Genomic DNA, 69,749 nt, shown 5'->3' with positions numbered 1-69,749 from the left:
TTAAGTCTTCATTGTGCTGATCGAGGTACACAGTCACCGTACCGTGTTGGCGAATTAGCCTCATAATTTGGACTAGTGAATAGTTTTGACTTCCCTAGCTTATTTTACAGCTTAATTATATGGCATAGATATATTTGTGTGACGAACTCTATATATCTAGCTAGTTGTTTCAGTTGATACGAATTCCTTTTAATTTTGTACAAATTTCTTCTTCAGTCTATTTGACAAAGTCATGTCCCAAAAAAGTCATCTACATTGTTCTAGTGTGCTTCTTCCGGCTTCAGTTTAGCATTGCATGACACTTTGATGGAGATACTTTAGAGGCCTGTTTGGAACTTAATTTAGAGGCCTGTTTAATTGGGACTTTATTAGAGTCTTGTTAGTGGCTTAGTGCAGATACCTCAGAGTCCTGTTCGGAACTTTGGAGGCTTGTTAGCGTGGCTTAGTGTAGATACTTTAGAAGGCCTGCACTGTTTGGAAGAGGGTAGCAGAGTTGATAATGAAGCAGTCCAGGGGAGCACCTAGAGGCTAGCAGAGTTGATAATGCTGTTCGGAACATTTGAGCAGTATGCACATGGCAAGCTGTTTCTTGTAGTGTGGTACTTATTGCTCTTTGAACATAGCTCAGGTGTTGAATGCTTCTGTTAATTTCACTCAAAATGGTCTATTAAATCAAGAGTTTTAGGGATTCTTGGAGAAATTACTTCTAACGTGGAGGGTTGAGATTTGTGAAAAACTTGTGGATGTTGACACTTTCTGGATGCATATTGTTGCTTTGCAGTAGAACAGAAGCAAAAGAGTCGCACCTATAGTAGGGCAGAGCTTATGAACAACTTTCGACAACTTGGGAAGCAGGGTAAGTTTACATGCTCCTGTACCTAATCAATTCCCTGCCAAAAATTGGCAGATCCGCACATATGTGGGGGCACCGAGACTATAACTCTATGGACAAATGCATAGAAGAAATGGTGGATCACTTTCATTAGCTATTTTCTTGAACATAAGGAAACATGTTCATTTCTCGTAGATGAGTTTTGACCACTACCTAAACTGTGAAACTTGTTAAAGGATTACCCATATGCATGGATTGAAGAAATGTCCGTTCAGGATGGTTGCATAAAACAGTGTAGGATATTTGAGCAGTATGCACATGACAAGTTGTTTCTTGTAGTGTGGTAGTTATTGCTCTTTGAACATAACTCAGGTGTTGAATGCTATGTTAATTTCACTCAAGATGGTCTGTTAAATCAAGAGTTCAAGGGATTCTCGGCAGCGGCAGATCCAGGAAATATTTTAGGGGGGCTGAACAACACTGCTGCTCGATCTTAAGTCTCAGCCCCCTACACTATAGAACTTTGCCTAAAAATCCATGGGGGTTCCACTGCTCCGGTATGGGTAGGGGGGGCTCGAGCCCCCCCCCCCCCCCCCCCACCCCACCCCCCCCCCCCCCACCGTTGGATCCGCCCCTGATTCTCGGAGAAGTTACTTCTAATGCGGAGGATTGAGATTTGTGAAAAACTTGTAGATGTTGACGCTTTCTGGATGCATATTGTTGCTTTGCAGAAGAACAGAAGCAAGCGTCTCTTCCATCAATTAAGAAGTGCCTGGAATATTATTTTAGAAAAGAGGTTGTATTAAAGCGCTGTGAAAGCTGTGAGAAGCCTAGTACCAGCCTAAGCAAAGATGGTGGGCAGATGGCGGCAAGTATCAACAAAAGCACATCTGTTGACAGGCACCAAACTGAATGTGACCGTAGCGGAAAAGCGGATGAAAAGAGTGACCTGTTGAGTGTCCATGACACCCAAAATGCCAGTACACTAAATCAGGACAGAATGAAGCAAGTAGAGCTGGAAAAAACTGCAAACCAAGTGGGAGAAGGCCAAAATAAGCACATAGATATGGGTGTAACTGAACATAAAGCATGTTTTCTTAGCAAGCTGCCACCTGTATTAGCTCTTCATGTGCTGAGATTCAAGAACAATGAAAAGAGAATGGAACATGTGAAGTTTGAGGAAAATCTTGATGTAGGAGATTATCTGGATCTCAGGTACAAGTGTACAACCAGTTCTACACATCAATAACTAATACATTTATGCAGTTTGAAGTTTCTGATTTGTGTTTACTACTTTTTGTTTCATAATAGTTTGTTCATAGTTGCTTTAGAAAAGCTTGAAGAAGGTATGACATTTGTTCAAGGAATTGTTTAAACTGTCTATGTTTCAATTTTGTTACCTGTTCATATCAGATGTAAGAAGGTCTTGCATTTGTTCAAGTAACTACTCTAATATCTCTAAATTAAAAGAGTTATTAGTGGCCATTGTTTATCCTGGAGTAGCGCTAGAAGTAAATTTATTTGAGGTTCTGGCGATTTCTCACTTTATCTTGTGCCATCTGATTTTCTTTTATTCTTCCTTTTGTTTCTTCGCATTTTGGTCACTGCTGGTGACCCAAGTGTGATCTTAGTAGGATCTGCATAAAAAGTTCAGCAGATTGAAAAGGTTTGAAAAGGCATAAAATGGCACAAAACAAAGATTTCTTACAGAAGTTTAGTTACAATTTTTTGAGACTCAGACAGCGCTATGGACATGGGAAATTGGCCTCTATCATTTGATAGTCACATGACTTGCTGGTTGGGAGTATAATTTCATGGTGATGGATCACATACAGATCCCATATGCAACATGTCAAAGAAAAGTTGTATTTGTATGCGACTCCCCCTTTCAGCAAATTGGAACAGATAAGGAACATTTTTCCTTTTTCTATGTAGATGAAAAATGAGATCAGGTGTCTATGTGAAACTAATTGTATTTGGAGTTCGAGAATAAAAAAAAATCAACTGAATTTAATTGTTGGACCTAAAAACTAAATTTGAATGTTTCTGATAGCTGTGTTTGGATTAGAATTTAGAGCCATGCTATCTAGCTGTTGTGATCTGGATTTTTATTAATTGAAAACAACTTCAGGGCATTGTGATTTGATCATTTGAGCTTGTTTGCAGGGATAAAAAAGAATCTCCTATCATATTTACAACACAGTGCGTCACAAACTCCTTGTAGTATCACCGACTACCGGTGGATATTCCTTTTTATTTCTCAAGAATGCACATTCAAATGCCTAATCTGACAACATTTTATTATTAGACTTTTGGATTGTTGCCGATAATGCCCTGCATTTTCTAATATACTCAGTGACAGATGTACTATATGAACAACTTAGCATTTTCTGATGGAACTTTCAAGTAGTTGAGGAGCCTTATATGTCGAAATTTGATTACTTGTTGTTTAGTCATTGGATATATGTCAATACTCTTCATCTGACAGTAGTTGTTGGAAAAACGGTTCCCGAACAAGTTTAGGAGAGGAGAGTGAAAAGAAGTGGCTAGGGTTTGCCAACAAGAGTCAGGAAGGGAGAGCCCCCCTTGCCCTCATGTTCTTGGTATTATATAGGCAAGTGAAAATTTACAAGCGACCCCTCAGTGGGGGTGGATTTTACATGCCACTCCAATGGCGCTAGTTAGACCTCTTCTAGGGGACTTGGCCTACATGAATATGGCATGTCCTAATAGTAGTCCCTCATCTACTAGGTTATGTTCGGTACTACATGACCTAGTAGATGCTCATACTATAAGAGGCACAACACAACTCGAACCGTGGTTGCAAGGACTGCCCTTCGCAAACCACACGTGCACGCCTCACTAAAAACTCCATCCCAAAAACCCTATGGGAAAAAGGGCATGAAAAAAAGAGCACGTGCACGACCCAAACCTATACATGTTCTAATCCCTGAGGCTTCAAGCTCCAAGTGCCTTTATCTTTCGGATGTCTTCTTCTTCGGGCTTCGGCTCCTTCTGCTCGAAGTGCATGTCTTCATCTTAGGACCTTCTCAATGTGCAGGTCTTCATCTCCGTCTTCTCGAGGTGCAAGTCTTCGTCTCCTAGGCCTTCGCCTCCGGCATCTTCACGATGCGTAGGCCTTCGTCTCTGAGGTCTTCTTGATGCGTAAGACTTCATTTTTGGTATCTTCTCAACATGCATGTCTACGTCTCGAGGACCTTCACGCCAGGAGCTTCACTTGATGATGTGTCTTCTCTTTGGAGATGGATGTAGCTGTCATGGTTGGAGTAGTCAATGTAGTAGAAGTAGTCATGGTCGAAGGTTGCCATGAGGCCTCCAATCTTCGCTCATGAGCACCGAACAAAAAAAATCATGCCCCGGAGTGGCTGGTCCTTCCGATGTGATCCCCTAGCCCCTCTTGGTAAGTGCTCATGACTGAATCCTCCACCGCTCTTGGTGTGGTCGACGTAGTCGTACTAGTCAAAGTAGATGTTCAGACCCAAGTTGCCGATGTAGACGCCGACGAAGGTTTTGTAGAACTTGGTGTCGAAGGAGTTGATGTGGCCCTTCGAACTTGGCGATGTAGGCAAGTCATTGTAGCATTGATGTCGAAGGTGTCGATGGAGGCTCTCGAGATATTGTAGTGGTTGAGGATGATGGCAAAGCCCCTCTTGCCGAAGTGTTTGATGAAGGTGTGTCATCAAAGTTCGTTGAAGATGTGGCGAAGCCCTAGCTACCGAAGAGTTGGTGGAGGCATGTTGTTATGGTTCGCCAAAGATGTTTGTGAAGGCCCTCCTGTAAAAGGTGTTTGGCAGAGGCGGCGATGCTGGTGTAGATAGCGAAGGTGTCGACAAAGCCCTTTGTGTCGATGTGTTGGTGAAGTCTTGTCATTATGGTTTTGCCGAAGGCCCTCCTGCAAAGCTGTTTGGCGAAAGCCCTCCTGAAAAAGTTGTTTTGGCAGAGGCAATGTTGGTGAAGTCACCGAAGATGGTGGTGAAGCCCCTCATGCGAAGGCCTTGGAGAAGGCAATGCCGATGTAGATGCCGACGCCGCGTGCCGAAGGCTAGAGAAGTCGTGTGAAAATGCACCTGAGTTGATCTCCTACATTTTTAGGGACTTAGGTTAGGCGTTATAGCTTCATCGAATATTGACTTGCTTGCAAGTCTTTCGACACTTGGAAAGACACTGGCTTTCTACTTGCTGCAAAAGATGGTTAGTCATTTCATATAATATGCGAGAGGTGAAGTTTTTGAGAGAGAGAAGGTCCCGATGCCTGACTGTAGACAGGTCTTTGTCGGGTAAAGCTTTTTGAAGCTTTTGAGAATGATAGCCCCGATGCCTAATCATGGACAGGTCTTTGTTTGGTTACCGCGGTGCAATGTATTTATGTAATGCATGCATGTATGTATGTGATGATGCAAATGGATGCATTTGCACAAAAATATTAAGAGGGGTAAACATATCATACACCCTACAAAAATGATGATTATACTTGAACAAAAGATAAGCTCTGCATATAAGAAATAATGCCCTCGAATGAGAGTGTTGTAGTTTTGGATGCCTAGTGAAGCCTGCCATTCAAGAACCTGCATGGGTATAGATGTGATTTGTAACATTTAACATAAAAAGGATCAGTTCTGAAAGGATCTAAATAATGGCTAGAGAGGGGATGAATAGGCATATCTAAAAATTCTACACAAAACTTAAAGTCACTTGTCAGCAACTGTCGGAAGTCCTGACAGTTTGGGTCGGAACTCCCGACGTCGTTAGACGTTCCGATGCAAACTGTCAGAAGTCCCAACGCCTACGGGAAATATACTACAAGTGCTAAAATGAATTTTATGACTTCGATAACTTACAACCCCACTTCCTAGTGGTAAGGTAACGTGTTGAGGTTGCTCCTTTGATGCTAAAAGGTCACCACTCCGTAGATCGAGTCTAAACCCTAAGAAAATCTTTGGGGGAGGAAGAGACACACAAGAATAAAAGTGATAGCACAAGTCTCAACAACAACAAATACGCGGGACACAAGGATTTATCCTGAGGTTTGGCAACCCAACAAAGGAGCTCCTACGTCCTTGTTGTTTTGGTAACCACAAAGGTCGGAGTCTCTTTCACCTCCTTGCCTCTCTCAAAGCAACCACAAAGGTCACTTGAGGTTTCCACTAAGAAATCGAGGTAATACAAACTTTTCAAGACTCTTCCACAAGATGGAAGCTCTTGGGCGATGCCTAGCCGGCTAGGGGCAAAGCCCCAAGAGTAATACATGCAAATCCAACTGGCTTGAAGAAGAAATCGAGTGCTCAAGCTTGCCAAAGTGATGCTCTCACTCAATCAACTCCCCTTTCACTCAAAACCCTAGGGGAATCGAAGATTGGAGCATAGGGGAGAGGAGAGGGGAGTCTTGAATGCTTGGGAGCTGTTTTGACCGTGAGTGGGTTGCAATGAATGAGTGAGTGACGGTTAGAAGAGAGGAGAGAACTATTTATACTCAAGGTAGAAATCCAACCGTTTAGATCTACGTCGGAAGTTCCGACACAGATCTCAAGACTTCCGAACTATAAAGAAAACACTGTTCATAGTTAGGTCAAAGTCACTACGAGCAGGTCAACGTCAGAACTTTCGACGTATGTCGGGACTTCCGACGAGAGCGGTCAGCGAGCCAGCCAAGGTTTAGATGTCGAGACTTCCGACCATCAGGAGTTTTGGCTCACGTTGGGACTTCCGACAGCCACAGTCACCGCGCAGGCTAAGTGACTAGGCGTTAGGAGTTCTGACCTTAGTCGAGACTTCTGACACCAAAAGTCTTGAAAATATATTCTACGTGCTCATGAAGTGCTAGAGTGTCTCTCTTTTGATTTTATTTTTATGCTGGAGCACTCTATCTTCCTTAGACTAACTAAGTTTGCATCCCTCTTTATAGTGCGGTGGATCCTAAATTCAAAATGAAATATAAAATCCTTGGAGAGCGCTTTGAGTTCGTCCACCTTTATAACTTCAAGAATTGAGGGATACCATTTCATCTTTATCAACTCTTTGAGTCTTTTATGGGACTAATAGCTGCGACATATCTTATTAAGATCACATTAGTCCCTAATTTAGAAGTCATCAATATACCAAAACCCACATAGGGGGCAAATGCACTTTCAAGTTCCCTACGAAGGTTAGTTCAGAAAAAAAAAATTGTTGATGCATATTATAAAAACCTAAAAAATTAAACAATCTGCAAAAAAGAGAAAAATATGTTAGTGTTTGTGGGTTCGAAGGTTGGGTGTCTATCGAAAGTTGATTTCTGATAGAGGTTGCTGACTAGAAGGCTACTGACAGACGAAGGCTGCTGAGAACCAATGATAGGTGAAGACCACTAACTGATGATGAAAGTCAATAACTGATGAAGGCCACTGAATGATGAAGGCTACTAAGAACCAATGATAGGTGAAGGCCACTAACTGATGATGAAAGTCAATAACTAACAAAGGCTATTGAGAACCAATGATAGGTGAAGACCACTGACTGATGATGAAAGCCAATAATTGACGAAGGCTGCTGACAGACAAAGGCGGTTGACTGATGAAAATCACTGACTAATAGAGGATCACTGAGATATCTGACGAAGGTTGAATATTTCATGTGAATCGCTGATTGATGGAGAGTACTAACTGACGAAGGCAAATAATTGACCAAGACCACTAACTGACGAAGGCCAATAACTGATGAAGACCACTGATTTGATAAAGGCGAAGCCACTGACTAGCGAAGGTCACTGATTGACGAAGGTTGTTGAGTGATGATGGCTGAATTACATGGGGGGCTACTATCTAACGTAAACTAATGTATCTTGGGATTATAAAAAATGTGCATACAACAAAGAAAATATACTCTATGGAGGGGTTAGCTTGGAATGATAAGAGATACTTACAGTGGTGATGACCTGCATGTTAGTAACAAAAAGAGATTTAACAAAATTAAAAAAGTGAGTGGCGACAAGCTTCTAGCATTCTCTGTGACAAGATGGTGCCACAAAAGCTAAAAGGCAGGTTCTATAGAATGGTGATTAGACCGGCTATGTTGTATAGAGCAGAATGTTGGCCTACAAAGATTGGACATGTTCAACAACTGAGTGTTGCAGAAATGCGTATGTTGCGATGGATTTGCGGTCACACAAGAATGGACTGAGTTTGGAACGATGATATACGTGATCACCTAGAGGTAGCACCAATTGAAGAAAAGTTTGTTCAACATCGGTTGAGGTGGTTTGGCCATGTTCAAAGGAGACCTCCAGAGGCACCAGTGCATTGTGGAGTCCTAAGCCAAGCTAATAATATGAGAAGAGGTAGAGGATGATCGAAATTGACATGGGGGAGGCAATAAAAAGATATTTGAAAGCTTGGGATATACCTAGAGATCTATGTTTGAATAGGAGCACTTGGAAAGCGGCTATTGAAGTGCCTGAACTGTGACTTGGGGCTTTTGGTGGGTTTCAACTCTAGCCTACCCCAACTTACTTGGGACTGAAAGGCTACGTTGTTATTGTTGTTGTTGTTGTAAAAAAAAGTGTTTTAAGTTAGCCGGGTTAGGGCCAAGCATGTATAGCCACTGAGGCTATGCTTTTAGTGTGGCGAAGGTCGCGACAACTTTTTTGGTCACATTGGTGACAAGTTGTATGTGAAGGTTTATTTTTCAATTTTGCCTTGAGAGGCGAAGGTTAGATTAAAAATGTTATGAAACAAATCACAAGAGTCAAAACCATTAGGCATTGTAAGCTTGTGAGAAATACTCACCTGTATTGGTTTAGTTCCTGCAACAGGATATTTTTAACATGTGTGAAGTGTTAGTAACAGATATATATATAACATATATAATCAAAAAAGTTTTCACAAACAACATGTATTCTGAGCAGAAAGGCTGTTAGGCTTTGTTATAACCAGTGGTCGACCTCCTTCGTTGAAACTGGACTCCATGGTAAGAGGGAGCAGGCTGGAGCTTCGCACGGCCCAGGAACAGAATAAAGACTAAAAACTGAAAACTGAGAAAATCGAAGGCTCTGCAGCCACACGTCAGACCAAAATCTCTGCAGGTCAGTCAAATTGTGACATCAAATAACAAAAACCTTCGGTGGAGAATGGTGCTTCGTGAATTTTTGCAGCTTTTTGTTTTCTTTTAACAAAAAACAGCTGAAGGCTTTAGGAACTTCCGTGATTTATATATTGATTTTTTAATTTATTATTATCTTTTTGCAACAAGGGCCGAAGACAAAAAAAAAAGGCAAAGGCCTTAGGAGCTTTGGCGGTTCATTTTCATTTTTTTAAACAAAGATGGCCGAAGGCACAGGGGCTCCGGTGGGTTTTTTTTCGTTTTTTTTTAAGTACAGCCGAAGGCTTTAAACCTTTGTGGCAAAAAAAAAAAAAATTGAACAGAAAAAAGGTTGAAGGGATTTTTTTTTTGTGGTTTTTTTTCTTTAGAAAAACGACCGAAGGGTTTTTCTTTTCCTTAATAAAAATGGCCGAAGGTTGGAAAAAAGTTTAGGTGATTTTTCTTGAAAAAAATAGGTGAAGTTGAAGCTGAACGTACCGGCTCCGCTAGCTACAAGGGTTTAAGGAGATCATACCTTTGCCCCAAGGATTTTACCTTTCCTCAGGGGTTCTTATAGGATTAGACCTTCACTCCCAAAAAAATTATTCGTGCCGAGCAGAAGAAGGTCCCAACGAAGGTCTTGGACCAAGGTCCTAGACAAAGGTCTCTCAGTAAAGGCTGGTAGGAGAAGATCTCTCGACGAAGGCCCAGCCGGAGAAGGTCTGTCGATGAAGGTCCGGCCGGAGAAGGTCCGCCGACGAAGGCCCGACCGGAGAAGGTCTGTTGACGAAGGCCTGGCCGGAGAAGGTCTCCCGACAAAGGCTCCTAGACGAAGGTCGCCAACGAAGGCCTGGTTGGAGAAGGTTTGTTGACGAAGGCTTGGCCGAACAAGGTTCGCCGACGAAGGCTCCTAGACGAAGGTCCGCCGATGAAGGCCTGGTCGGAGAAGGTATGTTGAAGAAGGCCCGGTCGGAGAAGGTTCGCCGACGAAGGCCTGGCCGGAGAAGGTCCGCCGATGAAGGCTCCTGGACGAAGGTTCGCCGATGAAGTTCTGGCCGGAGAAGGTCTGTTGACGAAGGCCTGGCCGGAGAAGGTCTCCTGACGAAGGCTCCTGAACGAAGGTTCGCCGACGAAGTCCCGGACCAAAAAGGTCTACTGACGAAGGCTGGAGAAGGTTTGGTGATGAAGGCCGGAGAAGGTCTGTTGACGAAGGCCTGGACAGAGAAAGTCTGTTGACGAAGGCCGGAGAAGATGGCGAAGGCCAGAGAAGGTCTGTTGACGAATGCTGGAAAAGGTCCGTTGACGAAGGCTGGAGAAGGTCTGTTGACGAAGGCTGGAGAAGGTCTGTTGACGAAGGCCGGAGAAGGTCTGTTGACGAAGGCTTCAACTTCCAGCCCTCCAGAACAAATTCGTGCTGAGCACGGTGGGCGTCAATGTTGGGAAAACAGTTCCCGAACAGGTTTAGGAGAAGAGGGTGGAAAGAAGCGGCTAGGGTTTGTCAACAAGAGTCGGAAGGGAGAGCCCCTTGCCTTCATGTTTTTGGCATTATATAGGCAAGTGGAAATTGACGAGCGACCCCTCGGTGGGGTTAGGTTTTACATGCCACTCCAATAGCGCTAGTTAGGGCTCTTCCAGGGGACTTAGCCTATATAAATATGGCATGTCCCAACAGTAGTTACTTGTTAGCAATGTTTATAGTTATATTTTCATAGGATTAGCTTGGTTTTTTTAATTATTATTTCTCAAATCTTCAGGTCTGGGGACAAACACAATACCAGATATTGTCTAGTTGGTGTCATTGAGCACGTTGGGAGCTCCATAGCGGTGGGGCGCTGCGTCGCTTATGTGAGAGGAAGCAGGATTGCAAGTGAGCAGGAGCGGAGCAGCAGCCCTTCTTCCTCATGGTTCTGTGCAGAGGATGATACCGTCAGAGAAGTCTCTCTGGATGAAGTCCTCGAGCGCGAGGCTTTCCTTCTTTTCTATGAGAGGGTAGAAGATTGAGGCAATCACATGCTTTGGTTGGCCAAGGATCCAGTCGAGTGCGCACATACTATCGTAGAGGCTCTAGTTCAAGTCCATTTATGTTACACGTTTTAGGGAAATTTTGGCTGGTGTTTTCAGTCAGATAATCTGTGAGCAAGATACACAGGCCTTGGTAAAGTTTTGTAACTGATGCTTTTGACTATGTAGTGTAAACTCGGTTGGCATTCCTTTTTCCCTTCACCCTTGCCCCAGAACTGTTCAGGATGTTTTTTCCTGATGGTTTTCATTTTATGGCTTGTATTAGTTTGTGGAATCATTTTGTTGCGTTGGTTTCTGAATGATGATTGGTGAGGTGGCCTAACAGTTCCTAACTAAGTAGTTTATCGGTGTAGGCTCAAGAACTGGTGTTGGTATTCAGAGGAAACAGATCAGATTCCTTGCAACAATAAATTTTCATTCTAAACAGAAATAACAAGGGCAAATGTTAATTCCAGTAACACACTTTGTCACACTGCACACAGTGCGCATCTCCATATACAGCTCCGTCAAGACAGTCATCTTATCATTAACAGATTTTGACAATGCTGTCAAAGAGCACACGCACTTTATTATTGTGTGACCCAGGCTTGGAACCACAGGATTGATCACCTCGTCCGTCATCACTCCATGATCTCAACGACAGCTCGCCCGACGATCTTGCCCTGATTGAGATCCTCGTAGGCGCCATTCACCTCCTCAAACTTGCATTTCCTTGATATGGTGTTCTGGAGATTGAAGGCGCCACTCTCTGCGAGCTTCACTATCTGAGGAAGATCTTGCCTGGCCCTTGCGCCGTATGAACCAATGATTTTCACCTGGTTCCAAGTAAACATGAGAGGATGAACAAGGAACCATGCATGCAATGCAATACAAAGGTGGAAGCCAGCCAATTGCGTACCTGTCGTCGGACGAGACGGGTTATATCGACCTCCCCCATTACGTTTACTGCAGCAAGCCCGATCATAACAGCTTTGCCTCCATCACGTACGCTTTTGGCGCACTGGGAAAATGTTAATGCCTTACCAAGTGCCTCTATAGCCACATCCACACCCCTACCATCAGTAATTTCCTGTGAACAGCAAGGCATTCACATGATCACATCTGAATAGGATCAATATATAGCTGAAAAAGTTCAATATGCACATTTTGACACAGCCCACTTGAAGAGAAAGAAAACTGAAAAAAAAAAGAAGATAAGCAATGGCAGGACTTATAATGAAGCAGATATATAGAACTAGTTTCTGAACTTCATTGATAGATCACAAACTTTGACAATCGACACATACCTTTATCCTTTCAACTGCATCCTCTTTTGCTGCATTTACAGTGTGAGTTGCGCCAAGTGTTCTAGCGTTCTGGAGTTTCTCATCAAGAACATCCACTGCAATGACTTCAGAAGCTCCAAAGGCTTTTGCTATCTGTAAACAGCTGCAAAGCAAAAGATCTACTTTTAATAAGATACAAGTAAGAGGGAAGAAGAATGGTCATGTTTGTGCTTTCATAAGATCCTAAAATTTATCAGGGATCAACTGACCTTGATCCAACCCCTCCAACTCCGATCACAGCTACCGAATCACCCGCCCGCATTTCAGCAGCATGCCTCAGGGCACCATACGCGGTAAACACTGCACATCCTAAAATCGCTGATTCTGTGTATGGCAACGAGTCAGGGAGAACTGCTAGCGCATTGGCTGGCACGATGCAATACTCTGCAAGCCCTCCCATACTGTACATGTACACCGGTTTCCCTGCAGATGGAAAATTTCAGAGCCTAGTACAATAATAATGCAGTGCTACTGATGTATGATGAGAATATGTTTCCTCAGGTTACCATTGCCCCTTAGAAACAGCCGTGTTTCGCCATCATAGAGCGTCCCCTTGGCACGATTATACGCGAAGAAAGACTCGCACAGATCTTCTTGGCCCTGTATCAAATCAATGCATATGAGCATAATAAGCAAGAAAAGCATTGAAACAGGGGTGGGGAAAAGGGATGTCATAATTCAACGAAGAAGCTGTACCTTAACACAGTAGAAGCAGTTCCCACATGGCATGATGAACGCGCCAACAACGTGACTTCCGACTGGGAACCTGAAACGTTTTCAGAGAAGGAACCATCAATTCTGAAACGAAGACAGCACCTCATGTCTGACGAACTGAATTAACAGCCCCTGGTGGTGTATGGTAACAACAAATCTGTCACCTCGGGCTGTAGTGGTTCTCTATGGCTATGAAGCATATGAAGTTTGGTTTCATGGATATATATACCATACCTGTTGATGATCTCAGCAGGAGTGTGCGTGCCATGGTCGACGACCTCTCCGGTGATCTCATGGCCCACGACACAGGGGCTGGAGAAAGGGAGCTCGCCTTTCAAGACATGGAGATCGGAGTGGCAGACCCCGCAGGCTGCACCAAGTTGGTGAACACCACCATGTCAACGTGAGACGAAGATGCTAGGAATCAGATCAGTTCATCGAAACGAATCCCCAAGATTCCAATCTGCCGCGCCGCACTCTCATGGTTGGGACTCTAGTGAAGCATCGGCGGCGCGCAATCACCAAATCATTCAGCTTTTGCATTTGGTTATCCAAAGCAGCCTCTATCACTAGCAACCAATGGACGCGGCATGGGACGAGTCGCAATTCAGAATTAGGGAGAGAGGCAGCCGAGTTTGGCTCATCTGGATTGGAAGTGGAAGCGTAGCGTAGCGACAATGTGATGCAAGAAGCAGCGGGGGGAGGGGAGGGAGGGAGGGAGGAAAGGCGGGACCTTTGGTCTTGATGAGGAGCTCGCCGGCCTTGGGGCGCGGCATGCTGAACTCCTCGAGCGTGAGCGGGCGGCCGGGCTCCCAGAAGACGGCGCCGCGCATGTAGCTGGGCCCGCCCGCGACGTGGTACCCCGCGGCGGCGGCGGCGGCGGCATCGGAGAAGGAGCGGCGGAGGAGCGCGCCGCCGATCCGGCGGAGGAGGGCGCGCGAGGACATGGCCATGGCCTGGACGGCTGGACCAACTGAACTCAACTGCAGGTGCAGAGTGGATGGAGCAGTCAACCAAGCAAAGCTTCCTTGGAGTGGAGTGAGTGACTCAGCTACTGCCTGGCACACTTCACTTGAACAAGCAGAGTTTGGCATCAATGGATTTGGATTGACATAAAATAATTCTACGCAATCCATAGTAGGTCACGAACTTGTGATGTGACAAAGGTTTCTCCCGATTTTTACTTGGAAGGAAAAGAAATGGTCTGGCATTTGCGATGTGATGTAGTTCCTCTCGGTTCTTGAAAAAAAATACGCATCTCATTTTTTTTAAATGTCATTTTATTTCTGTAAATATGACTAAATATATAAAAACTAATATTTATGATACAATATTTTTATAATAAACATATTTAGAGATACAGATAGTGATATTATTTTTTATATAAATATACTTAAAAGAATTTTGACTTCTTGAAACTGAGGGAGTAATTCTTGTCGTATCCTTTTGTTCAATCCTTTGACCACAAAACAGAGAGTTGTTTCTTACCTTAAAAATTTGGGATGGGCTAGCAGGAAAGAAAGCGGCGGCAATTGGTCACAAAGTGTCGTCTAATTTATTCGGAGAGACAATAGGATGAACTTGGTGATGAGGTAGGCTGTGACCCAACCACACAAGGGCTGCTATGAGCCTATATAATATACATTATATACAAGTAAAGTAGTTTGATTATTGCTAGTACTAGTATTATGCTGGTGATTATACAAGTACGTATCTAGCTCCATAGCAGCCTTTGGCATGGATAAGGATTACCACAGCCGTCCATCCAATCCAATTGTGCTTCACATGAATCCCTATTAAAAAACAGATTATCTTCAACTCGGTCCGGTGTTAATAATGCAAACAATTACCAACCACTCCTCCGAATGCAGACACTCAAGACTGCCGGCGGCCAGGGTCTCTTCGCTTGAAGTTATAAGCCAGAATTAGTCCTATTTTTTCAGTCATGAAACAATATTTTTCTCTCACAATAAATCAGCCCTATAAATTAACCGCAGCAGCAATAAGTCTTGCCGAACAGAGCCGTATGAGAAGCCAGCTAACAGTCTTGTGCTGCAAAGTACTCAATTCATCCTTAAAACAATGTATTTTTTTCGTTTGAACAAGTCAACCTTTTTAAGTTTTGTAAAGCAAACGAGAATTGCAAAAAAAAAAAAAAATTACCAAGAGGTTAATTAACATACAAAATCTACGTATCTTGCTTGATCTACTATACATGCTCCTAGTGTAGGTGTTGTACTGTTGTATGAATTATGATCAACCATGAACGAGTTGCGACAGTTGGACACTCTCTGCCTTGTGCAATTTGATTTCTCTCTCAAGGAAGACATTTCATTTGCCACTTGTGGCTTCCACTGCTCTAGACGATGTCTCAATCCTTTCATAAGGAGGAAAAGTTCACATAGCTTCTAAATGTATACATAACCTCGTAGTCTCAGCTATAAATTTTAGTACCATAGCCTTCAAGTATCTAATACCTTTTGAAATGATATCTAGATGTTTTTAGGGCTATTTTGTCGTTTTGTAGGCTGACATGATTACCCATGCTTGCATCCAATCAAGCTAACCTAAAATACCCATGTTTGTACAAAAGCCTATTTGTAAGTGGGTTTTTTTTCATTTTTTCTTTTATTTTTGACCCCTCGTACTCACTGCTCCCTCTAGACTTGAGCAGAAGTCGACACAAAGCATGTTTAAGACAGGCCTAAAAAGACCAATTCACTTCGAGCCTAGATTTTGCACCCACATCCGTCTAGCGGTCTAGGCTTTGCCATGAGTTTTAAGGCCCTGTTCGCGTGCCCTTAAACCCGACTTGATCCGTTTCTTTTTTCATCCGAAACAGTGTTTTTCTCTCACAAATTCCTCCAGATTTCTCCATAATTCATCCAAACGAACGGGGAGTGTGAAAACTAATGGGATTAATGTTTCATCTGGCTGATCGAATATTTTTTGGGCAGCGATACCTTAGTCTAGGCCCTGTCCAATAAGACTTGAGGGCTGGGCCGAGCCAAATTTAGGAAAGTTCCCTTTCCTGTAAGGTTTCATAAAGTATTGAACAATTGTTTCATGAAATCGGCACCAAAACCACCCAAGATGCAAACGGCTTAAATAGCGTAGAGAGGACCAATATGTCTTCGATTGATTCAATGAGAAGCACGCAAGGCAAAAATGACACTTGTGGGGGAGGGTGGGGGGAGTCTATCTAACTTTCCTCAACTGTTGTGTGAGTATGATTTACCTCCCTTAATTAGAAAATTGGATTATTAGAGTCCTCTAACTTTTGGAACCCTCAAATCTACCTCCCTATGCTGTTTTGAAAACGATTTTGTCTAACTTGGCGCCACCTCAGTCACAAGGGAGGTAATAAGGACTTTTGCGATAGTTTAGGAGGTCAATTAGAATTTATAAAAACACTATAGAAATAATTATGTAAATATTTTTATACAGAATAAATATGGATTTAAAATACTAAAATCTGATTCAATGTTTAAAAAATTTATAGGATATTTGTTTTAGCTCAGGAAAAAATTGCTTTCACCAGTAGAATTATAATTTTCTTAAAGAATCATTACCATTGATAGAATGATAGCCAGGACTCGATCATGTAGAGCGAAAAATGACTTTTTCGACTGTCTCCAACGGCGCACGCAAAAGCCGACTGAAAGGTCCTTATGTGGTTTTGGTAATTGAGTGACAACCTAGGTGGACTAATTATGTTTATGTGAGATACACAGATGATTAGTCCACACGTACATATGTGTGAGCAACATATGCCATGAAGATGAAAATGGCTTGAAGATGTTGCAAAGCTCACACATGTGATGATGAAGGAGCTCATTGCACATGAGACATGACATTGAGTCATGTGATCAAGGTGGAGAAGATCAAGACAAGACTTGGCTTGATGGACCGGTTGCAAGCGTGAAGGGCAAGTCAGAGGCTTTGGAGCGAGGGACCGCGTGGCGGTGAAACTTGAGCAAGACTTGGCGCCGATGGACGAAGGCAACGGTGAAAAGCAAGTGATGTTAAGATCGATGAACCAATATAATCACGTGATGATATGAAGTAGATCATATCATTGTTGATCATATTGGTGCATGTGTTGCATCAACATTGGAGGAGATGGAATAGAATGCGCAAGGCAAAGGTATAACCTAGGGCATTTCATTTCACCGGTCATAGGTGCGTAGAGAAGTTGATGACCGGGTTTAGGATAGATGCCGTACTATCAAGAGGGCACACTTGTTTGCATATCGGTCATCTAGTGCCACTCGAGTGATCTAACTTTACATCGTTGCTAGGATTGAGTGGCGTGGCAAGTTGAGTGGCTAATCCTTTGAAAAATGATTGTGAAAATGCTAACACACATACACATAGTGGTGTACACTTGGTGGTGTTGGCACATTTATAAAGGAGATGAAGTTGGAGTTGATGTTGATCAACTCGGCGATGGAACGGAGGTGAGAAGGGTTTGAAACTCCACCAGCGGAGTGTCCGCCCGTAGAGTGCGGACAGTCCGACGGTGCCACCGGCGTCCTATATAGAAAAGACAAGGTCTCACAGAGTGCACCGGACGCTGGTCAAGCAGTGACCAGATGTTGGGGTCCTGCGTCCGGTCAGTGGCTACACAGAGCGTGCAGGCGTCGGTCTTCGACCGGACACTGGCGCTGGAAGTGACCAGACGCTGACAGGGTGCGTCCGGTCAGGGTGACGTGTGATTATGCAGGCAGAGCAGAGAAGCTGGAAGTGACCGAACGCTGGTGCTGCGTCCGATCATGACCGACCGGACGCGTCCGGTCATGTCTGGTACCTTACTGGAAATGACCGGACGCTGGGGTTGGTGCGTCCGGTCGATAGATGACCGTTGAGATCGGGCGAACAATATTTGAAGCAGGGGACACGTGGCGTGCATCGCACGATCGGACACCGAGGTCCAGCGTTCGGTCGATCGGACTAGAGCGTCCGGTCGTCTCGACTTTTGCCCAGTGAAGGGGTAACGGTTTTATTTGTTCATGGGGTTATAAATAGAAGCCATGGTCGGCCTTGGGTCGGCAGCTAAGCACACTAGAGCATTGGTGGCTTGTGTAGTAGTGCTTGGGAGCCCTCTATCTCATATATACTTGATAGTGATCATTCGATTGTGTGAGAGAGCGATTCTAGTGCGATTGCATCGTAAGGTTGCATCGAGTGGCACTAGATGATCGAGTTGCAAGCCGGTGGTGCTTGTTACTCTTGGAGGTTGCCACCTCCTAGACGGCTTGGTGGTGGTCTCCGTTGAAGCCCGCAAGAAGCTTGTGCGGTGCTCCGAAGAAGAGCTTTGTGAGGGGCATTGTGCTCGCCCCACGGGAGCCGCGAAGAGCAACTCTAGTTGAGCGTGTCATTGAGCTACCCTCACTTTCGGGGTAGGTTCTTACGGTGCCCGACGTGCGGGCTTGGCGGGTGATGCCAATTAGCCGCCGAACCACCAAGTGAGCGGTTGACACAACGGGGACATAACGTGTTGGCAAGCACGTGAACCTCGGTAGAAAAATCATCGTGTCATCCTTGTTCTTCCCGTTGGTTTGCATCCTCGTTACACAAGCTTATAATTACTTTCATATATATTATGCTTGTGTAGTTGCTCTTGTAACTAGTTAGCTTGTGTAGCTTACTAGTTACCTTCTTGCTTGTGTAGCATAGAAGTAGCTCCCTTGTGTGGCTAATTAGGTTTATGTAACCTTGTTAGTCACATTGCTTAGTTTGTGTAGCTAAGTAATTGCGCTCTCTAATTTGACATTGATTACTTTGTTATTGAGCATTGCTAGTGAGCTTAGTTAGCTTTGTACTTTTGCTTACTAGTTTGTGTAGGAGCTCCCTTGTTGCTTAAAGTACTAGTGGCATAGGTTTGTGTGACCTTGCTCCTAGAATTGGTTAGGTGAGCTCTAGCTAGCTTGGCACCTTTGTTGCTTAATTAGTATCTTTGGAAGGTGCTAGAAAACATAGATAGAGGGGTGTAGTCTTGGCTAGATCGATAGTTATAATTCGCACTTATTTCGGTTAGCTGACGCGATTAATTTTAGAAAGGACTATTCACCCCCTCTAGTCCGTCATCTCGACCCTATACCGACCCAAATGTAAAATGCATCGTGCACAGTGTTTTTACGTCCCAAAATCATGCTCCAACGGAGAACGCATTCAAGCCAGCCATTTTGCGTAGCAGCGGTGTCGGGAGGCAAAAAAGCGTTGTCGTTCTCGACGACGCAAAACACAGAGAGAGAGGGAGGAGCGACCGACGCCAGGGCCCGGCACAGGGGCGGGGCCGATGGAGGTCGGTGGAGGCGCGACTGCCGTCGTGGAGTCTGGATCCGCCCGGCCGCCCGCGGAGAAGAGCGCCGCCAGCGCGGACGCAGTGAGGCTAGGGCCGGAGCTCGCCCGCATGGTGGTGGCGGGTCCAGATCTCGTCGGGCACAGCGACGCCAGGGCCGTAGCTCGGAGCAGCTCGCGGACGACGACGGCAAGGCGGGACAGTGGAGCCGGCGGGCCCGCGGACGGGGGCGCTCGGCCAGGCGGCACCACGGACAGGGGCGCTTGGCCAGGCGAGCCTGTGGACGGAGTTGCCGGCGACCTTGCGCTCGGTGGCTCGGTGGGGAGGGAGGCGCTCCCATCGGCGGGCCTGCGAGAGGAGGAAGGGAAGAGGTGGTGGCGCTCGCGAGAGGAGGAAGGAAAGAGGACGGGCGCCCGACGGTCGGAGAAGGAAGTTTATGGGTCACGGATCTTTTCACTGTGCGCAATGTAAACCGAGGAATGCATCTTGTTTTTGGGTACTCTTTGTTGGAGTCGGTCTTATGGGACTACATGGTGTACTAAATGGGCCGCCGATTTCTGACGAAATTTATCGAACGCTGCAACATTTCGGCCCAAAACTGATTCGTCAACCTCATCAATGCAACTTTTGCGAATTGCGATGGTGACGAGGAGGAGAGACGCCAGCAGCCAATTTATTTGTTTATGTTTATTTATTAATATGCCTGCTGCAACTTGCACTTCTCAAAGCCACTCTCCCTTCCCTTCTCCCTCCTCCTCTTTCTACTACTACTAAAAAATACTCTCCCTCTCCTCCGATCCTATACTATACTGGTGCCAAATTGCTTCCGCATTCCCTTCCCTTCCCTTCCTCCTGCATTTCCTCCTCCTCCTCCGCCCCGTTCGTCGCCACCCGCCGCCGCCGAGGTCTTCGCCGGCGACCACCGCCCCACCGGGTACAGGTACGTGTGCCAGCCCCACCCCACGCCGTCTCCCCCCTTCACTCCCCGCCGTGCGTCAGCGTAACCGCCCACCTAAACCCTAGCTGGATCTGATCTAATCAAACGCCTGTCTGTATACTCCGTGTACTATGCCTACTGACAACTTTGCTTTGCTATTTCCTCTTCTTCTTTTTTTTTTTGCAAAAATTACCGAGTGTATTTACTGTGTCCGCTGCGCACCTCTGATTCAGCAGATCAGCCGACCCTGATCGCGCGATTAGCCGCGCCGATCGTGGCTCCTGGGTGCTCCGCGTAGCTAGTGCTCGCCCCTTGTTGTTCTACCCATACAGCCTCGGTAATGATCTCGGCAAGGAGGCAGTAAAGTGACTGACCGGCTGTGCTGTTTTATTTTGCGTATAGCCAATGCAGTGTGTGTGCCTCGACCGTTGCTCGCCTAATTGTTTGCTATGTCATGTGCGTACCAAGGTTTGTGAATGTTTATATATGTCTGTAGTTACCGCATTTGATTTAAGTGCAGAAATGCACACTGTTAGATTCACTGTTGTGGTGGTCATGCCTCTCTTTTTTCCCCTTACTGCTCTCAGTAATTTGCCCACTTAAAAGCTACTAGGTTCTTCGTTCATGGCAAGAGGAGTAGGTGTGCCTGTTGGCACTGAACCTGACATGCTCGAATTATTGTGCCATACATTTATTATTCTTGGTTGGCACTAAAGCACCACCATACACGCATTAATTAATCTTGCAATCGTAAGCACATACAAATATGAACGGATTATGAATTCCTAAGATACTTTCTTTAATAAGATATCACCACCTCTCCAAATTCAATTATGGACGAGGTTTCTTTGCCAGGCATCATCTGTCACTGTCACTGTCAAGAAATCTGGGGGTTTTTTTTTCCCCCACTTCTGTAACATATATATTAAGTAATGAATGAATGAATTCATGTGTTCGAGGTTGATCATTAGTTTTCAAAATGATAATACAAGTTATTGGAAAACGGATGGAACCTTCACATCTCACTCTCAACTACATATATGTGCTTATAATGCAGAGTTACCTGTTTATTGCATTGCATATTCTACAGACAGTTCAGCCAGAAAATCATGAAGAACCTGGCACTCTTTTCTTGATTAAGCACCACACATGACTAGCCATGCTTTGACATATAAAAAAATATCAGTCAGATACTTTGCAGTTCCTTTCCTTCATATTAGTTGCCATATAAATATAAGTGCCTTTTTAATTCAGTGATTCGAGTGGCTGTATTTTGGCTTCGACGTTGTGCATTGATTTTTTTCTGCCATGTATGTTCCTTTTGTCCAAGGGCAAGGGGGAGCACCTAGTCACTGCTCGTAACATATTGCTTGTGGTTTTGCTGGTTGCCTGACCCTTTGTCCTTCGATCAAATCTGTGAGAAGGTTCACTGTTTGATTAGGAGCTACACATTGGAACTTCTCCATTAGTTTATATCTTTGAGCCATTACACCATTAGGTCATACATATGCATTAGCTTTTTTACGTTTTCCTCTATTCTGTCCTACTATTTTATCAGGCTGAATTTTATAATTTGGCTAAAGTAACCAATGACACTTACTGAGTGTGCACTGTAGATGCTGTCAGGTTTATCGTTGTTAGCTAATAAATTTCACTTAGTTTACTTTTCCACATTTGAGGAGCATTTTTTGCATTATTCAATACTTTCTGTTCTTCATTGACACGCTACTCTGCTCTGTACGCCTTCGTAGGGGGCCAATATAGGCGCCGGCCCAGGCCCAGCCGTGGCTAGGAGGGGGGCTGGGCGGTTTAGAAAGTAGAGGAAGGGGAGGATTTTTAGGAGATTGATTTGTGTTTGTTAGGAAGTGATCCTAATCTATAAAGGACACTTACTAATGTAATCAGGAATTATCGAAGAAGGAATAAACCTCCCAAGGTGGGCAGGTTTCCCCTTCGACGGTGGCTGCGAGCGTTTCTGCCGCTGCCGCCAGCGAACCTCCCGCCGCACCACTTCCTCGCTACCCCCTGCATTCCAATTCCCAATCCATCCTACTCCACTCTCCCCTGTGATCTCCTCATCGTACACGCCGTAACATACTCATAATATTTGGGTGATCTTCATTCTCTGCAATCAGAATGTTGAGGAAACTGCTTTCCACCTCTTCTTCAGCTGTCCATTCAGTCAGGCCTGCTGGCAACACTTGAATATGCACTGGAACTTTCAAAGTGATTTCTTCCAAATGATGATGCAGTCGAAACAGCAATATCAAAATCCCTTCTTTATGGAGATCTTCATCATTGCTGCCTGGCACATATGGAAGCAGCGAAATAACTTTATATTTGACAGAGGACGACCCTCTTTCTCCTCCTGGAAATGCTCCTTTTTGGATGAGGCTAGACTTCAAGCTCTTAGAATGTCTGAAGACAAGCGCTATGTTTTCCTCCTTTGTATAGACTCCTTTTCGTAGTTCTTAGCTGACCAGTGGCTCCCTCAGCCTCTTGGGTGGTTTTTGTTTTTGTTGTTCTTTCTCCTCTGTTCAGTTTCTGGCTTTTGCCTTTTAATAAAATCTCACAGTGGGGGCCTCCCCTGCTGTATTTTTCGCTCAAAAAAATATTTGGGTGATCGCTACAGTTATTCTAAATACTGATAGTAAAGGGAAACCGTGGGATATTGTTGCTTATGACCTCTTGCCTTTGTATTTTATCTGTTTTCTTTCTTCAATTTTATGTCCTGTTTCACTTGTTGTATTAACTAAGTTTATGGAAGAAGTTTTTAAAAGTGTGAACTTATTTTTCTATATTCAATAACCAAATAGTTTATTACAATATGGTTTGTTTATTCTATTGTACCTATTTGCTGCTGAAAACCTGAAACTACTGTTAATTTCTCATGTAGTATATGTTGAAGAATGGTTTGGAGCTAACAATACAGACATCAACTTTTGGTAATGATCAGAACCGATTGGAGTGTAGTAATGAACCTCTAATTGCTCGCAATATAACCAGATACCTCGTTCACATGGTTTTTCCATGTTACAGACCGGTAGCCAAGAACAAAGAGGTTAGGTAGTGGTGATATGTGATAAAGTTTTCATATGTACAACAATAAAACTGAAATTTGTGGTCTGCAAATAATACAGTTTTCCTTCTCCATATGTGTGTACTTATAGCAACCAATCGTAGTGATTAAACATGGCCAATTTAACCCAATTCTCAAGCACTCAAATTGTGCTATTTCACAAATTACTTGATCATCAAACTGTCCTTTTGTTTGTTTTAACATATCCATTTACACTACATTCAGGTGTATGTTTGGGAGCCTTATTTGGATCCTGGTATTTTCCATAATCAGTCATATATCTACTGTTGCTGATATTGTATCTCTGTTTCATTATCTGACAGATTTATGCTTGGAACTTCTGTAGAAAAACACACAACAGTAATGGGGCATGACCATGTGTCTCGTATAAAGGTATCTTAGTCTGTCCTTTAAGGAACCATGTTTAGGTATATGATCAATCACAACATCCTAATTTTTTCTGTGTTCTTTTCTTTGAATTCAGATGCATATGGCAGAAGGTTCTTTTGGTGGTATGTCTGCTCCATGCCTCAATGTCTCCGTAGCTTGTGATTTTGCAAGGACACACCTTTATTTTGGAATTTCAAGAAGACATCCTGTTACTTTATGTTCCACTGAGTTGGTGCAATCCACAAACTAGTCATGAAGATATTTTTCTTACACATTTCATGTGCTAGTGTTGGTTGATGTATATCTTTTATCATGAATTCTGGAGCTAATATATGATATGTTGGTGTGACCAATTACTTTTAGAGTTTTAGTTTGTGGTGTTTTGCTATCAGCTTTTCTTTGTTTGCTAATTTGTTTTGTGTTTATATCAATTGTATTGTGTTTTATACATTTCTAATGTATTGATTTCCTGTAAAACAGACAGGAACCGGTGCCAGCAACCTGGGTGCAATGAGGTTGTCGATGGAAGGGTAGTGTACTGCAAAACTCACAGCGGGGAGTTGTCATGCCAACAGTTCAGTCACCTCCACAGCGGAATGCAGAGCTCAGGTTTATCGGTGCCCCCTGTTAATGACAGCCAGTTTAAGGAATCTATTTCCATTGCAGTGCCATGCACTGAGCAAGAGTTACATGTCAAGCATGAAGGGGATGATCGAGGTAAACTAAAGGATAGTTCTGGGTACACTTCAGGTCAGACTGCACAATTTGTCTTCTCTGGGGCAGGCTTACTTTGCAAGAACGAAAACTGCAGCAAGCAAGCACATGAGAACTCAATCTACTGTAAGTTGCATAGCGGTGTTAGCAAGGGCTGCATGGTACGGGGCTGTACAAGAGGTGCACATGGAGGCACACCTTTGTGCATTGGGCATGGAGGTGGGAAACGGTGTGTGATCCCCCAATGCCCAAATGCAGCATGTGGTCAAGGCCGTAGTGACCGCTGTGTGAGGCATGGTGGTGGTAAGAGATGTAAATTTGAAGGGTGTGCAAAGGGCGCACAAGGGAACACCGATTACTGCATAAAACATGGTGGGGGAAGGCGGTGCAAATTTGAAGGATGTACAAAGAGTGCTCAAGGACGCACAGATTTCTGCATTAAGCATGGTGGGGGCAGTCGGTGCAAGTTCCAAGGATGTGGTACAAGCGCAAAATGGGGAACGGATTTCTGCTCTGTCCACAGGAAGAGTTTGTTGGGTGGTGACAATGCTATCCCTGAAGCTTTGCCTGCCCCTTCAGAAAAACGACGCAGGGCCAAGAAGCCCAAAAAGGCAGCAAAGCCGTCTGAGACCTCCCAAGAGAATGTCACAACAGAAGCTATTGCTGGTAACAGCACGCAACACATGGGCGTTCTTCTCATAGCTACCCCTGTTACTAACCATGACATATTAGCCAAGGGTGTGACAGTGGCGGGGCAAGCTGCAATAGCGCCCACGCAGATAGTGGCGCCGCTGTCCATGAAATCACCAACACCATCTGGATCAGTGGCTACCGCAGCAGAGAGGGAGGCAGGAGCAAGCAGGGAGATGCTGGGTCTGTAGGAAAGGTGTGGCGACAGTGCATAATTTGGGAGGCTTGGAGAAACCTTGCCCAGATAGTTCTCTGATTATTGCCTTTTAGACTGAGAAACCTCGAAACTTTAGGAGGGTTGCAATTTGACAGGCTCGCGCCGTCAACTGACTCTAGTGATGTCCTGTGCCTTTCTCATTTGTAAATTTGTAATGCGAATCTCTAGTTGTTCTTGTGTATGTTCTCTTGTGCCTTGTAGCGTGGAAACCGGTCAGCCGACCATTTGGAACTTTGGACAATAAGCAATAATAGTGTCATTGCCTAGCTTTGCAGGTCCGGTTGGACTTTTTAAGTAGTGGACATTTTACATAATTTTTCATACCCCATATACATATATGAGAAAATTACTTGCTTGGCCCTAGAAAAAGTCTGCTTTCTTTTATGCCCTTTCGTTTTTGAACTTACCTACCTATTTGGCCCGAAAACTACATGAGTTTTCCCTTGTGAGGCATTCGAAACTCTGATGGGTCTTACCCTCTACTGGTTCTTGTAGCCTCCGAAGGCTCCACCTCAAAGGATGTGACACTTTAAGGTGTCAAATTGACTTGGAAATCTCGGGGTGCTAGAACTGTCAATCCTTTGTATAAGTCCGCAGGATGTTGAGATCCTTGGAGCTTTACCAAGTTTGCATGTTTGTCAAACTACGCACTATTGGAGGCACCAACGAAAGGATAGTCATCCATGGCAGTGACAAATTCGGCATTGCCTTCACGAATTAAATTCTGATGACTTATGGGAACTTGTAGGCATTGAGGGCATCCAATGATCTTTTATACAATACATCTATATTTTTTAATCTTTTTTCCAAATCTCAGCGATGTTTGTGGGCGTTCTAAGTGGGCTTCCAACCCTAAAACGATCCTAGGTGCCTCCCTAATAGGCTCCTTTCCGGGATGCATTTCTAGATTTTACCGCGGTGAATTTATAGAAACCGGTTTAAAGAATCGGCTAGGACAGTTTTCCCTAGCATCTTTGTAATTCGATCCTCGAGCGATCTGAGTCATTCTCGTGCAATCCGAACGTGTTAGATTTTGATAGATCCAAATTCTCTCAATAAACGATTCGAATGCTAAATAAGAACCACTTGGCAAGTATACTTGATTCATATTCATAACAACATATATTTTTCTGAAAAAAAAATCGTAGAAACAAAAATATGTTTCAAAAAATTCTGAACTTTTTTGTGGACAAAGAACAACTTAACTACAACTCATTTTAAACTTGTTGCATTAGAAAAAAATTAAATGGAAAAATATTAAACCGAACTAAGAAGGGATAGGAGGAGAATCGGTGCGAGAAAGGCTGAATCGTTTCAGTTTCGAATCACCGGTGGAGAGTAGGGTTTGGAGCCGATTCTTCCGTTTCTCTTGAGAAACCGAAACGATTCTCCACACCAAACGGGCCCTATAATCCACACATTGGTGAGCCTCCTGTCAAAGGCAGATTTTTTCCACGAAGATAATCGTCGCATTGTAGTAGCGTGGAATAATCTGCCTCGCGAGCTGGTTTGACCCGTAAATGTCGACCATTTTTTCATTCATGCATCTGTGATTTCTTTATAGGCCATTTAGTCGACACATTGATGAGCCTCCTCGCGATCGCGACATCTCATTCTTTTTTTTTCCCCAACGAGCTGTCGGCGAATTTTTCCATTCATACATGTGTGGTTTTGATCGGATCAACGTGTGCTCCATCCAGACCTTCTTATCCTTTCGACAAGCTGACAAGCACCGTCGTCGCTCCAGACGCTCCACGCCTCCGCCGGTCACTCCAATCGGCGGCAGGCTGGCCGGCGACGACCTCTGATTCTGCTCTCCCTCCGGCCTCCGATCCGCACATAACCGATGGAGGCTGCTCTTGTGAGCGTCTCCACGGGGGGTGATGGAGCCGCTCATCTCCAAGCTCACCAAGCTTCTTGGGGACGAGTACGTGAAGCTCAAAGGTATACGCAAGCAGGTCATATTCTTGAGAGACGAGCTGAGCGCCATGAGTGCTACGCTCCAGATGCTCGGGGATGCACAGGAGCTCAACCCTGTCATGAAAGATTGGAGAGACAAGTTACGTGAGCTCCCCTACGACATTGAAGATTGTATCGACGACTTCAAGGCTCGTGTTGACCTTGACAAAGACGCGGTGAATGGGTTCAACTTCAAGGGATTATTCCTCAAGTTCAAGAAGCTGATAGAATTCCATGAGATAGCCAATGAGATTGAACAACTGAAGGCTCGCGCGATAGAGGCGAGCGAGAGGCACAAGAGGTATGATTTTACTGAGCACTCATCCACCAACTCCTACCAGCAATTTTGCTATTGATCCTCGTCTGCCAGCGCTCTACGAGGAGATAGATAACCTTGTAGGCATTGAATCTCCCAAGGAGCGCATAAATGATTGGTTGACAACAACCGCAAGCAGACTTAAAGTGATCTCTATTGCTGGTTGTGGAGGTCTCGGTAAAACTACTCTTGCAAACCAAGTCTATCGCTCCACTCGAAGTCAGTTCATGTGTGGAGTTTTTGTGACGGTTTCTCGAAGCCCCAATATGAGAAAAGTTCTAAGAGACATTGCCCAAGGAGTGGGGATATCTGAAAAGAAATCCCAAAATGATGACGAGCAACAACTCATTGAGAAACTCAGACAGCACCTCAAGAACAAAAGGTACGCCTGGGCCTGGTCGTATATAATCACCAACCCATAAATTAGTAATGGTTTTCTTGTCAATATATAGGAATCTTATATTATCATGAACCGAACATCTATCTATAATGGTGTCGAGAACTAGGCAATAAACCCTAAAGAAGCCTCATATTAGCAGCACTGTAACACGCAGCAGTATAGCTTGACTTTTTATATTGGTAGAAGCTGGAAATGTTTTACACTTTTACTACATGAGGTTATTATGATGTCATGCCTATTTACTATAGGGAGAACATGAACTAAACTGCTAGCCAGCCAGTGTCTGAGTTACCTTTACTACGGTCTATCAGCACTATCTAATTGCATCTATGTTAACATCATGTGGCAGGTACTTTGCTGTAATTGATGACATATGGGATGCAAAAGCATGGGAAATTATCAAGCTTGCATTATTGGATAATAATTGTGGGAGCAGAATAATCACTACGACACGTAGTTTTACAGTTGCATCGTGCTGTTCTTCTAAAGGCGGTTATGTTTATGACATGGAGCCTCTTAGTTTCAGCGACTCCAAAAGGTTGTTTGTTAAAAGAGCATTTGGTTCTAAGGATTGCAGCTAGCCTCATTTGGAAGATGTTCTGAATGAGATATTAAGAAAATGTAGTGGTCTACTGTTGGCAATCATTACTATAGCTAGCATGTTAACTGATCAACAAGCAAGAATTGAATGGGAAAGGGTAGCAAATGCTATTGGTTCTGCACTTGCTAAGAATCCTGATGCTGAGAGGATGATGAATATTTTATCTTTGAGTTATGTTGATGTTCCTCACCATGTAAGAACTTGTTTATTATACTTGAGTGTATTCCCAGAAGATTATCAAATCACGAAAAAAAGTTTGATAAACAGATGGATTGCTGAAGGATTCATTCATGAAGAACAAGGGATGAGTACATATGAAATTGGTGAGCGTTACTTTAATGATCTCATTAATAGAAGCCTGATCCAACCTATTGATGTAAAGTTTGGTCAGGCAAAGGCATGCCGAGTTCATGACATCATTCTTGACTATCTCAAATGCAAGGCTGCTGAAGAGAATTTTGTGATCTCATTAGATGCTGGAGAGAATAATGGATACACTTCAGAATGCAAGGTTCGTAGGCTTTGTGTTTATAAACCCAGTACAGAAAATGTTACCTTGTCTACAAGCCTAATTCTGTCTCATGTTCGATCGCTTACAATATTTGGACGATATTCAAATGAAGCTTCTTTGTTGCCTTTCTCAAATGGAACTTCTTTGTTACCTTTCACGGCTCTTCGTGTGTTGGACCTATATGATTGTCTGCGCATGCAACACCATCATCTTTTACATATTGAAAAGTTGTTTCATCTGAAGTACTTGCGTCTCGGCTCATTAAGTTATCTCCCAGACAAAGTTGGTGAACTGCAATATCTAGAAACACTCGATGTACGACGATGCAGTCTTGAATGTTTGCCATCAACAATCGGAAAGCTTCAACGACTGGCTCATCTGTATGTTCATTGGGGGGCTTTCCGAATGGAATGATTGGACAAATGCGTAGCTTGGAAGAATTAAGCAAGTATGGTGTTATGTCCTATGAACAAGGGATGTACTTGCAAGAATTCAGTAAGCTAACCAAGATGAAGACCCTAAAAATCAGATGGAGTTATGGTTTGCCACATAACATAGAAAGAAGAAACCAAGTTGAGGTCTATCACAGTTATGTAGGATCTTTATTGTCTTCATGCAATCTTTATAGTCTATATATCATAAACAAATCTATTAGGTCTTACCCACTGCTGCTGGATTCATGGCACCCTACTACTTCTTGTAGCCTCCAAAGGTTCCATCTCAAAGGATGTGACGCTTTTAAGGTGCCAAATTGGATGGGCTCACTTGGAAATCTCGGGGTGCTAGAAATGTCAATCCTTTGTATAAGTCCGCAAGATATTAAGATCCTTGGAGCTATACCAAGTTTGCATTCTCTCAAACTACGCACTGTTGGAGGCACCAATGGAAAGATCTTCATCCGTGGCAGCGACAGATTCCGGAGCTTGAAATATTTCTCCTTGACTATTGGTCTTTGTGGGACCGCGCTGGTGTTTGAAGCAGGATCAATGCCAAAGCTTGAGCAGCTCCAGCTTTGCTTCTGTTTGCATAAGATGGAATGTGTCAATTATGCTTCTGATTTTGGCATCCAGCACCTCTCGGTTCTTAGCATGGTTAAGGTTTCTATTGGAGGTGACTGCTCTAGAGACACTAAGTACAATCCAGCAGAAGATGAAGATGATTCGACTATCAGGTGTGTTGCATGCGCCATCAAAGCTGCGATTGATATACTTCCCAATAATCGTCCCATTCTCCGATTTGATATCTGGCACGATAATGATTGTGAGAGCTTCAAATCCGTAAGTACTCTTAGAACTGCATGCTTTGATAGTTTGATCGCCCTCTCAATGTATATTTCTTCTTCGATTAAGAAATACTAGCACTACTGCAGAAATGGTCTTTACTCCCATCACATTACAACCGGCAATAAAAGAACCCGTATTAATAATATATACTCCCTTGGTTCCAAATCATAAGATGTTTTGACTTTTTTAGATTCATAGCTTTTGCTACGCAACTAGATATTAAGACATATGGTAATGCCTAGATACATAGTAAAAGCTACGAATCTAGAAGTAGTTATGTACCACTCCCCCAGTTAGTAGCAGAAACCGAGAGTGATACCTAAGTAATTTGAGTTTTAGCTTGTTTTCGGAATTTCATAGCTTTTTCATATGGCCTTGGACGAGGGCAAACTTTATATGAAACTATAGGTTTCGATGAGACATAGACCATTCTAGTTGAAAGTTTTTTTTAAAAGAAAAAGATCAAGTTATTTAGATGCATCAATAGCCAACCAAAGTTTCAATAATAAAGGTAGTAGGTCATTTCGGTAGTTGTAGTAGTAGTATATTATGTTCAAATAAACAATAATTTCTTGCTTCAAGAATTCTATATGTATGTTTTGAGTTCAGTTTAATGTTGTACTAGGGTTTGAAGAAGCATAACCAAGACACTTGAGGGTCTTTGACCGAGTGGCTCAAGGTTTGGCAAATAGAAGAGGATCAGCATATATACAGCCCAAGTGACACCTTAGCGTCCAAATAAGTTCTTCATTCTCATCCAAACAGCACGCGGTCCCCTGTCAATACGTTTTGCCCCCATCATCTTTTTGTTTTGGTATTCAAACAGGATGAGTAAAATGAGTTTGAGCAGTGCAGGAGGATAATTGCAGCAGAAATAGGATGCAATACGTTGGTTTGGTACTTTGTCTAAGGATGCTTGTAACGGCGACTTCTAGTAGCACCTGCTGTTGGAACATTCGGTAGATGCTGGGACGCATGCTGTCTGTTATTATAAATTTTTAGGAGTCCAGTAGAGGTTGATGCAGTTCTGCATTTGAAATGTGTCCTTCAAATTCTGGGCTATTGTGTGATTTATGCTAGTAATATATAGGTTGCAATTATATATATTTGGATGGAGAGAATGGAGTAAAAAAGAACAGTTCTTTACCACTATTGATACTGTGATAGATATTGTAGCATGCAACTCCCAAATGAATGAGGCTTTTACATGTATGCCATTAAGAAAGTTTATAATTACACAGAAGCCATTAAAAAGGGTGACCGTACACAGATGCCACTGCTCTAAACTTCTTTGTCTTAGAAGTCATTCCATCCTAGTTCTGTTTGTTTTTCGCCGTTTGGTGTGGAACCGGTCAGTGAAATTATCCATTGTCCATGTTGCCCTTGGCAAAAAAAAAAAAAAAAAAAAAAAAAAAAACACTCCCTCTCCTTCCTCCGCCCACAAAAACATTTCTCCCCCTCCGACTGCTACTGCCGCACTCAAGGCGGCCGGGCCCGACGCCACGGCGGGCTCCCCGCCGCCGTCCCCGACGAAGCCCGCCGTCCACCAGTACCACGGCGGCGGCGACGCCCTGTCCGACGACGCGTCCTTCTTCGACGCGCGGGAGCCGGAGACGCCCACCAAATCCCACCACCGCCGGCAGCCCTCAGCCGCGGAGCCGCTGGACGCGTGGGAGCTGGTGGACGACCAGGACGGCGGCGGCCACGCGTCGCCCGCGCCAGCGCAACCCGAACCCGACCCGCTGCTGGGGTTCCCCGCGCGGTGCCCGCCGGGCGGGGAGTCCGTGGTGGTGCTGTACACGACGACGCTCCACGGCGTGCGGCGCACGTTCGAGGACGGCAACATCCTACGCGCGCTTCTGGAGAACCTGGGCGCGCCGTTCCAGGAGCAGAAAGAACCATGCCAATCAGTATGCAAGGGTTAGTAATATAGGTTACTGACATAGGTAATCCAATGAAAATGTAACTGGAATAGAGTATGTGGCGTTGGTCTTAGGTCCTAACCTCGTGATCAAAATCCTATGTAGTGCTTTTAGGATCGGGCACATCTCAACCGGCGCAACAGATCTGTTGGCTTCTGGATGCATGACACTTAAGCTATCCTGACTAAGAAGCTCATAAAACGCCTCAACTGCAGAGACACCCTGAAATGAAATGGCAAGAGGATAATTCGTTACATGAATCATTTAGGCATATTCATGCAGTTCTTTGAAGTTTAGATGTCAATCAAAATTAAAAGGGCATACCTGAATGGTCCCTTTTCCTTTAATGCTGTCACCCATTTCTAATGTCAATTCGCCTTTAGCTAACTTCTGCCCATACCATGCATTACGACCTTTCAACAATGTGACATAAGTGTCAGCTAATAAGGGTCCAGCAAGTTTTTCAGGTTCTTCTTCCAGAAGGTGTGTGATGTAGATCATCTCAGATGTGCAAAGTGCAAAGTAAACGCATTTGCTGGTTAAGCACTATCAATTGGCTCACAGGATTGCTAAAGCTACAATGTTTTGTATGCAAAAACAGGAAACTAGAATATGAGTCAGGCAGCTTCTGGTTAAGCACTATCAATTGGCTCACAGGATTGCTAAAGCAATAGAAAACTTAAATGGACCTAAATGCAGGATGATTGGACAAACAATTGGTTTAATCAAATGCCTTTCTCAAATTGTTGAAGAAACTTATCGAGAATATCATGTGAAGTCTAGCCATAAAATGAATGTAGCTGTTTGTAGATGTCTAGATGATTCTACAGCACTCTGCAGAGGTTATCAGGAACCATTGTTGCAATTACAACTTTCCACTGGTAGACACCAAATGAAGACAATTCCATTCACATGTGAGCTGTCTTTGACAACATAACTGAAATACTAGTTCTAATGAAATTTGAAGCGAAGACCTATAATTGCAATTGAATATTGAGGTACCAGACTGAAGAAGCTAAGGGCAGAGCTCCAAATTCGATATAACCGAGGAGAGCCACAAATAAAAACAGAGCCCGGTTTGAATTCAATAAAGAAATAGCACGATTTAATGGTTAGTTAGACGAAAGGTCGAGGAACCTCACTTGCATTGCTAATCATCTGCGTGGGAGTTACGATCCGTGGCAGTGGATCCAGCGAGGCCTCTATTCCCTTGGCGAGGGAGATGATGATGGGGGCAGTGATCCTCTCCTTCCAGTACCTCCCAATCTCCCCGAACACCTCCCTGGTGTCGGTGGACGGCACGCCGTTGACGACAATGTCGGCGTCCCAGACGGCCTCCTGCAGGTTGGTGACGACCTTGAGCGGGCAGAGCGGAGTGTCGATCATGTTGAGGCAGAAGCCGTCCCTGAGTATCTCGTCGGCGTAGAGCGTGCGGTCGCCGAGGCGCGCCTCGACGTAATTGAGGTAGGCGCGGCGGCGGATCAGGCGGCGCAGGACGTCCTCGCGCGCGTTGATGACGTCGAAGAGGTGCTCGGCGGTGGCGCGGCCCGGGCGGCGCCAGATGCGGACCTGCGCCTTGTCGCGGAGGTGGCCGTACGCGTCCTGCAGCAGCGCGCAGAAGACGCTGCCCCAGGCGCCAGCCCCGACGCCGACGATCCGGAGCGGGTCGCCGTCCGCCTTCCCCAGCTGCCGCCGCAGCGCGTCCAGCTTCTCCTCCACCACGGCCGCCCCGTTCGCATGGTCGTCCGGCTGGCCCAGCCCCACCCATTGCCTTGACCTCCTCCTCCGCCTCTTCCACTCGCCTCTGGCCTCTCGCCGCAAGCAAAGGGCAGGATATGACGCAGTCGTGGGTAATATGAACAATTTCACTGGTCGGTCACCAAACGCCTAAAAACAAACAGAACCAGAATGAAAGAAGTTTAGATCAGTGACACTCGTGCGCGGTTACCTTTTTTAATGACTTCTATGTAATTACAAACTTTTTTAGCCTCCAAATGAATTGACGCTGCTGTGTGCTCTCATGGGGATCGCCGTTTGATTTCATATATATATATATATATATATATATATATATATATATATATATATATATATATATATATATATATATATATATATATATATATATATATATATATATATATATATATATATATATATATACACCAGTGAACTACCTTGGCATGCCTTCCAATTGTGCCGCCTCTAGGCAATAGACGACTTGTCGAACATCATAACAATTAACTAGTGTATTACACTTTTTTCTTACTATTTATAATTGCCAATGCCAATTCCTGCAGCAAGGCTACCCTGCTACATTAACAAATTGCATACACTCCATCCTTAATCGATACATGGACATGCACGTGCACTATTAAAAATAATTTGCACCGCATGCAAACACATTACCATCTTTCAATCATCATGATTATTCGAATGTGCTCCCAGAAAGAAAAAAATGGCTAAATACAGCGGGTAACTGTTTCAGGGAAATAGCTCTAGAACTATAACACAAACGCTGAGTCAGGTGAGTGGCAATCTGTTGCTGTACAACCTTCCACAGAAACCAACCGGTCTACTGTGCAGCACCCACAAGCAGCTTCTCATCTCCAATGATCCACCTCGTCAGCTGGCTCGGATCCTCTGCGAGTGCTCCGCATGAAGGGATAATGCTCAGGTCCGACCCTATGATCTGGTAGTCGTCCAGCGCGGCTTGCATTTCGGCCTCTACCCGTGCATCATTTGAGACGTCGAGATCCACGCTAAGGGCCTCCGCATAATGCCGCTCTTTCTCAGGGTCATGCTCAAAAGGATCCATGACAGCTCCCTACAGTATCACAAACATAAATTTATGAAACTCGTACGTTCAGAAGCAAGATGACGAGATTGATTGTTTTTTCACAACCATTGAGGCGCTCACCTGGCAGAGTTCAGAATAGTGCTTGTAAGCCCCACTGTTTTCATCTCGGTCATATATTAGTGCTCCGCCATACCAGCCATTCTCTACATCCGCTGTTGTGAATGCAAGATACCTGCATATTGCAAAGGTAACAAAATTTCCAAAATTATTTACAATGGAATGTGAAAACGGTGTGTAACAATCACACGCTCTCACAAAGGAGTCATTTATAAAGAGCTATAGCAATTTTATGGAGTCACCTTCTGAAAATGTCCTCCTCGCATGATTCAGCTGAGGAGGATAGCCAATTCAGTTCCCCACAAAGAGAGACATTTGACTCATCTTTGTTCCCCTCATTCACGTTTTCAACCGGGGCAACTCTTGCAGTTGAAATTGTCTCCGTATGTTTTCTTTGACCAAACAACCAGTTTGGGCTTTTAAGCTGTATCTCACTGAACCATAAATGCATGCTGTCAGAACAACATCACGAAAATAAATTCAACCAAGAACCATATGTGACAAGGGGGATGAAGGGGGAAAACCACATACGCTGCATCTGGTGCCATTCCAGAAGTTCCAACACCTCCACGTAGCTTTAGATCAGCATCACAATGAAGCCTTACATTCCTTATCGAACTACATGTTCTTTCTATAAGTTTGTCAAACGAAGTAAGTTTCATCCTTGAGAAATCCTCTTTACATGCTGGAACAGGGCTCAATGTGGTTCCAGGGTTCAATGCAGCTCCAAATCCCACAAACACATTATTTCCAGGTGCAGAACTGTGAGTTATCATCTTGTTAAGGGACTGAAATCATTGTATCATAACAAGTGAACCAAATAACCACTAAAACTTGCCTCAAGTGGTAGCTATCAGACATAAGATCATCCCCAGCTGTTGTCACGTGAAGATAGTAATCGGTATCCAGCTCCCAAAGAGCTGGTTTTCCTTCTTGTGGTTGAAAATACCCAAGAAATCTGATAGTGCCACCAAACTAAGAATTAGCAGAGGTAGTCATTGCACCCATGGCAGTAAACAACTCAAGAGCTGGTTCACTACCTTATATGTTTAATACATCTATGATGATAAAGCAACACGATAGACTTACAGATTTATAGCATCCTGCTTCTCACCATCAGTGTAGGCATTACTGTAATACCGTTTAATTGATTTCAGGAACTCCCGAGACTGAGTGGTAGCCTTCCACTTCCCTTGCCTCTCAGGGAAAACCTGAAATTGTGTTCATTGGACAGTACTGAATGTCTGAAACCAGGGAAGGGCCAAATAGGCAATAGCAGATAGCTCTGCTGACCACCTTTATCTAAAGTTCTAAACCCCAAAAAAAGAAAAGAAAAGGACTTCTGGAATCTGGATCCTATGGCCATTACAAATGACTGGCAATTATTCTTCATTTAATATGTGCTAAAGAATATTTACTGACCGTGTTATGTGCCGCAGATCCTCCATACTGATGAGCAAGTGCATCACCCATGCTCTGGTACATTTCCATCAAAGCGGAAGCAATGCTGCTATCAGGGTGGAGTTTTAAAACATCTGTCAGTCCCATTGCATGAAGTTGCCTCCCCAAAGCAGCAAGGCCATAAGCATACTGTGCAACATTTGTGCGATCCAGGCAATCTATGCAATTTGTACGAAGAACTCCAGTTTGGTAACAGGGAGTATCACCAAGAAACTCTTGTTTGTTAGCCTCATTTCTCATATCCTGAAAGCCTGTAGAACTAAGTGCTTCAGCATTACTAGAGAGCCTTGAAAGATCTCCAGAACTAGCCCTTATATCAAGGGAGCCATCCCTGTGCAGAAAGAAAACATTGCCAACAGTGAGTATTGGTAGTATCCCTAGTTGATAGTGTGGTATTGACAGATGATTAGCCATATGAAACTGCTCACTTCTTATATTTGATATCTCAATTCTCAGATAAAAAATCTGCAGGATACAATGGTCCTATTTGTTGTAAGCTATACATTCTTTCTAACAGATTGCAAATTTACCTTGCAGTGCTAGTTCGACTAAGCTGAATTGACCTTTTTTTCTGGACTTTTGGCTTTCCGCTGTAGTAAAACCCAGTAAGGTCCAGTGCTTCACCTGCAACTTTTCCTAAAACGCCTAGTACATTTGCAGATTTGCTGAAAAAGTAAAGTGTGAAACATCAGCATGCGAACAAGCACTAGCTTGCATAAGTTTGAAAGTAGCCAAGAAGCACTTGAAAACCTTTTAGCAAATTTATGAAAATCCCAGTGGATGAATCTCAACTTCTTCTCCTCTGGGACATTTTGATTAAGATATTCAACAGCTCTACAATATTCACGCCTGAGCATCATTTCACGTGGCCTTTTTTCAACAGTCTACATAGAGAATTGAAAATTTTGATGAGTAACACATGGAAGACAAAAGTTAACATGTTGGTTATCAGTACAAACAAGTCAACGAAGAGTAGCAACTAGTAACACAGCTACACTAATAACTAACATGTCCATGCAGAATATAAAAGAGATACAGATCGTTCAGTTCAGTTTTTACTCCCCAATGCATAGAACTGTAATATAGTGTAATTTCTACTGGAGAGGCATGAAGAATCAATAAATATATGAGACACAAAAAGGAATATTGTATTTCTGGACAAATATCAATGTGCAACTGTAGCAATCAATTGCTATGCAATGCACTAGTTAGGGTGAAAGCCTCAAATACACAACTAATAGCAAATGGAGATATTTGGGGATCACAAAATCAAGTTGCAAGCATGTACCTTTATCAAATTAAGTATTATGATAGGATGTCCATATCGCCGGGCCAGATCATCAAAATGTAATTTTGTTGCTTCATATGTGGGATCATATCTCTGTACTGCAGCGAAATTTTAAGGTGAGAAAGAAGTGATAATTTTTTTGTTGGATGTATATGTTCTCTTTGTCATGTGTGGGTTTTGTGCATATTTGCTAATACCTGAGATGTACATACTCAGGCCTAGATCCTCACAATAAAAATGAAAACAGGTGCTACTCATAACAAATTTTATTCATTTCAAGGCCTAAAAGAATAGTCAGATTTGAAGTTGAAGAGTGCATCAAGCATCTAATGGCCAAACCTCAAGACCATTCTCAGATGTGCAAGTCTGTTATTCTACCATAAGGAAATAAAATGTTAAGATTTTATATCAATGCGGGTGTGTTATTCTACCATAAGGATAAAATCTTAAGATTTTATATGAATAATCCTGCAATCAAACTATTATCAGTTGGTCTGACATTATAATCAATGACTCACAAAATCTACTAACCAAAAATATCAGGCTTAGGACTAAGTCGAGAAGCCTCTTGTGACCAAAAGAGAGGGATTGATCCTCGCATCTGTACTACGGCACTCATTCTTCCCTTCCAGGAACCAGCCTCTTCTTCAAAGACTATCTGCTCTGTTTCAACATCATTAGCAACTTTTCCATGGTCATTCACACCTCTTTTCAAATACCTAGAGAAACCATGTAGCAGTAGTAAATTTTCAATTGAACAAAAATAAGATAATGCATAACTTGCAGTCTTGCAGAGCATAGAGAAATGGTGCCAAGCAGCAAGTAAATGAAAGATGACAGGAAATTAGTGTTGATTTGAAAGGTTTCGCATAAGTTGATCCAATAAAGATATTAGATATATGAGTTCTAAGTTTTTGGAACAAGGCGTGCATTTGATAACTCAACAGCGATAAGAGAATAATATGCTCAATGGAAGAGGACGTAAGCCTTAATAATGAGTGAAAGCATCTAGGCCCCTAGTTGGGTTTCGGTGATTAATGACAATACGAGATTATGACTAACGTGTGTTTTGCAGAGGCAATTAAGTTAGGTCATGGTAATGGCAATTGATTGGGCAATCATGGTTGTCATGCCCCTACGATGGAAATCGTTTCGGTTTTCAAGGGATGGACGACAAGATTAAGGATGTACTAGTTCTAAGTGTCGTTTGGTGTTGAATAGACACTTAGAGTAGTTTAAGATTTTGTTTTTCCTTTGGCCGTACTATTAAGGGGGGTATGGACTAGTAGCTTGACCTAGGTGAGTCTAGTGGGTTAGGTGTGGTGCACACTTGTCAAATCTAGCACTAGGTAGCTCCTAAGTAGCCCTATGATCAATTGGAGCAAACTTCATTCACATATGATTGCGAGTTGGAAGTGAGGTCAAATGTTGACCGGACGCCGGTTCCGGTGTGACCGGACGCTGGCGCAGAGTCCGGTCAGTTCATTTGATCAAGGTGAAGTCGTCTGGTTGCGACCGGACGCTAAGAGAAATGTGACCGGACGCTGGGTGCCAGAGTCCGGTCAACTCCAGTAAGGTTCCAGAGAGGGAGAATCCTAATCGGACGCGTCCGGTCAGTGCTGACCGGACGCTGGTCAGGTTCCGATTACTGACCGGACGCTGAACAGCGAAGCGACCGGACTCTGGGCTCCAGCGTCCGGTCAACATCAGTTAGGTTACAGAGAGTAGTTTTCATGACCGGACGCGTCCGGTCAGTGCTGACCGGACGCTGGTCAAAGTCCGGTCACAACTTAACTGCTCGGTTGCGGGGAGAACTGACCGGAGCGTCCGGTCACCCCGCAGAGGCACATAACGGTTCGTTTCGAACGAGGGTGTATAAATACTTCCTCTATTCATTCAAGGGAGTACTCTTGCCCATTTCAACAGCTGAGAAACACCCTTGAGAGTGCCAAGGAGAGCAAGAGCCTAGTGAGGTGATTGAAATTTGAGAATCCAAAATTAAGGCCTCATTAGCACAAAAGAGAGTAGCAAGTGTGCATCCACCCTTCTCATTAGGCTTGTTGTGGTCAAGTGAGAGTTCTTGGTTGTTACTCTTGGTGATCGCCATCACCTAGACGGCTTAGTGGTGATTGGGAGTTTGATGATCATCCGGTGGAGCTTGTGTATGACCCAACTCAAGTTGTGAGCAGTTGTGGGTGATTCACCGCGACGGAGTGTCGAAGAATCAACCCGTAGAGAGCATTTGATCCTTGCGCGGATCAAGGGGGAGCTACACCCTTGCGCGGGTGCTCCAACGAGGACTAGTGGAGAGTGGCGACTCTCCGATACCTCGGCAAAACATCGCCGCGTTCCTTCTCTCTTTACTTTAAGCATTTACATTTGAGCAATTCAATTCTTGTCTTTACATTCTTAGAATTACCATGCTAGAGTAGGATTGGAACTTATGGTGCTAAACTTTTGTGCAGTAGATCAATAGAATCACTTTCTAGGCACAAGGGGTGAAGTGGGCTAAGTGTAGGGTTTATTTATTGCAAAGAATTTTAGAATTAGCCCAATTCACCCCCCCCCCCCTCTTGGGCATCTTGATCCTTTGAATGAGTAAATGACTTCAGCTTACACGAATGAAAAAAGGAATCAAGAAGTATGGAACGACTAGAAAGCAAACAAAGATTACCGTGTCCCGGCGAAGTGTCGAGATCTTCTAGAGCTGAGAACAACATTTATCTCCCTGCCAAAAATTGACACCTTGACCTGCAAAATAAATAGGAACACTTAATTAGGCATTATGCAAGACCCCCCCCCCCCCCCCCCCCCCCTCCCTATCCAAAATAATGGAGGTCATCAACCAAGCCAATTTCCAAATCTCATGAATAGGAAAAAAACTTAAAAAGGTGGCAGATAGTTTATAACTAACCTGCTTGAAGTGCCCATGGACAAGAGCTACTGTCCAGAGAGTATTGCGGCACCTTGAACGTATTGGCTCTGCCAGGAAAGTGTTCCAGACAAACAAATTTTCATAAGGCATTTCCTTCATTCCTGCAGAGGTAACGTTCTGCTGCAGGCTCTGCATGATGGGATATGTGTAGCTATAGAAGAAATCCTTGGTGAGATCAACACTAGCCAAAAGCTTCTTGTACCTATTGTTACAGAAGTATAAGTTCCTTAATTCAGCAAATGTACAATAATATGTGCAAACTCAAAAGTGTGAAACAGCACAGAAAAAAAAGGCTCTTTATTATACCGCAGCTCATTCTTAGAGGTCGCGACATCGGTTTGCACTGACGAGTGTGGGATGGTGATCATTTGGCTCTCATCTATACAATATATAGCATGCCCGCAAATGCAACCGATTTGGCGGCGCTTGGTGACTAAAATCAGGTAATATGACTCCAGGAACTTGATGCAACCTACATAGCAAAACGAAAACAAGAATCTTGAGAAGAACCGCAAAGGCTGCAGTTGAAGTGTAGTCAATAGTGACTAACTTGGGAAAGAAACATAAGGTATATAAACGCCATCTCTCCTGCCCTCCCTACACTATCCTGATCATAACGAATACTAGCATCTGAATGCGAAACTCATATCAGTAAAGCATTAAGCAACAATCCAAGTGTTGGCAAGAGATGCAAGGGGCATTGCTAACACAGGGTACCCGAGTTATCTTCATTCTGAAGTAGTTGTGCAATTAAAATGAATCCCCGCCATTCTCTGGTCACCTATTCACTGAAAGGGAACATTTTGGAATTCCCAACAGAACAGCTCTGATGAACTACTGTATATGTACCCAAAAAAAAAAAACTACTACTGTATATCTTATCTAAGGAGAAGTATAGCCTACAAGAGAAGCTGCGATCTAACTAGTGTTAAGAATCCAATTCTCCAATACAGAGCAACAGAGGTAGGTGAATGAAGAATGAATGCAACTAACTGATCGCTGAGAAAGGGGAAGAAGGTAGGGACTAGGGACCGACCTGCGATGCCGTAGGCCTTGGTGACGAAGGCGAGGCCCCCGGTGGACCGGTTGCCCTCGTCGATGCGCTGGAGGAGGCTCTTGACCTCCTGTAGCGAGTACCAGACGGGGTCCTCGCTGACGTTGAGCTCGGAGGGCTCGGAGCGGTCGATCTTGAGCACCCGGAACCAGCGCTTCTCCCGGGAGCTCCCGATCACGTAGAACCTCTGCGGCCCAGCACGCAACCCCGGACGGATGAGCGATTCCAATCGGATGGGGATGGGGAACGAGGAGGCAGGTGGTGTGGTGAGGTGCTCACCGCGCGCGTCTCGTAGAGGCGGAACTTCTCCAGGGTCGCCGCCAGCGACGGGTCGTCCACCTCCGCCGCCCCCGCCGCCATCTCGCCAGATGCCGCCCCGCCTCCCTCTCCCGCTGGCTGTGGCTGGGGGCCTCCCGTCCCGCCGCCACGCCACGCCACGCGAGATGGATCGAGCCGAGCAGCCCCCAAGGAAGGAAGGAGACGAGAGGAAATGGCGGAGAAGGCGCACGTGCCCGATGTTGCGCTTGAGGGGAACTGGAGAATGGGCCAAGAATGGATACTACTTGAGTGGGCCGAACTGCGCCGCATTTCTCACTCCATTTTGTGGCATTCTGCGTGCGTGGGGGGAAAAAAATCCAATTTACCTTTCTTAATTATAGCAGTCGTTCAACTTTCCTCCTTGAACTATATAAAACTAGTTTTTTTATCCTCTCAAAACTTTTTAAAACGTTTATTTTTGCACCTTGAGTGATTTTGATGGTGGTTTTGCTGATATGGCACCATGTCAGAGAGGGATAAATCGGACTAAATTGAAAGTTTAGGGAGGTAATAAGACTAGAAATATATATTAAAAATATCCAAAAACTCATAAAAATAAGTTAAACAAAATTTGCCCAATATTTTACATGAAAAAAATAATGCAATTAAAAATCCTAGAATCTGGTATATCCAAAAAAATTCTGAGATAAAACAAAATTTCTTTGATTTTTCTAAGATTAAACCAAATTTTAGGATTTTTAATTGCATTATTTTCCATGTAAAATTATTTTGATAGATTTGTGAAAAAATATTTTTTTATGGAATCTTTAGTTTTTTAATAAAATATTCCTTGTCCGGTTTACCTCCTTGAACTTTCAACTTAATCCGATTTACCCCCGGACATGGCACCACATCAGTAAAACCACGTCAAAACCACTCAGGCCTCCTTTGGAAGCAAGGGGAAGCAAAACCCATGGATGGAAAATCCCCCACTAAGAACTAAGATGATAACTAAAATGATATCCCCATGGATTAACCACCCTGAAAAAAAATCCGGGACCTCGGAGGGATTGGAGTTTTCAAATTAGGCCTCCAGGTGCAAAAACAAACGGTTTTGAAAATCGAGGAGGGTCAAAAGAAACTGGTTTTGAAGTTCAAGGAGCAAAATAGGACTGATCGAGAGATGAATTGAACTTTTTCCTTCTGTGTGACAGTTTGCCCTCGCAATGGAAATCAATCAGCTGCAGTTCACAAAAAAAATGGCTAAATTGCAAAGTTTTGAATATGGAAATAGCATAATCACATAATTTTTTAGAACTGCTTTCAAACAGCACAACAAGAGGCCTTGAAAGTAGAAGACATCAAGCTAAGGGACAAGGACGTTTGCTTCGAAGTAATTTATTTTTCCTTTCATTTGTTGTCTTCTTGAGTGCGACGCCCAGGTGGTTGTTTCGGACCTATATATGACAGGCCTCTTTAGTTAGCCACAGGTATCTCTGTTGTCTCAAACTCTCTATCCCTCTTAATTGAAAGGCCATTCTTGAACTTTCTACCACCCTTTTTTTTTTTTTTTACAATAACTTTCTACCACCTCTTAATTGAAATACAGAACTCCTGCCATATTTTTGGTCCAAAACGTTAGTTTTTCAAATTTTTCGATCTACAGACAGCTCGAGGTGGGTTTCTCGCATGCGTTGTACAGTAACTTTTCCCAAAGACAATAACCGACCACTTGGTGCCCTGTGGCCGGCAGCTGCAATCTGACTGAATCTACTAAAGCTGAATTAGCAGCAGCACGCACGCCTCTGACAGACCTAATAGTGCTACACCACACACGAACAGAAAGCCAAAAGGGGAAAGTCATAGCGATGCTTCAGACCCAAGCATACCCCCATGCAGTAGATCACAATCATCTATAGATCTGAAACAAAAGAACCCACAACGCCACACCAACACAACGGTCTCCCAATAATGTCATCAGCCAAAGAGAAAAGATGGAAAGGAAGAAGATCAAAATGCTACCAAGCCAAGTGTACACAGGTCAGCATGAAGACGAAGGAGATGCCGAGGGCCGAGCCAAACTCGGCGCAACACCAATGTATCGCCTGCCTGGCCAAGTGGGAGACCAACAACCCCAAGAAGGGAACCCTATATGTACTGCTACTGCCGCCGCCGCTACACGAGCTGCTGCCGTCCCGGCTGTGCTGCGACAAGCCCCTCAGGTGGCCACGCCGTCGATGCTCTTCTCCTGGAAGAACCTCTCCCTCTCGGCGTGCTTTGCGGGCGGTGGCGGGATCAGCGGAGCGGGGTCAGGCCTTGGCTCCTCACGGTCCGGCGAGCGGATGTTCAGCGCACCCAGTCGCTTGTCGGGGTGAGGCGATTGGATGGTCAGTGGCCGCCGCAGCTTGTCCTCGGGCATGGATCGGAATGACGGCACCGAGTCATTTGTGTAGTCCTGCGACAGAGCTTTCCCCTTCCGCAGTCTGTTTTAGTAGGGAGAGAACTCTGTAAGAGGCTGCCTTCCACCGTTCAGAAGGAAAATGGTGCATGATCCTACCTCCGATAAAGACTTTCAGCATCCTCTTCCTCCTTTATATTAGAAGGTACTGTTGTCGTCGGCTGAACTGAAAGCAATGCATCATGCCGGACAAGGACCTTATGTAGCTCTTCGTTTAGCTCTATAGCTTGTGATACCACCGTTTCATCCCTAGCAAATAATAGTGGCAACACAAAATATCAGAGTGGCCGTAGCAGACAGCAACAAGTAACAAACAGGTGATAGATGTACACAGATATTCCAACACAATGCCGAAGCAACAGTAATAAAACCGGATCCCTACCTTGATGTCATAACAAGGTGCATTATTCGTTGCTTCTGGAACGTACATTGCTCGACAAGATCCAACACAAATTCATCTGTTGCTCCCTACAAGAACACAGCACAAGGGCATAAGTTATCTTTACAGAGTAAAAGCACTTTAGCTACACATCAAGAGGATACAGAGGTGAAAAAATCCAACAAGCAATCAAAATAGAGAAGGATACAGGTATATTGATGATGTGGATATTAATTTAACCCATACCTCAGGGTGCCTAGGATCCATAGAATTAAGCACATCCCTCAATACTTCCATGACACTAGAGGCTTTCTGGACTATACTGAAAAATATCAAAATGCGCTGTTAGAACATAGGAATAACAGTCCATAAAGACGAGGCAAATTGGTCGCATCCAGATCCAGTTATATTGTCCTAAGCATTATATCAATAATGAAAGGTATCACAGATGCTAAGCATGGCATCCTGAGGACACCTGTGCTGCACAGAACTTATGATGCCATAAGTTCCCACCAGAAGAGAAAGAGATGTATGACGATCTATAAATATCATGGAATGATGGAATAGAAAAAAAAAGAAAACAACACATGACATTACCAAGTGACACACCGATTCCAAAAGAAAATCAAAAGCTACAACAAACTGCGTACCAATGGTTATTCGACCACATGCTGCAACTCCACACTATATGCAGTATATCGTCATACTGACTCATAGCGAATTAGCAATATAGCATCAAGGCATGTTCACTAAAAAACTATAATTTCCTTATCATTATTCACCAGGAAAAAGAAAAACATGAGCAGTACAATTTTTTTGACATATTAGAATTAGAATGTTAACATGCTAGCTAACCGTGCAACAATAACTAACAGGACATACACCACAAGAAAACGGGGCACCAAAATTTCTAAAAGAATCTTGTGATGCGAGTAGATTCAAATGTACCATACAGCTCGAGATTAACATATCAGTGCCAAGAAAGTACCTTGCATCAGGAGCAGGTTGAGTGTGCACTTCCTGTTGAGCTTCATTCAATCGGGTCGATAAACTTTCATTATTTGGTTCTGTTCTCGTTTCTGGGACTGGCACTTCTGCTCGTGTGACAACAACATTTGGGCGATTTGAAAATTGCACACCAGCAGACTATGGAGGCAAGATAAATGATAGCTTCAGCTATATATCATAATAAACACTGCAACAACCAAAAAACAGCTACTTTCTATTGTAAGCTAACAACAAAAGAATATGCTGAAGAGAAGAAATTTGCTGCACATATTGGAGTCATAGAAGTGGTTAAGGAATAAATCTTGCAACCACCAAGCAAACACACAGCACCACAGAAGTATGTTTGACATTTTTATGACTCGACGCGTATTTATCAATAAATCGACAAACAATTTGCACATGTGTTTCACTTGAGAAGGTAAAAACTTCTAGTAAAAACAATAAACACACCAACAGTTAAACATAGTGCTACCAAAATTCTCAAAACAAATGCATGAGAAGAAACAAAGGAAGCCAAGGTAAAGAAGTAAACTGTAAATATGATACCTACCACCAACTCATAATATGCCTCATAGTACTGAGGAAACTTTGCTTTAGCTCCACCAAGGGATGTTTGTGTAGCATCTAACAGAAGAAATATTTTTTCTCGAACTGGTAAATCCGTCTGCAACCAAGATAGTGTGTCACTCAACATCAATTGGTAAAGTTTCAAATGAGAACAGGTTTCACAACTGCCATCCTAAATTCAACGAAAAAGAAGTTACCTTTTTCTTCACTATCTTCACAAGTATTGGAAGAAGCCCATTATCAATGACCTGCCTATGGATAGGCTCTCCACAATTATTCAGAAGCATCTCCAATAGCTGAAACAAATAGCAGTGAATCTGAATCAAGACTAAAGGTTAATCACAGAAACACATCTGCACATTATATAATGATCTAATTAAAATTTTAAAAATGAAAAATGATAGGCCATTTAGGTACAGTGACATAGGACCAAAACCTAGATTCACAGTTCAGAAAATTCAAGACGTAAACATGAAGCGCAGCGGCAGAATTAACCCAGCAGACAAGAAAACATCTGAAGTACTACCGTGCCTGCTTTTACATCAAATGAACAGTAACCATTAGCAAGAGTAGCTCTTTTTGCCTTCATGGAGTTTTCCATTGTGGGTGACTGGGTGAGCAAAAGTACAAGTCGTCCTCCCTTCTTACATGTCTATGATCCATGATCAAATATAAAAGGAATGTGTCCCTGTGTCTAGCATAGTCATCTAGATACTTATAGCACACCAGTTGATCGGGGAATCAGGATCCAAGAGGGCTGCTGCTGTGAAAATAACTCACCATAACAGCAAAGAGTTGAGTGCTCTTGCTCCTGCCCCCTATAGACTTTTTTATGGACTTGATCACATGCTTCGCTTTCCTGGTGACAGTAACAGGGAACAGAAAATTAACACATCATTCAAGTAAACAAAAAACACCCTTTCCAAATGGCAACCCATGAACCACCACTTATGTGCAAAAAAAAACATAGCCAACTGGCAACGAAAAACTGGTAGGCTTCCAGATCAATTCACCGTAGACTCAAAAGAAATCGTGACAATAATAAGAGAGTACAATATCGAATTCATCGTCACAGCCTTCAACCAGCAAAGTTGCAATGCTACTCGGTAACCAATGATTCCGAAAGAAGAAAACCAGGGGGAGAAAGGGAACAGAAAGGGGGGAACGGCAAGCATACCCAGGATCCTGTGCCACAAGCTCGCAGATTTCGATGTTCTTTGCCCAATCCATCTCCTTGAGCTTGTCGCTCGTCGCCGCCTTCACCATTTCCGCAGCCATCTTCTCCCCGCGCCTCCTTCACTCTATTACCCCTCCTCCTTTCACTCTCGAGCAAATCCAGGCCCGTATTCGACAGCGCCGGGCGAGAAGAAATCCCTGTCTCCTGCAACGAAGCCATTCCGAGCGTAAAGATCGCTCCTTTGAGCATAAACCGCAGCCAGCGAGCAAGAAAAGAGCCATTCTGCCCGAGCCGAAACAACGAGAAGAAGAGGGAGATGCAATCTGGAGCTAGAAGATCACATCGACGGGAGCAGAAAGCGAGGGAAGCGGTAGCGCGGACGAACCTAGATCGGCCGCAGGTGCACCCGCGACGCACTGCTAGTGGATTTTGGCTGGCGACGGCGGTGGCGCGGCCATGGCGCCGGCGGCACGCGCAGTGATCTCAGTCGGAGGAGAACGCGACCGAGGAGGGAGGAGTCTGGAAGCTAAGGATCAAGGAAAAGACATCTCTTGTCTTTTTACAGATTACACCCTGAATTTTTCTGGTGTGGGCTTGTCGGTACCAATTGACTCTGCGTCACTGCCGCCACGTCATCCGGTTAACCACCTGACTAGAAATTTTCCACGCAATTCTTGCTCCGTCCAACTTCCTCAGTAGAGCAAATTTTTTTGTGTGTCTAAGAGCATCATTTTTTTGGTTTTATTACTTGTTGTGTCATCGTAACAACTACTTCAGTTAAGAAGTTGAAGAAACAACGGTTTACTAGAACATAAACCGCAATATTATCGTTGGCACCTATTAATTGAACATCATGTATTTACACAATGTACTAGCTCCTTATGAAAAAAGAAAACCTTTTTTGTAGTTTTAGAAAAAAAAATATCATGGTTTTATAAAAACAGTTTATTAGCTTTAATGCTCTATGAAGTATTTATATATTCATAAAATTTTAGTTACAACATAATCTAAATTTATAAGATTTTCTCTCGAAGATTCATTTGTCCCACACGTGAAACTTCGAAATCAGGAGGCTTCAAAATTTGTTATAAATGATGCAAACACGAGGCATTTGATACACGGCTATTACCCGATAGAACAAAATCGCATTGATAATATGCTATCTACTTTATTATGAATGAAGTTGCGAGCTAGTACTTCTCGATATACACTGGTGCCATTAGAAGCAGAGGAGGTAACTAACCTACCATGTCCTCACAATAATTAACGTAGGTATGGATTTAGGTACAGGATGGGCTCCTTTGCCCCCATTTAGCCGTGTTTCTGGGTGTAGATTCTCGGTAAGGTCTTGTTTACCACCACTTGTATACAAACTCGATTCACATGTATTAGGATCGACTGAGATGAAAAATTAACTTTATTTCCACCTCAGTCTACTCCAACACACGTGAATTAAGATAAATATGAGTGCATCTAAACAAGCTCTAAGAATTATTTCTACTTAGTCAAACAACAAAGGCTATGTTCGTTTCTTTTATAATCTATCTTTTTCAGCTTATTTTTTTCAGCCGGGACAATCAGCCTGTTCGCTTGCTCGTATACGATCGTGGATTATAATCTGGAACATTATTTTTTTCTCACACTAAACCAGCCAGCAGTAAATAATTCACGATCGTTTACGACAAAACGAACAGGCTGAGTATTTTCCTCTCATAACAAATTAGTCGGAACACTGTTTCGGCTTGTTTTTTCAGCGAAACGAACGATGCCAAAAACTCACATGGTTTCTAATGGGATCAGACAAACTCACAAAACATTAATCTCTATTTAAACTAGGAGTTGAAAGTTAAAAAGACCGTTCCGTTGTTCTCTATTCAATTCAACTCCCTCCAAAATCATTGTAGGATTCCTATTTATTTTTCATCCTGCTCTTTCACCTGAATCACTCTATTAGAGAATTAAGAGCCAGAGCCAAGGGCATGTTTGGTTTTTGGGTTGTCGTGCCATACTAAAGTGTCGCTGACCAAATATCGGCGGGCAAATCAACCGTCCAAAAAAATCAGCCCCACGTCAGCCGTAAAATGAACTGCAATTCGGCCACATAAGCTGGGTAGCAACACGGATCCAAACATCATCGGTTTTCTTGGCCAACGACCAGATTTTAGCTCGGTAGCCATGGATGCTCATCCCTAAGGATCAAGGAGTAAAGCTCTACAAATAGCTAGACCAATGGCCGTGTTAAGTGGCTTGAGCAGTGTGTGTTAAATTGATTGGGCTATTGGCCCCGTTCGTTTCGCTAAATTTTAACTTATACTGATGCTTATACTGAAATGCTATGAGAGGAAAGTATTGTTCGTTTGTTGAAAAGTACTGCTGAAATAAGTGCAGCAGAATGGTCACACGCCACATATAGGCACTACTAACACGGTTTAAAATTAATTTCATCATGGAGGAGTTTATGACTATTTCCAAACCAGCTCTAAAGATATCGTTGCACTACTTAGCAAATACACTGCAAAGAAGTCAAATCTCTGGTTACGAACGACATCAAACCATAAAGCTGAATTACATGCAGAAGTAGAATGCTCTCTTTTTCATTGGCGGAAGAAACCACTTTTAGTTTCGTTCATCGTCCATTCAAATCAAATCAAAAGAAAAAAAAAATATAAAGTCCATGTCAAAGAATCGAATCTGGATTTCTGAGCTGGGTCCATTAACCGTGTGTTCGCCGGCGCCTGCGTGCATGCAGGGGATGGGAAAGTTGACCGACGACCATCTGGAACCGGTCCACTAACGAAGTAGAAACAAATACCGCAAAACCACAGGGTCCTGAGCGTAAAAAGCTAGAGCGGGGCAGGGGAGGCGCGTGCGCGCCGCTCACCCGGTGGGCCCCGCCAGGTTCCACGCCGCCCGACGCGCCGGGTGCCCGCCACGTGGGGCCGCCGGACGCGCCGTGGACCCGGCGCCGGTGTGGGAGGGTCCACCGGGCCCAGCAACGAGTGGCCCGCGCCGCGCTGCTTGCAGCGCTAGTGCTAGCCTGGACGCGGGCGAGCAGGCGAGAGCGCTTTCGGCGGCGTGCACCCGGGCCCGCGTGGCGGTGTGTGGGCCTCGCGAGTGTCACCTGCGCGTGGACAGCAAGGATAGAGAGCTGGTGATGTGGCTGGGTGTCACAACTCCGGCAACAGCAAATTTAGAGCAACCAATCACAGTCAGTCAGGAGGTTCTTCATCAAACCAAGGATGAATGGTATGGAATGGAGCTTTTTTTTCATGGAATGGAATGGAGGTAAAAGCTTTTTTTTTCCTTATATTGTAGTAATAAGTAACGTGTAAGGTTTTTTCCTCATATATTTGTAATAAGTAGTAATAACGTGTAAGTAGTTGAATGAGCCGTCTCTAAATTAATACGGACGGTAGCAGTTAGGAAGATCAATAGTAGTAATTAACTAGGTTGGTTGGTGGTAAGCTAGTTATGATAGATTAGGTGACAAAATCCGCACTTATCTTGAGTCTAACGTCCATGGTCATAACTGCTTTTATGATAACCGAGGACAAAGTGCATGATATGGACACACACCGAATGAAGAAGAGGAAGTCGGTGGGAGTTAAGCGTCGTTGTCATGTTCGTTTAGCTAAATAGCACAAGGTGGCGGAGAGGGTTGAGGTTTCAATGCCACTAGGGGAGCAGAGACCAACTCATCCCATGGATGGAGCTGTTAGAAGATAGACAAGCTAATCTATCTACAATCTAATTCCTCCCTGGTTTCCGGCGTTGCTACGTATAAAGATAATATTTACCTTGTTCGCTTATGCTGAAATTTAGCTTATGCTGAAATATTGTGAGAGGAAAATATTGTTCCATGGCTGAAAAGTAACCCTATTATCTGATGCTAAAATTTGGCTTATGCTGAAATGTTGTAAGTGGAAAATACTGTTCCATAGCTAAAAAATAGTTCTGAATAAGCTCAAGCGAACAGGAAGAATAATAATGAAGCCTATGTATGATGATAGATCCTCCATGTTTGGTGGTAGTTAGATTAACTAATTATATACACTGTAAGTTTAGGGGCTGTTTGTACTAGAAGTCCTCCTAGGACTCCACTCCTTCAACTTGTGCATTGTTTATGATACTGTTTACCAAAGTTGTTTTTTTTTCTCTTTTCTTCAAACGAACTATTAACCAGGTGGCTCCTCCGGCTCTGGCTCAGCCACCAATGCAACGACGTAACCGTACCAGTACGTTGATGCGGTGTGTGGGCACCGGAAGCACTATCTGCTACCGGATTAAAGTCGTAAAGCAAGCACATGTAAGACCGCCTAGTCGATCGAGTCACTTTAGTCCGCCATTAGTCAACTCATGCTAATTAGTACTAACTAGTTTGACACTTGTCAAATTAAAGTACGGCGTGTTCGCTGGTTGGTTTCTGGGCTGATTTAGGCTATCTGATGCTGGTTTGTTGTGAAAGAAAAACACTGTTGACTGATTGAATAAGCTTGGCTACATCTATCTATGTACTGTAAAATGCATGGATCCATCCAGTACCGAAAAGAAAGAGAGGCGTCACATTGTCACTTCATCTCACATGTGCTCTTTGGTGGTGGCTGTGTTTTCCTTCTGCATCCATTCGATCTTTTTCATGCTGTTGAGCCTCTGATTCCAATACATATACTCCATACAACTGCAATGTCCGTCCATGTTCATCTTTCTTAACCAACCACCCTCCGCTGTGAAGGTAAATAGGTATACTACTACACATTTGGATTTGTTAGGTGTTAGTCTGATTTGTTAGGTGTTAGTCTGGACAGTCAGCAGTCTGAACTGTTGAGGGACACCGCCAGAGTCGCCATGCCGACCGTTGTTGCTGACCGAAGACAGAACACGATGACCAGCGCATGGCCACGCGCATGGCGCGGGCATCCACTCGCCCACGATATAAACTAGTGGTTGCCAAATGAGCAACGCATATAAACCAAAGAGAGATCAATGGAATAGCAGTTGGCACTCACTATCATTTTCTACATGGTATCAGCTGACCAGGTTCATCCCTGATCCAACCGCTCGCCGCCCTCGCCGCGGCCAGCTCGTCGGCGCCTTCCCATCTCCGCTGCTTCCGTTTCTTCCTCCCTCCTCATGGACCTCAATCCTCTCTTCGATGCCGACGGCTCCGACGGCGACTCCTCCTCCCACTCCTCCCTCGACGGCCTGTCCTACACCGGCGCCGCCAGTTCCGCCGTCTCTACTCCTCCCATCGCCGTCCTTCAAACCGTTAACATAAAATCCCATGTTCCTGTCGTTCTCGAACTCGCCAATCCCAACTATGACGAGTGGCGCTGTTTCTTCGACGCCTTCCTCGGCAAGTTCAATCTTGTCTCCCACATCTCATCTCCGCCGACCCCTGAGCAGCGCCACGACCCTGACTGGATCGTCGTCGACCAGTGCATCGTCAGCTGGCTCTATATCTCCATCGCCAAGGATGTGCGCAACATCGTCCGCGCACCCAAGGCTACGGCGTACCGCATCTGGCAGGCCATCCGCGAGCAATTTCGCGACAACGAGCTGCATCGCGCCGTGTACCTCGAGGCGGAGTTCCGCAATCTGGTGCATGGTGACATGGACATCACCTAGTACACCGGGCGCCTCAAGCAGCTCGCCGATGCTCTCCGCGACGTCAGCCAGCCGGTGCGCGAGACGAGCCAAGTCCTGAACATGCTGCGCGGGCTCAGTTCCAAGTACCGCCACACGATCCCGGCGATCACCTCGTGCCAACCGCCGCACACCTTCCTTTCGGCGAGATTCTACCTTCTCCTGGAGGAATAGTACGACAAGGAGCACGCCAAGACCTCTGCCCAGCACGCCCTACTCGCCACCGGCTCCAGGCCACCTGCTCCTTCCGACGGCGGATCCAGCAGTGCTCAGCCGCCACCGCCCATCACCAGCGGATCGGCCCCTCGCTACAACACCAAGGGCGGTCGTGGGCGCGGGCGTGGCCGCGGTCGTGACCGTGGCTACAACCAGCAGCACCAAGGTGGCAACTCCTCCGCTCCTCGTGGTCCGTCGGCTTGGACACCAAGCGTAAACCCCTGGACCGGCATGGTCCAGTCGTGGCAGATGTCGTTTCGGGCACCTAGCGCCGGTGTACTCGGTCCATGTCCAGGCACGCCTTCTCATCAGGCCTACTTCACCGGTCAGGCGCCACCGGATCCCGATGCCTACAATGCCTTCTCGCCAACGCAGGACGTCTGGAACCATCAGGCCCTCCTCGCTGCTCTGGCCACAGTGAACGTTCCTCCGACGGGGCCTCACACCGCCGAGTGGTTCCTCGACACAGGAGCCTCGTCTCACATGTCATCAAATGCTGGTAATTTCCCTTCCCCCCAACCTGTTCTCAACTCTCCGCCCATCACCGTCGGCAATGGCACGACCATGCCCGTCACTCATCGTGCCTCCACTGTCATCCCCACCTCTCAATCTCCACTCAAACTCAACGTCATTCTTGTGTCACCCTCTCTCGTCAAAAATCTCATTTCTATTCGTAGCCTTACTAGGTGAAAGGTCCTAATGGCTAGAGGGGGGTGAATAGCCTAATAAAATTTCTACAACAACACTTAACAAAATAGTTAGATAATTATGAGGCGAAGCAAGTGTTGCGCTAGCCTACTCAAAATACAAGCCACCTATCACAATTCTAGTTTAGATAGTGTCGATTTACACAAGAGCTATGACACTACCCTATGTTAGTGTGCTCTCAAAGGCTAACTAAAGAGCCACACCTACCAAGCAAGCAAGCTCTCACAACTAGCTACACTAAAGAGCTTGTCAACTAGTTTGCAGTAAAGTAAAGAGAGTGATCAAGAAGGTTATACCATCGTGTAGATGAAAGAACCAATCAATCACAAGGATGAATAACAATGAAGACCAATCACCTCGGAATCAATGATGAACACAAAGATTTTTACCGTGGTTCACTTGCTTGCCGGCAAGCTAGTCCTCGTTGTGGCGATTCACTCACTTGGAGGTTCACGCGCTAATTGGCTTCACACGCCAAACCCTCAATAGGGTGCCGTACAACCAACACAAGATGAGGATCACACAAGCCACGAGCAATCCACTAGAGTACATTTTGGCTCTCCGCTGGAGAAAGGTCAAGAACCCCTCACAATCACCACGATCGGAGCCGAAGACAATCACCACCCTCCGCTCAACGATCCTCACTGCTCCAAGCTGTCTAGGTGGCGGCAACCACCAAGAGTAACAAGCGAAATCTGCAGTGAAACACGAACACCAAGTGCCTCTAGATGCAAACACTCAAGCAACACACTTGGATTCACTCCCAATCTCACAAAGATGATGAATCAATGATGAAGATGAGTGGGAGGGCTTTGGCTAAGCTCACAAGGTTGCTATGTCAATAAAAATGGCCAAGTCCATGAGCTTGAGCCGGTCATGGGCCTTTAAATAGAAGCCCCCATGAAATAGAGCCGTTGGCTCAAATATCGGGCTGACTGCGTGTCGACCGGACGCTCCGGTCCAATCGACCGGACGCAGCACCGGACGCTCCGTTCGTGAATACCGGACATGTCCGGTAGGTCGACCGGACACGTTCGGTCTCTCCTAGACCACCACGTGTCCAGTTCAAGACAAGGTAGCCGTTGCAGCCCACACTTTCATACGATCGGACGCTCAGACCGGACGCAGAACTACAAATGACCGGACGCTGAGCCGCCGAGTCCGGTCGAGTCCAGTAAGCCACCAAGGCCGATCGGACGCGTCTATTAGAAACTAACCGGACGCTGAGCCTCAGCGTCCAGTGGAGTACAGTAAGCATCCACGCTCGACCGAACACGTCCGGTCACACCGGACCGGACGCTGCCAGCGTTCGATCAACTGCTCTGCCAAACACTGCGTTTGCTGATTCACACCGGACGCGTCCAGTCACTGACTTCGTCGCCAAATACCGGACGTGTCCGGTCACCATACCGGACGTGTCCGGTCACTCTGTAACCAGCGCGGCTAACTCCTCTTCGACTCTATCTTCTTCACCTTTGCTCAAATATGCCAACCACCAAGTGTATCACCTTGTGCACATGTGTTAGCATATTTTCACAAACATTTTTTAAGGGTGTTAGCACTGCACTAGATCCTAAATGCATATGCAATGAGTTAGAGCATCTAGTGACACTTTGATAACCGCATTCCAATACGAGTTTCACCCCTCTTAATAGTACGGCTATCAATCCTAAATGTGATCACACTCTCTAAGTGTCTTGATCATCAAAACAAAATAGCTCCTATGGTTTATACCTTTGCCTTGAGCTTTTTGTTTTTCTCTTTCTTCTTTCCAAGTCCAAGCACTTGATCATCATCATGGTATCATCATCATGCTATGATCTTCATTTGCTTCATCACTTGGAGTGTGCTACCTATCTTATAATCACTTGATAAATTAGGTTAGCACTTAGGATTTCATCAATTCACTAAAACCAAACTAGAGCTTTCACTAGGGACAACAATGTCAGTGTTGAATTTGACCCTTTTGGGTTTTCTATCAAGGATCTTCCAACACAAACGGTGCTCCTCCGATGTAATAGCCATGGCGACCTTTACCCTTTGCCTCTGCATCCTTCGTCCATAGAGGCACTCGTCACCTTGGCACCCACCGTTGATTTGTGGTATCAACGGCTTGGTCATCCAGGATGTCGCACCCTCCAGCACACCTTGAGTTATCTAGAATTTGTTCCTAGTAAACTGGCGTCTGTCTGTGATAGCTGTCAGCTTGGCAAGCATGTTAGGCTGCCTTTTACTTCATCTTCTTCAGTCAGCTATGTTCCTTTCCAAATTGTGCACGCTGATGTTTGGACATCACCTATTTCTAGCTTTTCTGGATTCAAATACTACCTGGTATTGATTGATGATTACACTCATTACATTTGGACCTTCCCACTGCGTGCAAAATCTGATGTTTTCACTGTCTGGTGGTCTTCCACGCCTATGTCTAGACCCAGTTCAGTCTTCCTCTTCTTGCATTTCAGACTGACAACGGCAGGGAATTCGATAACCATGCCTTACGCAGCCACTGTGAAAAACACGGCATTGTCCTACGCTTCTCTTGTCCCTATACATCTTCCTAGAACGGCAAGGCCGAACGCATCATCCGCACCCTGCTTCTTCACGCTGGCCTGCCCCCATCATACTGGGTCGAGGCACTTTTGACTGCCACACATTTGATCAATCGACACCCTTGTCGCACAAGTGGCCGATCCACCCCCCACGAACTTCTTCTTGGCGCCCCACCGAGCTATGCTCACCTATGTGTTTTCGGCTGCCTTTGTTTCCCAAACCAGTCGTCAACCATACCTGACAAGCTCAGTGCGCGCTCCACCCCTTGCGTGCTCCTCGGATATCCCCAAGATCACCGTGGGTATCGCTGCTTGGATCTTCAAACGCGTCGTGTGATCACATCACATCGCGCCACGTCATTTTTGACGAAACTTGATTTCCCTTTCTTTCCACGGCCACTGAACCAAATCCTACAATAGCCGAACCGGCTACAGTAGACACTAGCGACACCATTCACATTCAGCAGCGCCCTCTTGCTCCTGCGCCGTCGCCCGCTACCACAAACGATCCCGCCACCAATAGTCCATCATCATCACCACATCCTACCACATCTTCAACCTCTACCTCTCCTCCCACCTCGTCTTCGACTACGTCACCATCTCCACAACCTTCGGGTACCAGCCATGCCATTCCAGCTCCCGTTGCCACTGGACACCCTATGCAGACGCGATCCCGCGCCGGCATTTATAAACCCAACCCCAAATACGCCCTTGCCAGTGAACACTCCACCGATTCCTCCACCGTTTCACCAATCCCGAAATCTGTTCGGGCAGCATTGCAAGATCCGAACTGGCGCCATGCCATGGCTACCGAACATGAAGCCCTTCTGTGCAATCGCACCTGGCGCCTCGTCGATCGTCCTCCAGGCGCAAACATTGTCACCGGGAAATGGATCTTTAAACACAAGTTGAATCCGGATGGATCACTGGAATGATACAAGGCACGTTGGGTTGTCTGGGGATTCACTCAGTGGCCTGGTGTCGATTTTGGGGAAACCTTCTCTCCGGTGGTGAAACCGGCCACCATCAGGACTGTTCTCACCATCGCGGCTTCGCAGTGCTGGCCAACTAAACAGCTAGATGTCTCAAATGCTTTTCTTCACGGTCATCTTCAGGAACACGTCCTCTATCAACAACCTCCTGGGTTTGTTGATGCTACTCGCCCGGAAGCAGTATGCCTACTCGACAAATCTCTCTACGGCCTAAAATAGGCTCCGCGCGCCTGGTACACCAGGTTTGCAGCGTTTGTCATCCAGCTCGGGTTCTGACCTGCTCGCTCCGATTCCTCCCTCTTTGTTCTTCACTGAGGAGCAGACACTGCCTACCTTCTTCTTTATGTCGACGATATCGTGCTTACCGGCTCTAGCTCTGCTCTGCTCTGTCACATTGTTGACAAGCTCCGCTCCGAGTTTGCTGTTCGGGACATGGGCGCTCTCAATTTTGTCCTCGGCATTGATGTGAAGCGCACAAAGGAAGGCTTCTATCTCACTCAAGACTGGTATGCCGAGGACATTCTCGAGCGTGCTGGCATGACTTCCTGCAAGCCAGTCACCACGCCGACCGACGCCAAAGGCAAGCTTGCAGCCGATGGTCCTGCTGTCGACGATGTGCACTCCTACCGCAGTCTAGCGGGTGCCCTTCAGTATCTGACAATGACTAGACCCGACATCGCCTTCGCCGTCCAGCAGGTGTGTCTGCACATGCATGATCCCCGCATGCCTCACCTGGCGCTCCTCAAGCGCATTCTGCGGTACATCCGCGACACAACGTCGCACGGCCTGCTCCTTCGCGCCTCGCCGGACTTCAGCATCACCGCGTACTCTGACGCGGATTGGGGCGGCTGCCCCGACACCAGGCGATCGACATCCGGGTTCTGTGTGTACCTCGGCGACTCCCTCGTGTCGTGGTCCTCCAAACGCCAAACCACGGTCTCCCGATCCAGCGCCGAGGCAGAGTACCGGGCGGTGGCAAATGCGGCGGCCGAGTGCATTTGGCTACGCCAATTGCTCGGTGAACTTCGGTGCAACATCAACAAGGCCACCGTGGTGTTCTGCGACAACGTCTCTGCCGTCTACATGTCGTCGAATCCGGTACATCACAAGCGCACGAAGCACATCGAGCTGGACATTCATTTTGTTCGGGAACATGTTCAGCTGGGCGAACTGCGCGTTCTCCATGTGCCCACTGACCAACAGTTCGCGGACGTGTTGACAAAAGGCCTCCCGATGGCGGCCTTCGAGCGTTTTCGGTCCAGTTTTTGTGTAGCGCCACTGCAACATTCAACTAGGGGGGGGGGGGTGATCTCATGTCCAGCGTCACTCACCCATCAGACTGCGGGGGGGGGGGGGGGGGTGTTGAGGGACACCGCCAGAGTCGCCACGCCGACCGTTGTTGTTGACCGAAGACGGAACACGATGACCAGCGCATGGCCACGCGCATGGCGCGGGCATCCACTCGCCCACGATGTAAACTAATGGTTGCCAAATGAGCAACGCATGTTGTAACGCATATAAACCAAAGAGAGATCAATGGAATAGGAGTCGGCACTCACTATCATTTTCTACATGAACTACTAGAAGCAGTAGGCCAGTAGCAGAGCACTACGGATCCATCCGGATCCAGCTACCAGCCCAGCCCATGACTGTGAGCCAACATCTATCAGTAATCAGTTTCAGACCTTCAGCGGTTGGCAGCTTGTTTGGCTGATTCGTATCGTTATTGGTTCGTGAAAAAGTACTGCTGGCTGGTTTATATGAGAGAAAAATACTATTCCAACTGAAAATTTACGATCATTTACGATAAGCCACAGCCAAACGAACAGGCTGACTATCGATAGATAATACTGTATACAGTGCTGCTGCACCAACTACCTGCCAACAACGTACGAATACACACTTACACAGTGACTGGCCATGCATTGCAAGTTTGCAACCAACGAATTGCTGGTAGTTAATGTGACAGTGATGCTGATTCATTAAGGAGGTCAAAATGGTGCAGCAACGTTACTGCACCATCATCTAGTAAACCGGTGACGCGGTGATAAAAAAAGAATTCATTGCGTTTTCTGTCTGTTTAAATGTAAAGAACGAGCTGAGAATTGTTGATTGCGCCCCATTCATTTTTCTGGGCCTCCAACAATGTGGCGGCTTTCGGCCCAACACCAACGCTGGCAAGAGGCCGTCGTTACCATGGGCCCAGAAAGTGCCAGGCTGCTTGGGCTGCCTCAAGGCCATGCTCACAGCTGAAGGCCGCAGCTAAGTCATTTCTGCCTCTCTAAGGCTATCTCCAACGGTGCAGCCCCAAAACGAATACCCATACCGTGGTTTAGGTTATGCACAGTACGAAGGTAGCGTACCCAAAACTTCCGTTCTCCAACAGCCAACCCAAAGGCAACGGAGGAGGAGCCGGCGGCCTCGGGCCTGGCGGCGCGCGGCGAGCTCCGCCCCGGCGAGCTCGGCCCCGGCGCGCTCGGCCCCGGCGCGGGCGCGGGCGGACCTCGGCCCGGCGCGGGCGCGGGCGGACCTCGGCGCGCTCGGCCCCGGTTCGGGCGCGGGCGAACCTCGGCCCCGGCGAGCTCGGCCACGGCGCGGGCGTGGGCGGACCTCGGCCCCGGCTCCGGTCGTGGTGGTGGGCCCCGCCTGCGTGGAGGAGACGCAAAGGGAAGGAGAGAGGACGCAAGTTTGGGTACTGTGTATCGCCGGACGCAAAATGCCTGCTGCGTTTGGCTACTCTGTTGGAGAGCGATTTTCCCCCGTAAAAGTACTGTGCACGACGTAAAATGCGGATGGGTCACGGTTTGGGTACTTCGTTGGAGACGGTCTAAAGTCTAAACTATGGTGTAGTCTCCTCGAATTGAAAAATGAGACAATCTGCTTCTTTTTAAACTCCTATAAAATCATTTAAGTTACCTCCCCACTCTGGTTAAAAATGGTTTTAGTGGTTTTTGCCTGTTTCATTTTTTTAAATATAGCGAACACTTAGTAAAGTTTGTTATATAGTAGTCCCTAAATAAACAGGCCATCATTAAAAAAAAAAGTACATGTAGTTTCACACCATGTGAGTTACTTCCTCCATTCCAAATTATATGACGTCTTGGCTTTTTTCTAGATACATAAGTTTTTCTATGCATTTTAGATATATGGTAAAAATAATGTATGTAGAAAAATCAAGACGCCGTATAATTTGGAGCGGAGGGAATATATATCATGGAAGTATTTATCATAGCGAATCTAGAAATGTACGTTGTTAACCTATACAATTTTTGTTAAAATTGATGGTCAAATTTAAAAATATTTGCCTTAGTACAAAGCTAACATAGCATGTAAAAAAAACGGGGGAGATATAGATGATGGTTCATGCATAGCCATTCACACTTCCTTTTTTTCTATACTATAAAAAACCTTTGTTGTTCTTTTCTTTCAGGTTTCTTTATTTTCTTTTCTTGCGAAACCACACTTGCTGACAGGCTCCAACGAACTTCTGTACTAGTTCAGCTAGCTTATCCACTTCGTCTCACCACTGCATTACAGCTAGCTTTCCATTTGTCTTTATATATTTTCCTAATTTCCTTTGCTTTTCTTCTTGTATCCTAGGACAATGACACAAGAAAGGGCTAATCAACAACGTCACTGCTGCTGGAGAACAAGAGCACAAATAAGATCCGCTGAGAATCTAGCAAAGGCTGGGAAAAGGGTTTCTCAACAAACGTCCAGTTCAATCATTGCATGAACATCGTCATCGTCATATCAACCCTACCCTCCGTTCGTCACCAGACTCCCTCTGCTCGCTGCTGCTTCTTGTTCTTCATTCAGATTCAGATTGTTTGTTCATTCAGACTGCTCAAAAGAATAATATGGATTCATCACACAGCTAGCTAGCCCCTCCACCTCCAATGTTTAAAAATGCAGCCAGGACACCGGTCCTAATACTATTGCCCCACACGTCATTTTGTAAGATTACCGAACATGGAACATCACTGATTGGTCGATGTTGACTGACAACATTGATAACTGCAAACAGCAGAAACTTTAGTGTACATCTCTTAGTTTCCTTCGATCTTATCACAACAATGCTATGCTAGTATTATATACATTGGTGTATCCTTGGCCGGTGACGGCCTTCCTGTAACATATAACTTCTATCTACTTAATACAATGATACACAATGCTCTTACGTATTTGAGAAAAAAAAACATCATATATATACTCCCCCATCAAATAGAGTAGTATTTAATTCTAAGTTTGAGACAAGCCATCTAATAATTGGCCAAGTATATAGAAAATAATATCAGTATTTTTGTCTCCAAGAGTGTTTACTATAAAAAATATATTCTTATTAAGATGTATTCTATAATTAGTCTAATGGCACTTAATCGATATTGTAAATGTTAGTATTTTCTTATAAATTTGGTCAATTTTGAAGTGAGAATTGCATTATCTTTCGAGACAGATGCAGAACATCCAAGTCAACCGCTCTCCTGAGGAAGCAAAGCAAGTAAGCAACCATGCTCTCATCCCATAGGCCACATGTAAACTTGATGAAGTCATGTGATGTGATGCACATATACTATTCTAGGGCTGTGAGGTCGACTGCCATTGGTTCAAAATCACAAAGAAGGTGCCGTGCAGGAGCTGGCACCCAGCTAGCCTATAGTACTGTATGTCTCATTGCATGCCTACATTCTTTCATTGCTGACTCTCCAATCTCCATGACAGATAGCGATCGTAGTTTTTCTCCAATTTAATTACAGTCCTAGTATTGCTTGACTTTGCTTTGGCCAATGTGTGGTCAGGTCAAATTGCCCTGGGAGCAGATTCTGTGGGTTCACCTGCTTTACCTGCGGATTGTTTTTGGCACACTCCCCTCAATTAACATTTGGTAGGGCGCTAAGGTTTTAATCTTTCACAAGTCATGCTGTCACGGTCACATACCCTCATGTCGATGTTATTCAGCTATTTGACTGAGAGATTCACAAGGATGGATGTAATTAAATTAACTACTGTATCCTGTTAGCTAGGTTAGCTTAGCTGCAGCAGCCTAGCCCACTGAATACTGATGGATCATCCAAGTGGAAAATGTAACTATCAGGGTACATACATAAACTCCTGTCAGGAATAATCCGTTTCTGTGATGAACGCATGGATCTGGCCGTGGGTTAGCTGGGCAGGAAAGGATGTTAGGAAAGACAAGGGCCAACATCTCAAGGCTCTAGAAGAACGGACCAAAGCTCAGCTTCAGTTATTCATTGGTTCCCAGTTGCCCATTGACAAAACAAAATGTTTGTGCATCACAGCATCAGCAAACAAGCATACAGTTAGCATTATCCGCTCGAGCTGTATTAAATTGCAGGAAAGAAGAGTTCAAGAGGGACTAAGTATGGTTCATTCTCTGTCTCACAAACTCTGCCACTGCATTTTCTTTTCTTTTCTTTTCTTGTGGTCACATTCACACCAATGGGACTTATCATGAGATTTTGTTTAAGCCCACTGTCATTGCAATAAACAAAACCTACTTAAATGACTGTTAGAACAGTAGGATCAACTAGTCATAGATCTAGCGGGTGGAACCTCTTCTATTCGGGATAAAACAACCTAGATCGACTAGAAAGAGAACTAGAGAGAGAGAGAGAGAGAGAGAGAGAGATGCAGAGGTAGCTGATCATCGGTGGGCTTGGCGGAGGAGGAAGCCATGGCAGTGTCGGTGACGTAGAGTGCTGGCGAAGGGGAGGCAGTGACGTCCAGCCGCGGTGTGGACGTCCTGGCGACGGCGAGGCGGTGAAGAACGGTGGCAGCGCTTCCCGCCGCTACTACGCACCCTTGATCGGTTAGGGTTGTGTCGGTGGGGTACTGTGGCTGCGGTCAACCTCGTACCGCGAGCCGCCGGCCCCCACCTCTTTATATAGCGCAGTGCGACGGGGGCCCACCAACCATGTAGGGTTGGGCGCCCCTGATCAGGGCGTGAGGTCAAGGCCCAACTCGGCCGTTGGGCCGAGCTGGAGAGATCAACACTAACAATCTCCCCCTTGATATCATCTTATTACTTAAACTTAACTTACTTTATCTTTTTTCCATTCCATCACAGATCAGTGCATAGAGCGTGCCTCATCGTCACGGTCAGTGCCATTAGATTAACATCTACAATGCACCTCTCTGTTTTGAAACAGATTCTCAACTAGACTCTTATTGTCCAAGAATCATAGGCTTTCCCTTAAACCCATGCCGGCTAAGTGTTCTCTGAACACGTTGGGTGGTAAGCCTTGTGTAAGCGGATCCGCGAGCATCTTTTCTGTACTTATGTGCTCAAGACTAATTATATGATCCCGGACTTTGTCTTTCACAATATAATACTTTATGTCAATGTGTTTGGCAGCACCACTTGACTTATTATTGTGAGCATAACATACTGCTAGATTATTGTCGCAGAATAACTTGAGTGGGTTATGTATGTCGTCTACCACTTTCAAACCGGGCATGAACTTCTTTAGCCAATTCACTTGCCCTGTGGCCTCATAACACGCTACAAACTCGGCATATATCGTAGACGATGTAGTGACGGTTTGCTTGGATCTTTTCCACAATATAGCTCCTCCTGCGAAAGTAAATATATATCCTAATGTGGACTTTCTATCATCTCCCGCATAATCTGAATCTGAATACCCCTCTATGTGTAGGGAATCACATCTTCTGTACGTTAGCATGAGGCCTTATGTGCTTTGCAAGTAACACAAAACTTTCTTTACCAGTCTCCAGTGTTCTATTCCTGGATTACTCTGATATATGCCAAGTAACCCGGTGACAAACGCTAAGTCAGGGCGTGTACACACTTGAGCATACTGTAAACTTCCGATAGCTGAAGCATATGGAACCGCTTTCATTTGATCGATCTCATATTGGTTCCGTGACATTGGAATTCCCCAAATCTATCGCCCTTGACTATGGGAGCAGGTGAAGGCTTACAATTTTGTATACTGTATTTCTTTAGAACCTTTTCTAAGTATGCCTTTTATGATAATCCTAAAACCTCCTTTCTTCTATCTCGGTGAATCTCTATTCCTAGAATGAATGAAGCTTCACCGAGATCCTTCATATCAAAATTGGAGGACAAGAACTTCTTCGTTTTTAGTAGTAGATTAACATCACTACTAGCGAGTAAGATGTCATTCACATACAAGATTAGGAAAATGTATTTTCCATCCTTGAACTTTGCATAAATGCAATTGTCCTCTACATTTTCTTAAAACCCAAACTTCCTTATTGTACTATCAAACTTTAAATACCACTGTCTTGATGCTTGTTTTAATCCATAAATGGATTTCTTCAGGCGGCATCCCATACGTTCTTTTCCTTCCACAACAAAACCTTTTGGTTGTGCCATGTAAACATTTTCCTCTAAATCCCTGTTTATGAACACCGTCTTTACATCCATCTGATGTAATTCTAAATCGTAATGTGCTACAAGTGCCATTATAATTCTAAAAGAATTCTTACATGAGACTGGAGAAAATATCTCATTGTAATCTATGCCTTCTCTTTGCGTGAAGCCTTTCGCCACAAGTCACGCTTTAAATATTTCTACATTCTCTTTGGAGTCATATTTAGTTTTGTAGACCCATTTATAGCCTATTATCTTGGCTCCTTTAGGAATTGTTTCTAAGTCCTAAATACCGTTGGTATTCATTGATCTCATTTCATCTTGCATGGCTTCAAGCCTCTTTGATGAGTGACCGCTTCTCATGGCTTCTTCAAAAGAGGTGGGATCACCCTCCATTTGAAATTCTTCACATTCATAGACTTCGTAGTAATCAGGAATGGCTGGTTTCCTGACTCTTTGAGACCTTCTAGGGGCCTCGTTAGTTGATGCTTGTTCTATATGAGGCTATTGTTGCTCTTCCTCATGTGTGACAACAGGTTCTACAGGATCCTGAAGGACATGTTCCTCATGTTCATTCATTGTCGCCACGTGAGAACTAACAATATGTGTTGTTACTACAGTGTCTTGCATTGTTGGTGCAGCAACAATAGGTAGCGTAAAGAATGGCTCCTGAACCATCAGAGTAGGCAGATGTACTCGCTTCTCCTCTAGGTTAATTTCTCGCGCTACCATGCTCCCCTTGATCAACTCTTCCTCTAAGAACACAACATGTCTTGTTTCTACAAACTTCATATGTCTGTCAGGACAATAGAAGCGATAACCTTTTGACTTTTCTGGTTAGCCAATAAAATGGCAACTGACTATCTTGGAGTCTAGCTTCCCTATGTTTAGGTTAAAGACTTTAGCCTCAGCTGGACAACCCCACACACATCAATAGTTAAGTGAGGATTCGTTTCCTGTCCACAACTCATATGGTGTTTTGGGCACTGACTTGCTTGGCACTCAATTAAGAATATGAATGGCGGTTTTAACGCCTCCATCCATAAACTTATCGGTAGAGTAACTTATCATACTTCTCACCATATCCATTAAGGTACGGTTGCGTCTTTCAGCTACTCCATTCTGCTGAGGCTCGCCCGGTGTAGAGTATTGGACAACTATGCCATTTTCCTATAAGAACCTTGCAAAAGGTCCAGGAGCTTGACCATATGGGGTGTGTCGACCGTAGTACTCCCCCCACGATTGAATCTTACTATCTTAATCTTTAAATTGTGCTAATTTTCTACTTCAGCCTTAAATATCTTAAATTTATCCAATGCTTCTGATCTTTCCTTAATTAGATAAATATAGCCATATCGAGAATAATCATCTGTGAATGTTATAAATGAATCATAACCATCCACACTCTTTATAGGAAAATGACCATAGATGTCTGTGTGAATTATTTCTAAAATTCCTACGCTTTGTTTGGCATCTTTCTTTATTTTCTTAACATACTTTCCTTTTATGGAATCAATGCATTGTTCTAAATCTGAAAATTCTAATGGCAGAAGAATTGATTTTTTAATCAATCGTTCTATTCTCCCCCTCGAAATATGGCTTAAACGATAGTGCCATAATTTCGATGATACATCATGAACTCTCTTCCGCTTATTTCTTGCATTCATAGACGAGGAGGCATTCTCATTCTCAGTGCTCACAACATTCACATTCTCAAAAAAGTGATAACAAATAAAGCTTGTCTTGTCGGAAGGCAAGACCAACACACTTATTATTAAACACAATCTGACATTTGCCATTACCAAAATGGCAATCATATCCATCATCGTCTAGATATGAAACACTTATCAAATTTCTACACAAAGAGGGTACATAAAGGACATCTGAAAGCTGAAGTACAAAACCATCATCTAATTCTAGAGAGAGATCTCTAATGGCTTCAACTTCAGCTTCAACTCCATTTGCTACTTTAATTCTTCTTTCTCCTCTTTGCATGGTCCTCCTCGTATGGAATCCCTGTAATGAATTTGCAACATGAATAGTTGCACCTGAGTCAATCCACCAAGTAGATTTTGCATAACTTAAATATAAGGACTCATCTATGAATGTAATAATGTCCTCACCTCTCTTCAAAAGGCTCTTCAGGAAATCTAGATAGTCCTTCTATTAATGTCCATGCTTCTTGCACCATTTGCATTGATCCTTGTCAACTTGGACATTGTTGTTCTTCTGATGGTGACCATTCTGAGGGGCTTTCCCTTGAGGTTTGATATTTTTGTTAAAGTTCTTCTTTTTATAGTCCTTCACATGGTTAGCAGAGTCACCATGTGAGCTTTTAAGCCTCTCCTCTTCTTGCACACACATGGCAATGAGCTTCTCAATGTCCCATTTATTGGGCTGCATGTTGTAATTAACAGCAAAAGTTTCATACTCTTTGGGCAAAGAAGCAAAAACCAAATGAATCAGGAACTCATCTTTGAGCCCCAAATCCATTGGCTTGAGCTTGGATGCCGTGTTGCTCATCATCAATATGTGCTCTCTTATCCCTCCACCGGAGTATTTCTCATTGAATAACTTCTTGATCGGGGTGCTTGCATAAGCCTTTGAAGAGCCAGTAAACTAACTCTCCACTTTCTTGAGATACTCGGTGGCGGTGTCACAATATGGGATTGATCCCCTTATTGCATCTGAAATGGTGGACTTAGCCACCATCAAGCACTTGCGGTTCGAAATGTCCCACTTCTTACGACCAAGATCATATTTCATTCTCACTTCTGCATGATCTCGCTGCCGAGCAGTGAAATCAGCATCAGTTTCATTCCCTGCCCGCATTGGGTCCATTGGCTTAGTAGGACATGGAGAGGTATGTGGTAGAACCACCCAAAATAACACGCTTTCAGACAGTTCCATTGAGCCCACCCCAAGGGAGAACTCGAAACAATCCACGTTTTACCGCCATGATCCAATAATGAGTACGAGCTTATAATACTTAGTACATTTCATACAACAAGAGTTCTTGCAAATTATTTATTATAATACCAGAGTTCAGAGTGTGATAATTAAACAGCGGAATGAAAATAAACGTCTAGCAGAAACGATACAATATCTCCAAATTTTTAGAGCGTGCACAACTGTGGCCAGCTCTAAATCAAGGGTGGGATAATTCAACTCGTGCTTTTTCAGCTGATGTGAAGCATAAGTGATCACACGTCCGCCTTGCATAAGCACACATCCTAGTCCAGTCCTAGAGGCATCACAATACACATCAAATGGCCTATCAATATCTGGTTAGGCAAGAATAGGAGCAGAGGTAAGAAACTTCTTCAGGGCCTAGAAAGCTTCTTCACAAGCCGGACTCCATACAAACTTGACATCCTTCTAGAGCAACTTGGTCATCGGTTGAGCTATTTTGGAGAACTTAGGGATGAAGCGCCGATAATAACCAGTAATACCAAGGAACTGATGAATCAGATGCACTGACTTTGGAGATTTCCAATTTAACACATCCTACACCTTGCCAGGATCCATAGAGATGCCTTCAGGTGTTAGGACAAGTCCCAAGAACTGCACTCGATCTAACCAAAACTCACACTTGCTGAATTTGGCATACAACTTGTGTTCCCGCAATTGGATTAGGACTATACGAAGATGTCGTTCATGCTCTTCATTGTTCTTAGAATATATCAATATGTCATCAATAAACACCACTACAAACTTGTCTAACTCCAGCATGAAGACTGAATTCATGAGATACTTGAAGAATGCAGGAGCATTGGTGAGACCAAAAGACATAACTAGGTACTCATAGAGCCCATACCTAGTAGAGAAAGTTGTCTTTGGTATATCTTGTGGCCGGATTTTAATTTGGCGATACCCAGAACAAAGATCAATATTTGAAAACACCTTGGCACCAGCCAACTGATCGAATAAAGTATCGATACGAGGTAAAGGATACTTGTTCTTAATGGTTACCGCATTAAGAGAGCGATAATCCACACACATCCGAAGAGTGCCGTCCTTCTTCTTCATAAAAATAGCTTGACAACCCCATGGTGAAGAACTTGGATAGATGAATCCCTTCTCCAACAATTCCTCTAATTGTTTCTTCATCTCAGCCAATTCCTTTGGAGCCATGTGGTAGGGACACCGCGAAATAGGAGCAGTACCGGGTTCTAACTCAATGGCAAACTCCACATCCCGATCCGGTGGTAACCTAGGTAGATCCTCAGGAAAGACATCCGGAAACTCATAGACCACAGGAATAGAGGCAGGGTCAGGAGAGGCTTCAGTATGAACAATAACTAGTAGGGTGAAAACTGAAGACATAAGGAGACACATTCTATCCTCAGAAAAAGGAAGCTTCAACTCAACAATTCTTTGCCTAAGGTTCAAGACTACCCCATAGTTTCTCAACCAGTTTATTCCTAGAATTGCATCTATGCCTTGCCAAGGCAGCACCATGAACTGGAGAC

The 69,749-nt window shown here is 44.6% G+C and overlaps 6 protein-coding genes and 2 pseudogenes across 7 annotated transcripts; 4 read left to right on the top strand and 4 right to left on the bottom strand.

Annotated features, from left to right (window-relative positions):
• Positions 1-11,321: 11,321 nt before the first annotated feature.
• Positions 11,322-14,015, bottom strand: LOC136501338 (uncharacterized). The gene is made up of 8 exons (XM_066496847.1): positions 13,700-14,015; positions 13,201-13,336; positions 12,949-13,018; positions 12,759-12,852; positions 12,462-12,675; positions 12,214-12,355; positions 11,826-11,996; positions 11,322-11,742 (listed from the first exon to the last, which is right to left on the bottom strand). The coding sequence occupies exons 1-8, from the start codon at positions 13,917-13,919 to the stop codon at positions 11,548-11,550; spliced, it is 1,242 nt and encodes a 413-aa protein (XP_066352944.1). The 5' UTR covers positions 13,920-14,015; the 3' UTR covers positions 11,322-11,547.
• A 5,987-nt stretch (positions 14,016-20,002) lies between these two features.
• On the top strand, positions 20,003-25,563 carry LOC136501084 (uncharacterized). 2 transcript variants are annotated; one of them, XM_066496576.1, is made up of 5 exons: positions 20,003-20,210; positions 23,104-23,152; positions 23,610-23,679; positions 23,771-23,798; positions 24,157-25,563. In XM_066496576.1, exons 3-5 carry the CDS (start codon positions 23,614-23,616, stop codon positions 25,269-25,271), a joined length of 1,209 nt encoding a protein of 402 aa, XP_066352673.1. In that variant the 5' UTR covers positions 20,003-20,210; positions 23,104-23,152; positions 23,610-23,613; the 3' UTR covers positions 25,272-25,563. The 2 variants fall into 2 exon arrangements, with proteins under 2 accessions (XP_066352673.1, XP_066352672.1); XM_066496575.1 differs by lacking the exon at positions 23,104-23,152.
• A 1,314-nt stretch (positions 25,564-26,877) lies between these two features.
• LOC136500714 (disease resistance protein RGA5-like) lies at positions 26,878-31,501 on the top strand (annotated as a pseudogene).
• Positions 31,502-31,533: 32 nt separating this feature from the next.
• Positions 31,534-34,311, bottom strand: LOC136502011 (probable glycerol-3-phosphate dehydrogenase [NAD(+)] 2, cytosolic). The gene is made up of 5 exons (XM_066497500.1): positions 34,294-34,311; positions 33,432-34,176; positions 32,614-32,702; positions 32,372-32,511; positions 31,534-32,235 (listed from the first exon to the last, which is right to left on the bottom strand). Exons 1-5 carry the CDS (start codon positions 34,309-34,311, stop codon positions 31,671-31,673), a joined length of 1,557 nt encoding a protein of 518 aa, XP_066353597.1. The 3' UTR covers positions 31,534-31,670.
• A 212-nt stretch (positions 34,312-34,523) lies between these two features.
• LOC136498845 (phosphatidylinositol-3-phosphatase SAC1-like) lies at positions 34,524-42,452 on the bottom strand. The gene is made up of 16 exons (XM_066494561.1): positions 42,224-42,452; positions 41,927-42,131; positions 41,197-41,362; positions 40,870-41,092; positions 40,630-40,706; positions 38,487-38,674; positions 37,956-38,053; positions 37,418-37,551; positions 37,198-37,332; positions 36,629-36,998; positions 36,296-36,417; positions 36,045-36,164; positions 35,738-35,968; positions 35,449-35,640; positions 35,210-35,321; positions 34,524-35,116 (listed from the first exon to the last, which is right to left on the bottom strand). Exons 1-16 carry the CDS (start codon positions 42,302-42,304, stop codon positions 34,865-34,867), a joined length of 2,706 nt encoding a protein of 901 aa, XP_066350658.1. The 5' UTR covers positions 42,305-42,452; the 3' UTR covers positions 34,524-34,864.
• A 1,644-nt stretch (positions 42,453-44,096) lies between these two features.
• LOC136498846 (TOM1-like protein 5) lies at positions 44,097-48,334 on the bottom strand (annotated as a pseudogene).
• A 4,587-nt stretch (positions 48,335-52,921) lies between these two features.
• LOC136502008 (uncharacterized) lies at positions 52,922-53,416 on the top strand. The gene has a single exon (XM_066497498.1). It carries the CDS (start codon positions 52,922-52,924, stop codon positions 53,414-53,416), a length of 495 nt encoding a protein of 164 aa, XP_066353595.1.
• A 4,915-nt stretch (positions 53,417-58,331) lies between these two features.
• Positions 58,332-59,947, top strand: LOC136502006 (uncharacterized mitochondrial protein AtMg00810-like). The gene is made up of 2 exons (XM_066497497.1): positions 58,332-59,155; positions 59,887-59,947. Exons 1-2 carry the CDS (start codon positions 58,332-58,334, stop codon positions 59,945-59,947), a joined length of 885 nt encoding a protein of 294 aa, XP_066353594.1.
• Positions 59,948-69,749: the final 9,802 nt, after the last annotated feature.

This window comes from Miscanthus floridulus, chromosome 13 (assembly GCF_019320115.1).
Source record: "Miscanthus floridulus cultivar M001 chromosome 13, ASM1932011v1, whole genome shotgun sequence".
Classification (NCBI taxonomy): domain Eukaryota; kingdom Viridiplantae; phylum Streptophyta; class Magnoliopsida; order Poales; family Poaceae; genus Miscanthus; species Miscanthus floridulus.
The sequence above is the reverse complement of the archived record's forward strand: the minus strand, read 5'-3'. Positions and strand labels throughout refer to the sequence as shown.

What these genes read in the sequence shown, in the direction of transcription:
- LOC136501084 (XM_066496575.1), top strand. Translation starts at nt 23,614, where the DNA reads ATGCTTGGAACTTCTGTAGAAAAACACACAACAGTAATGGGGCATGAC. An exon ending in ACCATGTGTCTCGTATAAAG is followed by an intron (nt 23,680 to 23,770) that starts GTATCTTAGTCT and finishes CTTTGAATTCAG; the next exon opens with ATGCATATGGCAGAAGGTTC. An exon ending in GGCAGAAGGTTCTTTTGGTG is followed by an intron (nt 23,799 to 24,156) that starts GTATGTCTGCTC and finishes CCTGTAAAACAG; the next exon opens with ACAGGAACCGGTGCCAGCAA.
- LOC136501338 (XM_066496847.1), bottom strand. Translation starts at nt 13,919, where the DNA reads ATGGCCATGTCCTCGCGCGCCCTCCTCCGCCGGATCGGCGGCGCGCTC. An exon ending in GCTCCTCATCAAGACCAAAG is followed by an intron (nt 13,337 to 13,699) that starts GTCCCGCCTTTC and finishes AACTTGGTGCAG; the next exon opens with CCTGCGGGGTCTGCCACTCC. An exon ending in GCTGTTTCTAAGGGGCAATG is followed by an intron (nt 12,676 to 12,758) that starts GTAACCTGAGGA and finishes TTCCATCTGCAG; the next exon opens with GGAAACCGGTGTACATGTAC.
- LOC136502006 (XM_066497497.1), top strand. Translation starts at nt 58,332, where the DNA reads ATGGGCGCTCTCAATTTTGTCCTCGGCATTGATGTGAAGCGCACAAAG. An exon ending in GCGGCCTTCGAGCGTTTTCG is followed by an intron (nt 59,156 to 59,886) that starts GTCCAGTTTTTG and finishes TGATTCATTAAG; the next exon opens with GAGGTCAAAATGGTGCAGCA.
- LOC136498845 (XM_066494561.1), bottom strand. Translation starts at nt 42,304, where the DNA reads ATGGCGGCGGGGGCGGCGGAGGTGGACGACCCGTCGCTGGCGGCGACC. An exon ending in CAAGGCCTACGGCATCGCAG is followed by an intron (nt 41,363 to 41,926) that starts GTCGGTCCCTAG and finishes TTTGCTATGTAG; the next exon opens with GTTGCATCAAGTTCCTGGAG. An exon ending in TCTGATAGCTACCACTTGAG is followed by an intron (nt 35,969 to 36,044) that starts GCAAGTTTTAGT and finishes GATAACTCACAG; the next exon opens with TTCTGCACCTGGAAATAATG.
- LOC136502008 (XM_066497498.1), top strand. Translation starts at nt 52,922, where the DNA reads ATGGACCTCAATCCTCTCTTCGATGCCGACGGCTCCGACGGCGACTCC.
- LOC136502011 (XM_066497500.1), bottom strand. An exon ending in GCAGATGATTAGCAATGCAA is followed by an intron (nt 32,703 to 33,431) that starts GTGAGGTTCCTC and finishes CATTGTTGAAAG; the next exon opens with GTCGTAATGCATGGTATGGG. An exon ending in AAGGAAAAGGGACCATTCAG is followed by an intron (nt 32,512 to 32,613) that starts GTATGCCCTTTT and finishes ATTTCATTTCAG; the next exon opens with GGTGTCTCTGCAGTTGAGGC.